The 72,089-nt window shown below is 37.2% G+C and overlaps 1 pseudogene; it reads left to right on the top strand.

Moving 5' to 3' along the window:
* The first annotated feature begins 28,422 nt into the window (after positions 1 to 28,422).
* On the top strand, positions 28,423 to 30,810 carry LOC145165508 (transcription factor MYC2 pseudogene; annotated as a pseudogene).
* The last annotated feature ends 41,279 nt before the right edge of the window (positions 30,811 to 72,089 follow it).

Raw genomic sequence — 72,089 nt, 5'->3', positions numbered from 1 at the left:
ATCCGAAAACATGCAAGAACGAGATTGATGGCTTCCTACCATTCATTGCTTCGTATGGTGTCATGTTGAGGCGTCGATTGATGCTACTCCGATTTTGAGTGAAGCAAGCAGTAGACACGTCTTCAACCCAAAGGTAGAGTGGTAGATTTGCGAAATTCAGCATAGATCGAGTAGCTACAACGAGAGTTATATTGCGTCTTTCGACTACACCGTTTTGTTGAGGAGTATAAGGAGCTGAGAAGTTGTGGTCGATTCCTTTGTCTGTGAGAAATTTCTCAATGGTGGAATTAGTGAATTCCGATCCATTATCACTTCGGATTCTCCTAACTGGGATTTTTGTAAGAACTTCTATTCCTTTGATGAAATTTATGAGCTCTAATGCTGTTTTGGATTTCAGCCATAGGAAGAAGACCCAAGTGAACCTTGTAAAATCATCAACAATCACAAGAATGTATTTCTTATGATGAAGACTTTCTACAGTGGATGGTTGACAGAGATCAATGTGTAGAAGCTCCAATGGTTCCGAAATGGACTTTTCGATGATAATAGGATGACCCTTTTTCGATTGCTTACCACACTCATAAGCAGCACACAAATGATCATTTTCGAATTTGAAAAGTGGTAAACCTCTCACCATTTCTCTGGATACAAGATCATTCATGTACCGAAAGTTAAGATGAGCGAGCCTTCGGTGCCATAACCAACTGACGTCAGGAACAACTTTTGAGAGAAGGTAGAGTTGCGGTTTGCCAACAAATTACGTTTTAGATCAGCCAGATCAGCCACATAAGCCACATGTGAAATAGAGAAGTTTCTGTTGGTGAGAGTTCTATAACTACGAATTTGAGAGTTGGAATTGTTGCCATACGTCACGTAACCAACATTTGGAGAAAGCTTTAAATCTTGCAGAAAATCTTTCTGCCCCGTCATGTGCATGGAGCAAGCACTATCAATATATCATATTGTTTCTTGCTCCGAAGCACAAAGTGCCTGCAAAATTAGTGAGTAATGGAGTTTTTAGGCTCCGAATTAGACTTTGGGACGTAGACACGGGCTTTGGACTTTGATTGTGACTTAGGAACAACTTTGTGTTTCTGGGTGATATTCTTGGAATTCTTTGGAAACTGACAGAATGCTAATGTCTTTTCATCTATCCAGTAGTCATATTCAATGATTTGAAGGTTCTGAACTGGCTTGGAGGGTTGACTTTCCACACATGATTTTTCTTGGAAGATTTTGGAGATGTTTTCTTTTCATTTGTGGATTTTCTTGATGACCCATTGGTTTTTGAAAGATTTGGTTTAAAAATTGTGCCATCAGATTTTGCAATAAGAACAGAGAATGCAGTCCGAGATTCTATTGAAGTATTTCGGACGGTTTTGGCAGTTACATGAGCTTGAGACTGAGTTGAGCTGATGACTTTCTTAGGTTCTACATGACCAAGAGGTTCGGAAGGTCTTTTGAGAATCTTAGTGGGAACAAAGGAGTTTTGACTATGAGTGGATGCATAAGAGTTCCGGAAGTTCGATTGCATGTGCTATAATATTCATTTGTTCAAAATTTTTCCAAATGCCTAGAGCATTAAGTGGGAAAAAGTACTAGAACTAGATATGAGTAATTTGATTAAGCAATTGTCGAGGACAATCTAAGGCTTACCAAAGATTGGTTGCTCACGGACAGTTGGAAGTATGGTGTAAATTTTTGGAGAGGACCATATTGACATATTCTGAAAAGAGGCAACTCTTGTTCAGAAGTGATAGTCAAAATGAGAATATGGAAATATTCCCATAGGTGGAAGTTATTCATTAAATCTGTGTAAGATTAGGAAACTTAATGCAAGAAGGATGTTCAAAGCAATGTACTTTGAATCTGAGACTTCGTTTCCATGGAGATGATCTCCATTGGAATACTCTGTAATGTCTATTGACAAGTCTTTGTGACTTTGTGCATAATCATTACAAGAGGATCAATGCATATAAGTTTAGAATCTAACAGATTTAGGCAAATGGCAGAAATTTGGAATTCTTGCATTTACGGTAAGGATTTGGGATTGTGAAATGAGAATCATTGGAATTATGTTCAATTGATATATTTCACAAAGTAAAGATCATAGACAAACTTAGTATGCATACTTGGTGTATGGCATAACTAATGTTTGGAAAAACATAGTGTGCATACTTGGTGTATGTCATGACTAGTGTTTAGAAAACATAGTGTACATGCTCAGAGCATGGGACAGCTATTGTTTTAATTTAAGTATAAAGTTGATAGTTTGAAACAGTATGCAATGAATGATGGGTAATCAATATGGTGATAAATAAAAGGTGTTTTATTTATATTCATAAGTTCTGAGACCATACTGGATTCGATTATTCTTGTGTTTCACTTTGCATGTTTTGACTTCCAGAATAACTAGGTCGTTCTTCTTGAATGACTAAGTTATTCAAACCATCCACAGTCAGTCATATGTTGGAAGTAGATATGAATCAAGACTGTCATGAAGCTGGTTTGTAGATGTCCAAGGTAGTGGACATAGCAAGAGTTGCTGCAACATTCAAGAGTGCTCATAAGTTCTGAGTATTGGATTAAACCCACGCTCATTTGACTCACTTCATGGATTTTATCACGAGTGATCATGAGACGATAATATCTTATATTCTTCAAACCTAGAGATATGACTTGTTGCCTATGAGTTGGTTATACATTGATTGTACGAAAACGCATTGGTAACTCGATGTTATAAAATGTGCCTTTGTGTATGATTCAATAAGTAGTAGAACAAGCATGTGAGTCGAAGTTTATCCATTCCTTTTACCCTTGAAGGGATAAAAGCGATATCTGTGGGCCCCTCGATGATTTAGTGATGACACCCCGAAGTGCTTGGCCAAGCCAGGACTGATTTGATTTGTTCAATTGGTCGGTCTTCATAAATCGGAAATCGGGAAACAACAAATGGACAGAGAGAATGATTATAATCCATGTCTCAGTCCATATGATATCTAGAATGGAGGAATCTTTGATCCCTTATCTAATGGACGCGTCATTGATTTGTTCAGAGTTCGACAACAGCTTTTAAGAGCTACGATTGCTAGTCGGGTTTTGAAGTCATACGCAATAATAGTTTTAGACTTATCCAAGTGGGAGACTATTGGATTAGTGTCTAAGTCCATAACTATAATTGGTATGTACTTGACCCGATTTGGCATGGTCCATTTAGGTTGCATGGCATCAGAACAATTTGGATATACTTTTGTGAGAAAAGGATAATTATGATTTGTTAATATATTATAAGTTCTAATATGTTAATATGAAATCATATTATTTAATTAGTATTGATCAAGAATTAATTTGGAATTAATTTTGTGATCAAACGGAGACTAATTAAATATATGGGGATTGATTGTGTAAATCATTCATTCTTATATATGTGGGATTATGATCCATAGTTCTTCATGTTGGGCTAAACCCATGGAGTAACCCATGGAGCATGAAGAATATGGAAAGACATGGGTTACATGGTGTAACCCTAGTAGCCACCATATATAAGGACCCCATGGCTCAAGAAATTGGCACTACTGTGTGTACACATGAGGGCTAGCCAATTTAAGCATAGGAACCTTTTCTCTCAAGTTATTCCAAGATGTTGGTGATGTTGTGTGAACCATTTGAGGTGTCACACTTGAGGCACTAGGCTCTTAAGCTCAATGGAATCAAGCTACAACAAAGAGGTATGTAATTCTACTAGAAGTTATATTATATGTTCTTCATAATATGCTAGTTAGAACAATACCTTGGAAAATTGATATTTGCATGTATAATAGAGAAAACATAGATCCAAGGTATTTAGGGTTGCATGTACACCTTAGGAGTGTTAGAATTCTCAAAACCCAACATTAGTAAGGGTTGTTTATTGTATAGCGGTTTCTAGTGTTCGGGTGTTATTATGGTTTTTGGTCGGGCTCGGTCACGGGCATTGTGTGGAAGGCTTATGGTCCGGGTTCAGCAGGGTGATTCTCCAGCATCGCCAGGATTCAGTGGTTTAGCATTGGTGCGCTGATTGGTTTCTTGGATGTACCGAAGGAAGTGCTCTATTGCAGAGGTTTTGGTCTGAGCATCTGTTCTTTGGACTTCAGGATTTGACTGTGGTACCATTCTATGGACTTTGGGGTTATCAGTGCAACTGGGTTCGGAGAGTGTTCAGCTGGTCTTCAGGGGTTGTGCAGTCTTTTGAGTTTAGCTAGTAATGGGTCACTAGCATTGGGAAGCACAGGTTGTCATCATTTTGATTATTGGAGGGTTAAAGGGATTGGGAATCCTTTCCAATCTTGGGTGCTATAAGAGCTTATTCGAATCAAAGTGGGGGAGAATCATCCAGGGATTCAGGAGCAGGAGTGGTTTTAAAACTAGGATGAGTTTCGCGTTTCCATCAGGGAGGAAGGCGGCCAAAGCAGCTGTCTAGAGTGAAGATTGTGTGAGTTGCGAGTTCGGGAAACTTCCTAACATTAGGTTCGCGTCTTCTTGGTGTTTAGTAGCAGAGTTTGGGGGACCCAGGTTGGTGGTTCCAGGTGTGACTCGAGTTCAATTCGGGTGTTGGGGCGAGTGCGTGCTCGACTTGGGATGTGTTCAAATTGATAGATTAGCGGTAAGGCTTTGGGTGGCAGTTGTGGCAAGGTGGGTGTTGTAAGGCTGTGGGGTGGCCCGTAGCATTCACCAGTCCCTGTGCAGCGGGGAGATTGTGGCAAATTTGTGATTTGCTTGCGGATTTCTTCAGATGGTTTAGGCCAAGGTGGGTCTGTTCACAAGGCTGTGGGAGGGCCACAACATGTTTGGAATCAGGAATTGGTAGGTCGCGGGAGACCGGGTATGAGATAAGGCTACAGTTGGTCCTGTAGCGTTTGGTTTAGCATCGGGTCAATGTCGTGATGGTTCAGATGATTATTGTCAGTCAAAGTTTTCTTTTGGAAGTCGCGTGGGGCGAATGTGGGAGTGTCATTTGGCTCAGCAGCCAGGCGGAAATTCGGTATTTTAGATAATTGGCAGCCAAGTTTGGACCAGGGAGGTCTCGACTGCATGTGGGAAGCAGCCAGGAGGCAGCGTGGTACTTTGGGCAGAAGTTGTGATTTGAGGATTCGTGTGGGAGTAGAATAACTAGTTGATTGGGAAATGCTAAGTCACTCGCAATGGGATTAAATAATCTCAGAGTAATGGTTTGAATCCTGTTGCGCAGCTCTCGTCTGAGTCTAACCGTTGCAGGGATAAATCTTCTACTCGAAGGATTATCTGAGCCTTCTGTCGAGTATAGGTGTTCTGTAGCGGTTTATGGTCAGTGATAATGTTCCCTTGGAAGTAGCGATATGATCAGGGATTGGAAGCATTTTGTTGGAATGAAACTCTATGGGGTTGGCATCATAACGGTTCGGTGCGAGAGGTCTGACAGGGAGTCAAACCATTGAGACTTTAGGTTTCAGAATTCATGCAAGGTAGGATTGGTTTTATTCGGGAGATTGAGGATTCGTTCTTCATTGGGCTGAAAGAACTATTCTAAAGATGGTTTCAGTAGATTTGAATAGGTCGTTGTATGAACAGAGTTAGAAGTGTTATGTTGTTCGGTTATTCATTGAGAGCTTGGTATAGAGTTGTCTCCGCGTGAGCAGTCTGTCAGGGAGTCAGAACATCATAGATTTCAGGTCTCAGAAAGGTAGAAGTGGGTTGCAAGGGCTGAAGGTTTGAATGTTGTTTTCAGGTTGGAAGTTTCGGTTTGGGTTTTGGTTGCCTTGGGAAGATTGTTCTATGCGCGGAATTTTCGATTGTGTCCCGTAGGTTGTTTGTTTTCATATGAGTGTTAGTAAGGAGCGATTTCGAGGACGAAATCTGATTTAAGTGGGGGAGAGTTGTAACACCCGAAATCTAGAAGGGTAATTGTAAAATTATGCCAATTTCAAGTTGAACTCTGCGAGTTGGAGGAGCCAACTCGGCGAGTTGAAGATAAAGAATCGTGGGGATTTAATGGGTCTACTTGACGAGTTGAGGAGCCTCAACTCGGCGAGTAGAAGTTGTTTTAGTCGCGAGGTTTAATGAGATAACTCGGCGAGTTGGAGGAGCGAACTCGGCGAATTGGACGCTATATAGGAAACCCTAATTTTGGATTTTTATACCATATTTAAACACCTTAAGTTCCAGGTGTTGGCCTCATTCCCAGCCTCCATAGCCCCTAACCCTAATCTCAAAACCCTAGAGCCTCCTTGAGTGTTGTGAGCTCTTTGTGAGTGTGTTTTGGTGTGTTTGAAGCTTCTTGAAGGAATAGAAGCTTGGTGCAAGGTGGTGGTTCAAGTAGGAGTTTTCAGATCTTGATTCTCTACTCCATTTCCAGCACATTTCGGGTATAAAGTTCTAACCTTGCTTAATTTTGGTTTAGATCTCTTCTTGGGTTTATTTTTATGCTTTTAGCCATGGATGGGTGGTTGTTGGGGAAGTAGAAGTCCCAAGTGTTCATCTTTTCAAATATGTGATCTTTATGAAATCTTTTGGCATAAAGGTGCCAACTTTATGGTTTTAAGGGCTTCATGCATTCATTAAGTCCTTATTTTGGCCTCTTTTGGCATCTTTTGAGCTTTTGAGGTTCTTCTAGTCATGGATAAGTGTAAATTTGAAAACTTTACATGGTCATTTAGCCTTATATGGTCAGATCTGCATTTTGGAGTTATGTCCTTATTGAATAAGTGCTTAATGATTAAGTCCTTACCCTTTTAAGTTTAGGGTTTGGGTTTGAACCCATTTTGGTGGTTCTTAGGGGTAAAGTTGGAAACTTCACCCTTCTTGAGGCCATTTCAGTTAAGACCTAAGTTGTGAAACCCTTGGTTTCGATAGGGTCGGCTTAATGAATTAAGATGTTGGTTTTCTGGCGAACTCGGCGAATTGATAGGGTTTTTGTAACGCTCCGAAAATACAACCCAAAATTTTTTGTTTGAAAACTTTACTAAACCATAATATCAAATATTAAAAGATAAATCCATGAATCATGTATCTCAAAATGTCATAATAAATTTATCAAATCGAAACTAGTGTCAAGATCATATCAAAATATCAGAGTCTAACTCCCAGGCTAAAACTGTGGTGTGTGTCATGCCATCATCCTGAGCCATTCCCTTTGCTAGCTGAAGTACCTGAAATCAAAACTGAAACTGTAAGCACGAAGCTTAGTGAGCTCCCCCAAACTACACATACCATACAATAACATATAAAGCAACTACTGGGCCTTACCCACTGCATCGGACCGAAGTCCGGAAGCTGCGTCGGACCGAAGTCCGGAACTAACCAGGGCCTTGCCCTCTGCATCGGACCGAAGTCCGGAAACTGCATCGGACCGAAGTCCGAAACTAACCAGGGCTTTGCCCTCTGCATCAGACCGAAGTCCGGAAACTGCATCAGATCGAAGTCCGGAAACTGCATCGGACCGTTGTGGCCTCTCGCCCTGAATCACTAACTCTCCCCCACTGGGAGTGCGAACCCTCACTAACTTCAGCTCACAATCAATCACTGCCCCATTGGGGCTCAGCCAATCCATACCCACTATAACCTTATTCCCTCGTAGGGGAATAGGAACCAAGTCCACTGAAAACTGCTCATCAAATAACTGCACCGAACACCCCCTATGTACTCTCGCGACCCTGACGGTCCTGTCATCCACTATCTCAACCTCAAGTGGACAATCCAGCTCCCCCGGAGCTCTGCTAAACCTCTTGCTAAGAGCAAGTGAAACAAATGATCGGGTAGCCCCCGAGTCAAACAATAATGTAGCTGAAATGCCGTTCACTAAGAACGACCCCGTCACTACATCAGGAGTCGCTCGCGCCTCCTCTGCTGTCATCTGGAAAGCTCTACTCTTTGCCACTGGCGCCTCACCCCGGCCCTAACGGCCGTCTGTAATCCTTAATGTAGCAGGGGCGGGTGCCGCCACCTTCCCTGTTGCTGCCAAACTCGGACACTGGGACTTTTTATGTCCCCTCTGATTGCAATGGAAGCAAATCAGATCAGATGTTGTGGTGGTAGTGGTAGTAGCTGTACAATCTCTGCTCATGTGCCCGGTCCGGCCGCACTTGTAGCATCCGGGACTCCCTGCCTTGCACGCCCCATCGTGAAATCTCCCACACTTGCCACATCGATTGTAGCTCTGCTGTCCTCTAGGTCTGTGATCCGATACCTTGGGCTTTTTGCCCGAACTCCCTGTACCAGATGCCGCCTCTGGCTTCATCTTCCTCTCCATCTCCAAATCTATCTCTCTCTCTCTCGAGCCCTCGTAATCATATCATCCAGCGTTTTACAGCTGGACCGGCTCACAAATTGCGGATATCACTCCGCAACATCTCATGATAACGGGCCTTCTTCATTTCCTCATCATCTGCGTACTGAGGAACGAGAAGAGCCCTCTCCCTGAACTTGGCGGTAATCTCTGCCACTGTCTCTGTAGTCTGGGTAAGATCCTGAAACTCCCTAGCTAACTGTTGCGCCTCAATAACCGGTGCAAACTCGGCTCTGAACCTGGTAGTAAAATCAGCCCAGGTCATCGCATCAAAAGCTGCGTCATCTCCGATAACATGCCCGATCTCCTCCCACCAATCACGTGCCCTGTCCTTCAGAAGACAGGATGCTAGTCTGACCTTGTCCCCCTCGGGACATCTGCTGGTGCGGAACGCATTGGCGACATCCGCCAATCACCTGGTACTCGCAATGGGATCCCGTGCCCCATGGTAGTCTGGAGCTCCACAAGCCCGGAACTCCCTGAAGGTGAGTGTGCGCGACCCCATCATGGCCGCCACCTCAGCACGGAATGTGCTCAACCTCTCGTCCATCAGCTCTAAAATACTCTCCTTGATCGAACCGAAGATCACAGGAGTCTGCTCAAGTATGGTGTGAGTAACCTCTGAAGAGAGGAACTTCCTGGTCTGCTCATCTAGATGCTTGGCCCCCGAGCCTGATCCTGATCCCTCGCCGGCTCCTGAACTGCCGACTGCTGGCCTAGGGTGTAAAACCACCATTCTGAAAACACATCATGACAAACGTCAGAAACACTGATATATCTCGAGGGATCGCTACTACTACAAGTTTCCTGGCCTCATCTCAGCCTTCCTCGATTCAAGTACGGATCCTCTGCTTTTAGTAGTACGGGCCCATACTACCTTCCACATCTATCCGTACTTTCCTCAAGAACTGCCTTGACTCCACCAAGTCACTTCTACTGCTACTGATCTCTGCTACTCTCATCCTAGGCTTGCCCTAGGGAAATCGCTGACTCCACCCAACCCAGTCCTCAGCTGCTGAAGGCCTCCTTGTAATGCCAATTATCCATTACCCGAATACCATCACATGTGACGAGGCTCAGATAATCCTTCGAGTAGAAGACTCGTCCCTACAACGGTTAGACTCAAACAAGAGCTGCGCAATATGGCCAAATTCAGCACTCTGAGATTATTCAACCCTGATCACATGTGACGTGACGTATTCACTTAATGACTAACTCCCATCACGTAGAGTCCCACAAAGCACAAAGCAAGCAGCATTCAGACACAAGAGACTAATCAAGCAATCCTATCCTCATAACAAGAAACTGTACTAGCATACAATGCTAAGCTCATACTATTAGGCATAACCTAAACAGGCTATCCTACTACTGTCTACTCAATACTAGCATGCAATTTTCATATAGCTGAAACACATATAACAGGCACATAAGGCATCCTCCTAGATCCTTACTCCTATTCCAGCATGCTGTTCTACTGAAACTGAAAATCATAGCATAAACTTGTATGGGTAATTTGGGGAGTACTTACTTGAGCTTGGCTGATCGCATGCACCACACCATTTTTCTCCTTTTCAAAAACTCTTTTCTTTTTAAGTTTTCTTTTTCAAAAATTCCTTTGAAAACATTTTTTTCTTTTGAAAATCTTTTTACCATTTCCTTAGTTTGAGCCCAGTCACACCCGAGAGTGTGCCTGAATCCCTCAAACCAAGGCTCTGATACTAACTTGTAACGCTCCGAAAATACAACCCAAAAATTTTTGTTTGAAAACTTTACTAAACCATAATATCAAATATTAAAAGATAAATCCATGAATCATGTATCTCAAAATGTCATAATAAATTTATCAAATCGAAACTAGTGTCAAGATCATATCAAAATATCAGAGTCTAACTCCCAGGCTAAAACTGCGGTGTGTGCCATGCCATCATCCCGAGCCCTTCCCTTTGCTAGCTGAAGTACCTGAAACCAAAACTGAAACTGTAAGCATGAAGCTTAGTGAGCTCCCCCAAACTACACATACCATACAATAACATATAAAGCAACTACTGGGCCTTGCCCACTGCATCGGACCGAAGTCCGGAAGCTGCATCGGACCGAAGTCCGGAACTAACCAGGGCCTTGTCCTCTGCATCGGACCGAAGTCCGGAACTAACCAGGGCCTTGCCCTCTGCATCGGACCGAAGTCCGGAAACTGCATCGGACCGAAATCCGGAAGTAACTGAACATAGCATGGCATGATCATACTACTAGCATAAACACATATACTGCATACTGCATCGGACCGAAGTCCGGACACATAACACAAAGACATGCTGGAATCACAAAGACATCAAGCACACTGAATTACTGCATCGGACCGAAGTCCGGAACTACTGCTAACTAAACGGGTCGGCATTGTGGCCGTAGACCCGTTCCTACTGGAAGGAAAACTCACCTCGTAACGCTGGCTGCTGAGGTGCTAAATCTGAGACTGTCTGACTGCTGCTCCGGAACTCCCCGGCTACAAATCCCATAAACACTAAATCAAATACTGATAACTAATCTCAGGTTAAAATGACTATTTTACCCCTGGTCAAAGTCAACTTCCTGGTCAAAGTCAACTTTCAGTTGACCGGACTCGCCGAGTTGGGCCGCCAACTCGCCGAGTCCTTATCATTCTTTCTAATCCTCTACCCGCTTCTACTCGTCGAGTTTGGCAAAGTCTCGACGAGTTCTTCTTCGATACTAACATCGAGTCCAACTTCATCCGACTCGCCGAGTTGTATGAACAACTCGTCGAGTTCTCCTTCATCGTAAGAACACGTCCTGACTGTGACTCGCCGAGTTGTATGAACAACTCGTCGAGTCTGTTCTTGAGGCAAGAAGATTGCCTTGGACTCGCCGAGTCTCCTGCATGCCATTACTATACAGTCGACTCTAGTCAATTTCAGTGCATCTAATTCATAGATCTGGGCTTCTAGGGCTGGTTTTGCACGTAAAGTTTCCAACTTTACGTGCATGCACACGAGAATGGGGCTAAAACACCAAAATCATCCAACACTAAGCACTTAGGGTTTGGAACAAGGCTATATTCGCATAAAGGTAGCTACTTTGAGCTCCTGGAGCTCAATGATGTCCAGATCTGTAGTTCACTACCCTAAGGGGGCTCCAATCTCGAGTTTGGAACTTGAAATGTCCCAAAAGTGGCAAAACAAGCATATATGAAGATTTATTAGGAAAATAGACAAGGTAGAGACTTTATTACCAGATGAAGTAGCAAATGGAAGCTAGCTTCTGGATCTCCTTCTTCTCCTTTGCACCTTCTCCCTTTCCTTCTCTTCTACACTTCCAAGAATACACCAAAACACTCAAAAATAAAAAAGGAATCACTCAAACTCACCTATGGAGGCTAGGGTTTTGAAGGGGAACGCTCTAGGGGTGCTGGAGGCTGGGATGGGGGCTATAAGGACGTTTAAATAGGGTACAAACCCTGAGGATTAGGGTTTCATCCAGACTGGCCTACTCGTCGAGTCCAGGCGCGGACTCGCCGAGTAGATCACTTAAAACCCGCGTCCAAACCTGGCATCTACTCGACGAGTTAGGACTACTACTCGTCGAGTAGCTCTTTATAAAAGACTTTTAATAAATTAATACGTACCAGGAATGGGGCGTTACAGTTTTGCCCAATCTTTGTAGACTAACAAAGAAACTCGACGAGTTGAAGGACAACTCGGCGAGTTGGGAGAACTTTGACCATTGACTTTGACTTTCGATTTATGTCCTTGAGCAAGTTTGTCCCAAGGGGTACTTGTGGTAATCTGAATTTGTAATTAAGGGAATTATGGGCTTAGGATAAGGCCTATATGGGGTTGGGCCCAATTTGGAAAATTGGGCCATTAGTGGGCTTTTATGGATCTAGTAGTTTCTGGTGTGTTATTGGGCCATCGGGATTCAAAGTGTTTGGACTAGAATGAATGGTTGGGCCTTAAGCCAAGGCCATGAATGGGGTTTGGGCCCAATTTGGAAAATTGGGTCATTGGTTGATTAGTGGGCCTTTGGGTCTTTCAGATTGTAGTTTGGATCATAATTTTGGACAAGGCCAGGTTAGGGGTAAAATGGTCTTTTTACCCCAGGTATGAAGTCGTGGTTATGGATTGGAACCCAATTGTTTATTGGGTGTTGTTTTGATCTGACAGTTCGGAGGTGTCGTCAGGGCAACAGCTAGGGATTTCTTTCAGTGTGCTCCTGCATTCGAGGTGAGTTTCCTTACCGGGTTCAGCGGGTCGAAGGCACCAATGCCGGCCCATGTTTATGTTATGCTGATAGAATGCTAGTTGTCTTTGTGACTCTTGCATGTATCTGTGTTTATATGCCTTTGGACTAAGGTCCAATGTCGGGCGGAGCCCGATGACTATTTGTATGTTGTATGTATTTATATGCTCTCCGAGCTCAGCTCGATGACCGGGCGGGGCCCGATGACTGGGCGGGGTCCACTACATGTATATTTTATGTTTGGTATGTGGTATTTGGGGAACTCACTAAGCTTTGTGCTTACGGTTTTCTGTTTATGTTTCAGGTACTCCAGTTTTCAAATGAAAGAGCTCGGGACGATCGCAGCGCATACACCCGTGTTTTCCGCAACTTGTGATCTTTGGGAATGAACTCTGATAATTGTTTTATTTGAAATGCTTTTTTTAATGTTTGGTCAAAGTTACAATAATGTTTTAATCATAATAACAATGAAATTTTTACTTTTGATTTTTGGGATGTAAAATATACGTAGGTAATAAAAAAAAATCAAAATTTGACATTTGAAAACTGGGAAAAAGGAGAAAATGGGTGAGACTTGAATGTGGTCATCTACTACCGTGTGTGGTAAAACCGCACTCAAAACTGTGGTCATGGGATGGTGTTCCCTTTGACCGCCGTGATTTTTATACAGTGAAACCGCATCCACTCCTCCAAGCGTAATAGCAAACAATCCGTTTTGCTTGTACTCTTTGTGCAACGGGAAAACACTTTGTTTTTTAGTTGTTATAATTGAAACATTTTAACTTTACACAAAGCTTAAGTTCAAGTTTTTCTTTTTGCTCGGTGATAAGTTAAAAGCTTTTCTAGGACATTGTATGTATTTATCGAAATTATTTATAAAAAAAACATAAAATCAAATATAGTTTTATTGAAATTTTAACACGTAATATATATATAATACCTACTTATATCACTATTTTCAGAATATTTGTAGTATTATTAAATAAGGATAGGAGACTTATATCTAACACTCGATAATCATACACTATTAGTAGTTGATCATTATCGATGGATCCAAGCTTAACTGATTATCAATTTTTTCTAAGTAATTCAACAATAATACAGCGTGAGCTCATATTTTAAGATAATCATTAACTTTGGGATTTAAAAGAAATAACCGTTTAATCCGCTAAAAGTAAAATATTATGTATATGAACACATAGACGTTACGGTGAGCCAATCTGCCACGTAGAATGTCAAGTCATTTTGATAATAGCTAAACCGAATAAAATGATATAATCAAATAATCAAAGATAACAACAACAAATTTAATGACATAGAATATTTAGAAAATAAAAAGATAAATATCGACATAATAACATTAACCCAAACTTTAATGTTTACTTATTTTGGGCATAGGATTACGCTTTAGCAAAAGCTGCCCCTAATCGATACACCATTTTTAGACTATTTTCTACATTGCCCTTGTATTATTGGATAGTGAAATGTTTAACTCCTTTTTCTTTGAACGGCGAAATTTTATTAAACTAGCAAGAAAAATGTTTAACTCCTTTAATATTATTCATATTTGATTTTTTTATTATTGTTGTAATAAACCCCTTATATTATTAGACAATGATTTGATTTTAGGACCTTCGTAGCTTTAGCTTTTGTTGTAAATAAATGCTTGTATTAGAAAAACGAAATGAAAAAAATCCATCATTCCTTAGAAAATAAAAAAGTTAAGTGTATCGACTATTTGCTAAATATCTGAGACACATTTTTTGTATTGCTTGAATAATAAATATACTCAAATTAATGATTAATGGTTTTTTATACAAAAATTTATTCGTCGAATAATTTCAAGATTATTATCCAATACTGTGATAACAAGTAACAAACAACTAACCTTATTTGGAAATAACAATTCTAAAACCACTACTACTTGTGATCTTATACTAAAAATACATTGAAATGTAACTTAAACATCTAACAACGCCTTATAACATTATATGCTAGATAATATTAAGTTTATCATGGAAGAGGAAAGAATATCATTTTCCTAATATTTACAAGAATAGATTCAATGTCACAAAATTACGAATTTGCAACATCATTCATTGATTTACAAATACTAAATAAAGCATATTTACAAGAATAAATTCAATGCCCCATGTTATAAACACTATTATTTTACATATAAATTTTCAACGACAAAAAGTTGAAACGTTTCGTAAAACATGCGTAACATATGGAAAACACGTCTGGCGTTTTTAATCCCGACAACTTCTTTTTATTATTCGTTCATTTCATTAGAATCACACTTTGTTTACCAAACACATGATAAAGAAAACTTATCTTTGTAGTTAAGAAAACTTATGAAGAGTTGTTTGGCAAATCTATGAATGAATCTGTATCCGAGTGAAAACATGTTTGGCTAGGCTTATGAATATATCGAACGATAAGAATGGTTTTTTTGACCTTTTGAACTATTTTATGATATATGAAATGTTATATTTTATAAAATATCTACACCAACTTGGTAACTAATTTTAGAAAAATGCAAAATATCATAAAAAAATTCAAATTAAATTAAACGTAAATCCTTTCAAATCCATGGAAACATAATAAAATCCAAATACAACATAATATTTTTTATATAAATTTTATTTACAACATTTGAAAATAATTGATTAGCAATCTGATCATCCAAATTAGTCATAATATTTCAAGAAATGCTTTTACTAAACTTTTTTGTTTCCAACTAATTATAAAAATCTTTAGTGTCATGTCTAGGATAAATTTAAAAAGGGATAATGACTTATAAGGGTAACATAGTTTAGATTTTATTCATATTTCAGCCTTTAAGTTATATTTTGTGTCCACATATTACAATTGAACTTGTTTTTACTGTTCAAATTAGATTCTTATGACCGTTTAGTATAGGTTTTAGCAGGTCATGAAGATGTAATGTAAACAGTCCAAACAAACTCAATGCTAATATATGGGTAAACAAAAATACAAAGGACTAACTCTGAACAAAAACCTAAACTATTTTACCCTTATAAATCATTAACCGTTTCTACAATAGTTTTATCACATCACTAGCAAAATAGTCTGATCTTTTTGGGTCTGGTCTTGCTATTTGATGAGCCCGCATAGTATTAGGTACTTGATCAGATAAAGGCCGACCAAGTCAATTATGCTTAGTTGGAAATAGGGTGAGCAACCGGTCCGAACTGTTCTGAACTCGGTTTGGAACCAGAACCAGTTTACACCAATAATAAGAACTGATAACTGGGCCGATTAGATTACATCGATGTCAGTCCTAGTTTTTAGTCAAATACTCGATTGGAACCGATACACGTTCTTATGCAATTGGTACAACTAGCTATTGCTTTTAATCCCGAATGATTAGAATAATATCAAATCAACCAACATTTTAACTTAATATATAAAAAAATAAGGTGTTTATATAATCTTAAATGATGTACAAACATTAAACTCAATGTTGAACAACATATATTCAGCTTTGATATCCTATGTTCTGGGACTTATAACTCAACAAATATGTAACCAAATAAGGTGTATATATAGCTTAAATGAAATACACATAACAAATTACGTGTTGACAAAATCATGACATTCCAACTTCAAACGAAGAAGTTATGATAGTTTAAACAAGATGAAAGACTTAATAGGATTGGATTCAAACTAAAACACCTTTTGTTCAAAGTAGTCGAAATATGGTTCAATGGCAACATAGAATATGGTCAAAGCTGTCGGGTCATAAGGATGTAATGTGAACAGTCCAAACAAGTTTATAATGATATAATATGAACTAGGGTAAGCATTTGGACAGGACCGGACTGAACTAGACCGAACCGGTTTCAGAGAATATTGTGGACCGTGGACCGGACCGGATGAGACTTACCGGGTCCAGGTCCATGTCCGGGTTTTCTGGTTCTTGGACCTGTTTGGACCGGTACAACTTTACATGCATACAGTACAACTTGTTAAAACGCGTTTTTAGGTTTGATACAACTCGTTAAAACGAACATGTTGTTGGGTTTGATACGTTACAACCCGTTAAAAGAAATACTATTTTGGGTTTGATACGGTAGAACTCGTAAAAATGAATATGTTTCCGTTTCTTATGCCCTTTAGACCGGTTAAACTTTGATTGATTATACTTTATACCATTTGTTTGAAGGATTGTAACTCATTGAATATAACACCACAAACAACAAAATTATAGTCTAAACTCATCTACAAACTCTAAATTACACGTTGGAAAGAAAATACATGTCAATTCGAATTAAAACAAATAAGATATGTTTGTTTAAAGAATTTCACAAAATACAAAAGTTTAAATTTTTTGTTGAAAAACTGAAATATTTCAGCTTTGATATCTCATCTTTGAAGGATTGTAACTCATCGAATATAACACCGAAAATAAAACAATTATAGTCTAAAATCATCTACAAACTCTAAATTACACGTTGGACAAAACCGCATGTCAATCCGACTTAAAACGAATGAGATATGTTTGTTTAAAGAATTTCACAGAATACAAAAGTTTAAATTTTTTATTGTAAAGCTGAAATATTTCAGCTTTGATATCTCATCATTGAAAGATTGTAATTCATCGAATATAACACCAAAAACAATAAAATTATAGTCTAAAATCATCTACAAGCTCTAAATTATACGTTGTAAGAAACCGCATGTCAATCCGACTTAAAAAGAATGTGATATGTTTGTTTAAAAAATTTCACCGAATACAAAAGTTTAAAAATTTCTTGCTGAAAATTTGAAATATTTCAACTTTGATATTTCATCTTTAAAGGATTGTAACTCATCGAATATAACACCAAAAACAACAAAATTATAGTCTAAAATCATCTACTAACTCTAAATTACACATTAGAAAAGGTTGCATGTCAATCCGACTTAAAACGAATGAGATATGCATGTTTAAAAATTTCACAAAATACAAAAGTTTAAATTTCTTGTTGAAAAGCTGAAATATTTCAACTTTGATATCTCATCTTTGAAGGATTGTAACTCATCGAATATAACACCAAAAACAACAAAATTATATTCAAAAATCATCTACGAACTCTAAATTACACATTAAATGATTGTAACTTATCGAATACAAAAAAACTTTACCCAGAACCGGTAAAAAAACTGGACCGGTTTTGCTCAAATCCTAAAACCGAGAACCTGCCCGGGGATCCAAAAAAACGGTCCGGTCCGATCCACAAGATCAAATGCTCACCCCCTAATATGAACAGTCCAAATAAGTTCATTGGTAATATATGGACAAAAAAACTTATGAGACTAAATGGGAATAAAAACCTAAAGTATGTTATTTATACCATGTCATAAGAATGTAATATGATAAATCAAAACATGTTCAATGATAACATATAAACAAAAGAAATTAAATGACTAAATGCAAACAAAACCTTAACTATATTACCTTATAAGTCATTGTCCGATTTAAAAATATCAAACAATCATTTTTCATCTTAGGACTACTAATATGAAACAAACTGGCCTTCGATAATAACAATTACAAATTTTAGAACTATAATTATTATTTATACAACATAACATATATAATAACATTTGATTTTCCATAGGCTACACTTGTTTCTTATTATTCATTAATTATTTAGCTTCTTATATATATATATATATATATATATATATATATATATATATATATATATATATATATATATATATATATAATTTACAATAAAAAAGGTTGTTTCTATATACTCTTATAATTCCTAGTTGCACACTTGTATCCCAAAAAAAATTTATGGCTTTTATCATCATCATCATCATCATCATCATCATCATCATCATCATTGTTATTGTTATTATTCTCATTTTTATTAGAATATTATTATATATATTAAAGAAAAAACTGCAAAAATGGTCCCTGTGGTATGCATTTTTTTGGGTTTGGTCCAAACCTTGATTTTTTTTAATGGTGGTCATTGTAAGCTGGTTTCATTGCGTATTTAGTCCATCCAGATATTGAAATGACTGCAATAAGCTTGGGATATTTATTTTACATTTTTACTTTATTTTATTTTATTTAATCTAGTACTTATTTTTTATTTTATTAATTAAAAAAATAAGAAGAGCCTCTCTCTGTAACACCCTAAATTTCAACCCAAATTTTCCAATTTAAATTTTAAGTGTTTATTCAAATTACAACTACAAAATCTTAAATAGGACCATTTAATCTTAAAACATTTTGTTAGGTGCTATTTGTGCACCTTTTTGCACACCTTTTAGTCCCATTTCATGCATCTATTTAGCACAATTGTTCTTCCTTTTTCTTGCATTTCATCATATTCATGTTAGTCTCTAGAACAACCTTATTTGCACACTTTTATGTCTTTTTCAGGTAAACCGGAGGTTGGAACGCGCTTTGGGAAGTGCCGGGAAGCATTGGTGAAGATTTCGGGATGATCGAGCGAAGAACGAAAAAGTTGGAAAAATCAAGTTTGGAATTGGAGTTAGAGAGGTACACGGGGCGTGTTGAATTTACACTGAAAAGTGGGCACGGGGCGTGTTTGACCAAAATGGGAGCTGTTGACCATGTTGAACACGGGGCATGTCAGTTTAGTGCAAATCAACACGGGGCGTGTTGGCTGCTGAACACGACCCGTGTCAGTTTAGCCTATTTTAACACGGGCCGTGTTCGACCCAAAAACCAACTTTTGGCAGTTTTTCCTATCTTTCATATTACGGGTTGAGGGCCATTTTTAGAAACACACAACATACCAGAGCACTTTTGGAGAGAAGAATTCAAGGGTTTTAGCAAGGGTTTGTCCGTTAATCATTTGGAAACATTAATTCTCGTTTTTGTAAGTTGTAATTACACTTAATTTCATCTTTTAGACTTGTGATCTTGTTCTAGCCATGTGTGGCTAGAACCCTAACTTCTCCAATTTCATGTTTTGACTTTTTGGTTGTGAATCAAATCATATGACCTGATGTTTGTGTTTAATTTCTATCTAGTGAAATTGATTTTACTTCAATCGAATGTTTGATTTTAATAATGATTCTTATTGGCCATTTGAATTGGGGTTAGGTCATTCAAGTTATTCATTTTGCAAAATCCGTAATTGTTTTGTGAATTGAACTAAGTAACAAGCATTAAATTGATTTCTTATGAATGAATTTAGTGTAAATCTTTTCACACATTCTTACGCTCCCGAGCTTGTGAGGAGTATTGGGTGTTGTTGGGAACATTCACAATAAGCTTAATGCAATCTTTTAATCTACTTCTAAGAGCTTGTTTAGATTAGGTTAATAAGGTTAGGATTAATCAAAGAGCTTGTTTTGATTGATTAATGTGGTGAATGGAAAGTGTTAGAGCTTGTTAACACTTTCAAGTACCAACTTAGATAGAATGAAACAAATGTCTTGTCATCTTTGATTCACATTGCTGGATTGTCATACATGGAGTTGGAGTCCTTACAAAATCTGAACTTAATTCATTAGTTTAGTTGTTTACTCGTGTTCTAAATTGGTTTACTACATCATTACACTCAACCCCCCCCCCCTATTTAATCTTTTGTGAACAAATACCTTATGCAAAGAGGTATATACTAATTATCCCGTGTCTCTGTGGATCGACCCTACTTGCCTTGTACTATTTTTCTAGTGTACTTGGAGTCATTTGTACCCCTTTATTTGTTGGGTTTGACACACCTAACAAATTGGCGCCGTTGCCGGGGACACGGTGTTACTAATTGTTTTATGCCAAGATCTTTTCGTACAGGTACGCCATTGCCAATTGACTCGGAGATAGAGAAGACTGCAAAGAAGCTAAGGAAGCAAGCCAAGCTCCGTAAGAAGCAATCGGGTTCCGGGACTTCTTCGTCATCTACTCCCCCGGTCATCAACATTTGGGAGGACATACCCCTCTTAAGTGTATCAGCCTCAGAAACAGAAAGCCCATCACTCTCACCACAACCATCCTCACCCATAAATACCACTCCACCCTTTTCACCTGTTCATAATATCCCAAACACTACACCCACCGAAACTTCAACTACTTCTCACGCCATGGGGGATAACCATGGAGAAAACCCACCTCCAAACCCACCACCCGAACAAACCCTCCGCCAATGGTCAAGACAAGAGATTACTCAACAACCTCTTTGTATCACATATCCAGCTGCCACAAACCTTGAACTAAAATCCGGGCTTATCCACTTACTCCCAACTTTTAGAGGATTGGAGAATGAAGATCCTCACAAGTTCCTCACCGAGTTCCATGTAGTATGTGTGGGTATGAAACCACACAATGTCACGGAGGATCAAATCAAGCTTAGGGCATTCCCATTTGCGGTGCAAGATGCAGCCAAAGACTGGCTTTATGACCTCCCACCGGAGACGGTAACTACTTGGGTAGATCTTGCGAGGTTGTTTTTGGACAAATATTTTTCGGAGATGAAAGCTTCAGCCCTACGGAGGGAAATCATTGGAATTAAGCAACACAAGAGAGAAGCTTTCCACACATATTGGGAGAGATTCAAGAAACTTTGTGCCCGCTGTCCCAAACATGGAATTACCGAGTATCAGCTTCTCCAATATTTCATTGAAGGCATGACTCCAATGGAGAGAAGACTTCTTAATGCTTCTAGTGGCGGCTCTTTACCCGATAAGACTCCAACCGAAATCCGCAATCTAATCAAGAACATGGCTGAAGATTCTAAACATTCAAGCCATGATGAAGAATGGTACACTGATGCACCCCGAGGTGTAAAGGAGGTCCAAACTCCTCAAATTGAAGCTCAATTGTCCGAGCTTACAAAAGTTGTAATGATGCTAGCCAAAGAAAAAGGTGTGCAACCCACACCCCGCCCTTGCGGTATTTGTACTCAAGTGGGGCACCCAACCGACATGTGCCCTCAACTTCAAGATGAGGATTATGAAGAAGCGAAAGTTATGGGAGGTTATTCTGGTTTAAACCAAAGGGGATATGAGCAGCCACGAGGTGATCAAAGATGGAACAATAATCAAGGTTGGGGAGGAAATCAACAGGGAAGTTATCAACCAAGTCAACCAAATCAATACCAACAGAGACCACCTTTTCCACCACAGAACTTTCAGCCAAGGCAGCCACAACACCCTCCTCAACAAGCGGGTTCATCAAGCCTGAAGCCCTAAGATACTTGATCTTCGGGTCACAACCCCGAATTATGAAACGACTCGAAATAGGGTGTTACACACACACACACACACTCTCTCTCTCTCTCTCTCTCTCTCTCTCTCTCTCCCCCCCCCCCTTCTTCCTGATTCAACACATACACACCCACACTGATGAACTAGATGAAGATTTAGGGATGGACTAAATGACGATATTGGGTTCAGATTCAACACAACTCGTCCTTATTTCTCTCCAAAGCTTACATGAACTCATCCCCTTCACCACCCACCTCTAATGCACACCTGAACTCATCCCCTTCACATTGTTACACCTCATCTGAATCTCTATTTTTTTCATTTGTTATTTGGAGAATAGTTTGTTTTTTAATCCTTGAGAACCAAAATCGAAAAAGATACAAATAATCTTCATGATTTGACTTTTCTGGAAGTAAAACTATTGCGAGGTGGTCGTTTTTTATGTTACTTTTTGGTCAACGACTAAACATCAACACCTTAACTGAACAAATCCATGACTTGCTTTTTGATCGATGTCCTCTCATGTAATCGGTTTCTGTTGAAAATTCATTATAAAATAGAATACAATATCTTTATCTAAACATTTGGCATCTGATCGGATCTGAGATACATAATCGGATCTAAGAGTGCGTGAAATATGAGTCGAGACTCGAGAAGTAGAGAGGGTTTTAAAAGATGAAAGGGTGTTATGTTTCGTCTTGTTTGTAAAGCTAAGGATTTAAAGCGAGGTGATGCAGATGCAGATGGACCATTTCCCTCTTCTTTCCCTAAAGAATGCGCTAGGAGTCAGTCATCAGACATTAGCATTAGGATTTAGTCATCGAACATCATAGGATCAATTAATTTCATATTTGATTTCTGGTTCCTTTAGTCCCGAAAATGATTTCAGATCCATGAGTATGGGTGTTTATTTTGTAAATCGATTTGTATGTTTTGTGTTCATCCTAGAAAATCAATTTAACTGCGTGTATGTGTGTGTGTTTTCATTTCTAGAAATTAATATATGTGTGTAGGTGTTCATCCCATAAATCAATTTGTATGTGGGTGTTCCAACGAGATTCAAAAATCGATTTTGCATTCCTGATAGTGAAAACATAAATATGACCAGATTTATGAGTGTGTTTGTTTTGTGTTTGTGTATGGTTTTTGTTTCTGGATGATTTTTAGGCAGAGATGAAGTGGTAAAAGAAATTTAAGTGGAGATGGAGGTGGTAGACGGTAGTGGTGGCAGACTGTGGTGGTGGCGAAAGATGTTCTTGAGTTCATGAAGATGTTCTTGGGTGTTTATCAAAGACAAAGAGAGAGAGAGAGAGAGAGAGAGAGAGAGATATGTGAGTCCTTATTTTTTAATTAATAAAATAAAAAATAAGTATTAGATTTTTAAAAAATGAAAGAAAAATAGGACATAAATACCCAAAGGTTATTACAGTCATTTCAATATTTTTAGGGACAAACTACGTCATGAAACTTACTCAAAAGGACTATCAATCCAAAAAAATCCAAGTTTTGAACAAAACCCGAAAAAATACATACAACATAGACCATTTTTGCAGTTTTGTCTATATTAAAACAAAACTTCTCAACAATATAGTTTTTCACTTTTAGATTTTTGTCACAAAAGCTTTACATTTTGATAGATTTAGTTACTGCAACAAAGGTTTTATATTTTAGAAAATTTAGTCCCTCCAATTTTTTAATTTACAAAAAAGATCCCCATGAAGTTTCTTTTTTGACAAAAACAGTCCATATGTCTAAAATTTTTATATGTTGACATGTTTGGCCTCTATATAGAAAATAAATTAAAAAATTGTCCTCGTAATTTATAGAACATGCCATTTTTTACAGAAACGATCCACATGTTTAAAAAATTACAAAAATTATCCCCGTAATTTATAGAAAATCTGCAGGTTTGGTCCCTACATTTTCCTACGTCAGCAAGTTTTCTCTCCCCAAACTGTGCATACAAAACGATAAACAATTAATAGTACTATTTTTCTTTTGTGTGACTAGAACATAGTAAGCAAAACCTCACATGTGTCGCCTGCGAAGCGGGGAATAGGCAATTTCTAGTTAATATTATTTCTATTTATTATCATATATTTCAATTCTTCAAATTGTTGAATGTCGACATTCAATCGAGCGTTATATATGATTTCTTATCCAACAAACATTGTGATTTCTTATCCAACAAACATTGTTATATGTAGTTACACCATAATGAAAAAACATTAGGCATTTGATACGTTCCTTGTAAATCAACATTCATATTATGAGCAATTTGAACAGAAGCGATATCAATAGCTATATGATTTGAAATGTCTTGTGACCAAAACTTAGCGGTAAGCACGTCGTCGAACGTTGTTTACTAAAACAATGAAAGATTACATTATATGTGTTTGTAATGAAAAAAAACATTTTCCTACATGATAACTATAATCATGTGAATTTCTTCCCGTTATTGAGGTTGTTTGGAATAAACAAATAAAGTCTTTTGTTGTTGTTTTTCTACTAAAAGGTTTTAAAAATACATGAAAAAATCTAGTAAAAATCATGACGTTACAATAAACCAATGTTTAGTTCCCAAAATATTTGATGAAAAGTAATTCAACAAAGAACTTATGTTGGTGAAATAGTCTTCATTAATCGATGTGTATCGATGAGATAAATTCAATTGAGAAAAAAATAAATGTTGAGAATGAGGGAATCATTCTCAATCAATCATTTATTTTTGCCGCAAATGGCTTCGTCATACCGGCATGACAGAGGATGAGTAATATTCATATATGAATTCACCATCACCCCTCCACCACCAACCACCACAACCGCCAGCAACCATCGCCGTCATATTCATATATGAATAATCACTTGTTCATATACTTATTTATGTATAAATACGCATGGTCACATATTCTTATATATATATATATATATATATATATATATATATACACACACACACACACGTATTCAGATATGAATATGATCTGTTCCATCGGACTGGTATACTGGAGCGTTTAAACGACATATTTGAAATGAATGACCCACTTTAAAATAAATTACAATTTAATTTAATACGCACAATGTAACCCATAACTAAGACTAGACTTGGCAATGTGTAACACTCGATTTCGGATTTACTTCGTTCCTTGGGGTTGCAGCCCAGTCATCAGTTGTCATGAGGCTTAGGGCTTCGGGAAAGGAAGTATTTGACCCATTTCAGATGTGGGTGTCATGGTTTGAGTGATCCAAGTATTTGATTGTGTCTTCGGAAGCCAATGGTATAATCGTAATTTGATATCTCAGTCTTTTATGGATTTTGGGTTTTGTTCGGGAGGTTTTAAGGCTTGGGTGTGTTATTAGGAGCATAGGGCTTCTCGCCACCTTTTCGTGGATATAAGGTTTGTCGGAAACAGACCTAGAATGAGGATTTATGGTATTTTGAGATTTTGGCAGTTTTAGTCCCTAATGGATATACTTGGCAAATCAATCCCATGCATGCAAGGGATGCATGCGCGTGTCTGGTTGGGTACGCCTAGCATAAGCTGGGGGTACGCCCAACGTACGTGTGAATGATGGACGCGGGACTTAGAGTTGTACGCCCAGCGTACAAACACTACGCCCAACGTAGTGTGCTATGTTCCAAAACCCTAATTTTTAGGGTTGGCTCACTATTTAAGCACATTAAGTTCCAGGTGTGAGCCTCCCTTTCATCCTCCATTGCCTTAAACCCTAATTTTGAGTGGTAGCTTCATCCAAGAGTGTTGTGAGCCTTGTATGTGCATTTTTTGTGGATTTTAGTGTATTTCAAGAAGTGGTAGCTTGGTACAAGGTGGTGGTTCAAGAAAAGGCTTGTAGATCTGGACTCATTGCTACATTTTCAGCTCATAGAAGGTAAAAGTTCTTAGCTTGATCATTAGAAGTTGAGATTTAAGATTACGTGGGTTTTGGTTCCATTTTGACCTCATGAGGTTATAAGTTTATAAAAATGCTTGATTTATGCTTAGATGTGATCCATGCATGTTATAGATGGATTAAGAAGGGTATTATTGGGTCAAGATGGTCATTGGGTCCCTTTGAGTCATGCAAACGCATAAAGGTGCCGACTTCATGCATTAAGAGCTTTATTTTGAGGTTTCCTGAAGTTTGGATGCAAAGTGCTTAATTGGTTAAGTCATAAATTGAGTTTGGAGGATCTGCGGTTACTCCCCGCGTAACTAGAGGTACGCCCAACATACATCTTCTTTGGTCGCGATCCAGATTCCTCGAGTACGCCCAGCGTAAGCTGAGCGTACGCCCCACGTTCGTGGATCTGAGGGCTTTTGGGCTCGTTTCGTGTTTGGGCTTCGAAATTGGGTTGGGTTTTTGTGTTGGTATTTCTGGTCAAAAGAATGCGAGAGACTTGGAGTCTTGATTGGGCTTGTGTAGTTGGGCCAAGATTTTGTATTGGGCCCAGGCCTTGGTGGGCCCAATGGGCTTGGACCTTTGGGTCATCGGAGAATTATTATTGGACCAGGAATTATTAGGCTTTTGGGTAAGGACCATATGGAGTTGGGCCCAATTTGGAAAATTGGGCCATTAATGGGCTTTTATGGCTCTTATAGTTTTCGGCCTTTTTGGTTTTGGGCTTGGGCCTTGGTTGTGAGTCTTGTTGGGCCAAGGGTAAAATGGTCATTTTACCCCAAGTTTGGATTATGGATCTTGGTTTGGAATTCGGTTGCTAATTGGATATTGTGTTGGTAATTGTTAGCTTGGGAAGTTGTCAGGGCAGCGGCTAGGGATTTCTTGTAGTGAGCTTCAACATTCGAGATGAGTCTCCTCACTGTTTGTATGGGTCGAAGGCACCAATGCCGGCCCATTTGATTTATGTATTGTAGGAAGACCCCGGGGGTTAGCCTTTGGCCTTATGTATGAAAGAGCAGGAGACGGCTCCTGGCGCACTGTATGCAAGACCAGAGTCTGAACTCTGGCAATTATTAGTTAAGTAGTTGTAGACTGTATGCTAGTTGTCTTTGTGATGCTTGCATGGAAGACCCTGAGGTGGCTCCTGGCACCTGTTTGTAAGACCCAGGGTTGTGGTCCCCGGCCTGGCAAGAAAGACCACGAGGTGGCCCGTGGCATAATGGGAAGACAATATGCGGCACATAGCACCTTTATTGATTATGATATATGAATGATATGTATGGCTCGCGGTTATGTACGACTTGTATGGATCATTGGATATGTATGGTATGTGGTATTTGGGGAACTCACTAAGCTTTGTGCTTACGGTTTTCAGTTTTGTTTCAGGTACTCCAGTTTTCAAATGAAAGAGCTCGGGATGATCGCAACACATACACCCGTGTTTTCCGCAATACTTGATCTTTGGGATTGGACTCTGATATTTGTTTTATTTGAAATGTTTTTCAATGTTTTGAACAAAGTTACAATACTGTTTTAAATATATTAAAAATGAAATTTTTACCTTGGATTTTTGGGTCGTTACATAATATAGTGGGTTTGGAGTAGATCAACCTTGATCCAAACCCATTAAGCAACTTTCAAATGTTGATCCAAACCCGACCCGTAACCCATAGAGTTTTGAATAATTAAACTCATACCTTTATCCACCGGATCAACGGATTTTCAACCCTTTACCTGACCCATTTACAATATTAACATTAGACTATAATTATGCATTACAACACATATAACATGAATCATTAAAACCAGACAGCATTCATTCCAAAACAAATTTTAATTATAGCTTAATCAATAATGTTTTCAAAACAAAACAAATGTCTACTATTGCAAACATGCATGATAAATGTAGACATCAAAATGCATCTTCAAAAAGCTCAAAGTCCAACCGATCCACTCACTCACTGTAATACTAATTTCACATATTTATTTGTAATGGGAATCGAATGAAATTTGGCCATTAGGAACTAGGAAGTTGAAGTGGAACGGTCGAACTCCTCAGGTCTCGTACATAATATCTTAATTGTCTTTTTTTTTTTTGGTATGGGTTCAATTATTTATTATGTTTTCTAAAACATGTTGCTAAATAATACCCGTATAATTCTTGGAAACGTGGGATTAGAAATCCATATGAGTTGGCAATGACGTGAATCCAAATATTTTTTAATTTTGTCATGAAACAAATAAATAGTTAGAATACCATAGAGTATATTATTATATATATTAAGATTTGAAAGCCAATGATACCTGAATAATTTGTTATTCTTATTAAAACTCATGCATTCTTAAATGATTCTCATGTTGCATTTGATTCGACTTTATATGTTTTCTTCAGTGTTTCAGTATAGTTTGAGATATACACCATCTAACGAAGTGATGGAATGACTGAAGATAATATGTTTGCATATACATTCATCATCAAGACCAATTCCTCATGTGACTATCACACATGAGAATCACATATGGACTTAAGACAAAGCTTAAAAAAAGGTGTATATTAAAATTAAAGACAATATAATATAATATAATAAAAAAATAGATAAAAAAGGTTAATAATAAAAAAAATGATAAAGGATGTAGTGTTTAGTAAATTAAAGATAAAAAAAATGATAAAGAATCAAAAGCGATGCATTTTTTTTTCCGAGCAGTAAAATGGTGGAGGGTAAAAACCGTGTCGATAAATCGGAGGCTTCTCTTATCCTTCGTGGAAACCAAATCATTCAATCTTCAATTCCTCATCACACATTTCCGACCTATATTAAAATACACATATCTAATCGACCTACAAATTCAACTCCACTTTCACCTTTTTCACACACACACATACACACACCCTCCGCCGCCACCAACTAACTCATCTTTTTCCGATCATCTTCCCTGGTTTATGGAATGACGGATTACCGACTACAGACTATGAATCACTGGACCCCCGATGACAACGTCTCCATGATGGATGCCTTCATAAGTTCCGACATGACATCCATTTGGGCCAACCCGGGTACTTCTCAATCTCACACCCACGCGCCGCCGGTTACTGTTCCTCCGGCGTCATCATCTGCTTCGACCTCCGCTCCACACAAGATTATCAACGAATTCAATCCGGATACTTTACAACAACGACTCCAGGGGATGATTGATACGGCACGGGAGTCGTGGACTTACGCTATCTTCTGGCAGTCGTCTGACGTTGATTACGCGGATACTCCGGTGTTAGGATGGGGAGATGGGTACTACAAGGGGGAGGTGAATAAGGTGAAGACAGCGCCGTCGGCGACTTCTATGGCGGAGCAGCAGTACAGGAAGAAAGTGCTCCGGGAGTTGAATTCGTTGATCTCCGGGTCTCAAGCGCCGGAAAGTGATGCCGTTGATGAGGAAGTTACTGATACGGAGTGGTTCTTCCTTATTTCCATGACGCAGTCGTTTGCCAACGGTAACGGACTTCCTGGTCAGGCGGCGTTCACTAACCAACCGGTTTGGGTTGCCGGACGGGAACGGTTGATGGCATCTCACTGCGAACGAGTTCGTCAAGGTCAAGGTTTTGGATTGCAAACGATTGTGTGTATCCCTTGCACCGATGGGGTGATTGAATTAGGTTCAACGGAGTTGATATTTCAGAGTTCTGATGTGATGAAGAAAGTCAAGGTTTCGTTTAATTTTAGTAACAGCCCGGATATCATGCAAATCAATACGGATCAGGTTGCCGTTGCCGGAGGAGATCACGATCCATCGTCGATTTGGCTCACAGATCCGGTGGCTACGTCAACTGTGACTACCGACGTCACGACAATCACGGATTCCGTTGATGTGATTGGCTCTCAGGCGACAACTGTCATTCCATCAATTACTTCTCACGTTCCAAAACATCTTCCCTTTGAAAACCCTAGCTCCAGTTCGATACTTGAAAACCCTAGATATATTCATAATCCCAATCCTGATTCCCTACAAAATCAAGGAGTTTTTGGGAGCAGGGAGTTGAATTTCTCCGAATTCAGATCGTTCGACGGAGCAACTGGTGGCAGAAATGGGAACGGCAGAATCCTGGATTTCGGCGAGAGTAAAAGGAGTTCTACCAACAACAACAACAACGGGGCGCTGTTCTCCGGTCAATCACAGTTCATCGGAGCAGAGGAGAATAACAAGAACAAGAAGAAGAGATCGCCCGGTTCGTGCGGAAGTAACGAAGACGGGATGCTTTCTTTCGTCTCCGGTGTGCTTCCGTCGTCCAGTACCGTGAAATCCGGTGGTTGCACTTTTCCCGGAGCTGATTCCGACCACTCAGATCTAGACGCATCGGTAATTAGAGAAGTGGAAAGCAGCAGAATGGTGGAACCGGAAAAAAAGCCACGAAAACGAGGACGAAAACCGGCCAACGGCAGAGAAGAGCCATTGAATCACGTAGAAGCAGAGAGACAAAGGAGAGAGAAACTAAACCAGCGTTTCTACGCTCTACGCGCCGTCGTCCCAAACGTTTCAAAAATGGACAAAGCCTCCCTCCTCGGCGACGCCATTTTATACATCAACGAACTCAAATCAAAGCTCGATAACACCATATGCGACAAAGAAGAACTAAGAAACCAAATCGATGAACTAAAGAAGGAATTACTAAGCAAAGAATCCCGACAATCATCTTCCTCCGCCATCTCACTCCCGGAAGACATGAAAATGTCGAACACTTCCACCACCCACCAACCTATACTCGATTTAGACGTAGAAGTGAAGGTCATCGGGTGGGACGCCATGATTAGAGTCCAATGTAACAAGAAGAACCACCCTGCCGCCCGGCTCATGGCGGCGTTGAAAGAACTCGATTTCGAAGTCAACCATGCCAGTGTGTCGGTGGTGAATGAATTGATGATCCAACAAGCCACCGTGAAAATGGGTGGTCGGTTGTACACTCAAGATCAGCTCCGGTTAGCCTTAACGAACAGATTTTCAGATCCATTATAGATTTATTATGGCAATTAGTGAAGCTGTAGCTAAACTTTTTTATTTGAAGCTACTATTAATTAAGGTCTTAATGTAACATAAAATGTATGTTGTTAGTGTAACGAGTGAATAAAATGTCTTTTATGAAATCAAATATTATCATCGTTTTCTAAGATTTCGTTTTTTTATTTTACAAATAATCAAAATGAAGTAACATGTTTGTATGGATTTGGTGAGTCGGGTATACCTATTTTGTTTGGGATAAGAAACATGTTATTAAATGGATGGCTGTTACATGAACATACCATGTTTTGTGGTGAAGGAAACATTAGGCCATGCCTACCAATAGACACAATTATTTGTTTTTATTTTGAGTAACTAACATTTTGGTCTTTCAATTTTTGTTTTAAAAGTTTTTCCTTTAGGTATTTGTAACCTATTATGTTTTTAATTTAAGTAACCTAAAATTTTGGTCTTGCATTTTTGGTTTTAAAAGTGTTTTCTTTAGGTACTTGTAATCTTATTATATTTTTTTTTATTTTAAGTAACCGATCTTTCAATTGGTGATACCGTTAAGCTAAAAGTCATTTGGTAAAAAAGAAACAAAAAATCATCAACTACATACTTAACCATCATGAATTTGATTTACTACTTATTTAAACAGCATGCTCATGTCTTCTTTAAATATTAATAATTAAACGTTTAAGCAGTTGAAAGTTGAAATATTAGATATATTACTTGTGTATAACAAGTGGAGTTCATTATATTCATGTATATGTTTATCTTTGGATGAGATAAATATGTAACACTCAAAGTGTACATAAAATATCTAATATTAAAAAAGAGACATTGAATAAACGTGGAGCAGGAGGCATAAAGAGTGGTGTGACAACATATGAGGAGGGCTAGGGCCACCACCATGACCATATCTATAAAAAATAAAAGTGTCTCTACCAAAAAAAAGAAACACGTTTGGCTTTTGGCTTCCACTCGTTAAAAAATAATAATAAAAGTTGTTAGATTTTTATGTTTATCACTGAAAGCACAGTCAACTGCTACCATACAATTCCATTTGATATTATGATTGTTTTTGGGATTCAAATACCGGTATTTACTTTAAATATTAAAGTGATATTACATAATTATATTTTAACTGATGTAGAAAACAAAATAGATGTTATTTTATTTATATGCTCTTTATTTTAGGGTTGTTTTTAATTGATGTAGAGAATAAAACCACTGCTGACAGTAGCTCTCTAGTGCATATTCCCTATACAAGCATCTATTCAAACCTATAGAACTCAATTTCATTGAGAACATTACTAAGATATGTTGAAAATCGTATCTTATGCAATTAAGAAAATTTAAAAGGGTTATACTTTTACTGTCTCTCTTGAATATGACACAAAACATTCTCTATGGTGGTGGACTAATAACAGTACAATGTTACCTCCGTCAACTACAAGAATCTTAAAGTATATTTGACAAAATAGCTGATAACCGTGGTTTTAAGCTCAAAGCTATAGTTTTTATTTGGAGTTAGAAAGATGTCAGTCTTTACTTATGTAGTAATGTTTGGTAAAAGTGAATGTAAAGTTTTGAAAGGTATATTAAAGAACATTGGTATCTCACCTGATAAGGCTTGGCCTCTCCATAGAGGAGATATCAAATTTAAATCTTAGAGGTTTCAACTAGAGACTGATCAAAAGGTGGTAATGCATCATCGATTGCAAATACAAGACAAGACGACTTCATATCTTCACCAAAAAGGTGACACTTCTGGAGAGCCCATTCTAAATGGGATTACCTTTTAAAAGAAAGAAATAAAATAATATTTGTATAAAGGCTATGTTTGGCATACCACAACCAGTTTATATACTAATTTATTTTTGAAGTTTTTTAAGTTTGCCGTGCTTGTCAAACCAATACGTATCTAATAAGCTAACATTTTAAAAACTCTTTAGGCAATGTTTGATAGATTAACTGAAAAACTAATGGATAGGTTAAAAACTAGTCGAGAGCCGAAAGACTAGGTGCTCTCTAAAATAAATGACGTTTAATAATAGTAACTAATAAGTTAGCTGGAATATTTAAATGACATAAAAGACATGTATAAAATCGAGACTTTTTTTTATAAATAATAAATGGTATTTTTGGAAGAACTTTAAAAAAGTTCAATAAGCTCATTGAAATGTTAGTTTGAATAAGTTTCTAAGATTCTTTTTGGTTTGTTAAATATAGCAACCTAAAAAAACTTTAAAGATAATCTAGCTCATAAAACAACCGTAATACTTCAAACATAACCTTAAAACAACTTCCAACGAGGTTATAACTTTTTCAGTACGTCTTCCAAAAATATAGTTTATTAGTTTATTACTTTCTTCGTCTCATAATTATTGTCCACTTTTGACTTTTAAAGTTTTTACTCATCAACTTTGACCTTAAATATTTTTATTTGTGTTATGTATTACTTGATAAAGCGTATAACAATGAAAATACATTCAAAACACAATCCAATCATATATTTGCATCAAGTATTATATATCAAACCAAAAATATTTAAGGTCAAAATTGAAGAATAAATACTTCAAAAATCAAAAATGGACAATAAATATGGAACGGAGGTAGTAATTAAATAGGGTGTGTTCGACGCACAATTTTTGGAAGCTTCTATTCTTCTAATTTCTACCGTTTAAGAAAAAACTTAAAAAAAATGTTTGGCAGCAGGACCGTTTTGCTTTTGGGTTAAACAAAAAGCTTCAAATCCAAAAACTACTTCAACTAGCGTTTAACAAAAAACTCTTTCAGATTTTAACAAATTTACTTAAATACCCTTTAAAATAAATAAATTGTATTCATACTTTAGGTAATTATTTTATATGATTAAATATGAATATATTTTAACATTTATGATATCTTTATTTGAAACAAAATATATCTTATATGATAAATATAAATATAGTTTAACAATTATGATGTCTTTATTTAAAACAACCGCATCAATGAATTTCAAATTGTTTTTTAATCTTCATCTAACAAAATAATAAATATTTATTATATGGATTTATAAACCAACATTACGTTATGTTTGACGTACTAGCTGAAACGTTACCTATTAACTTATAAGGTTATGTTTGGTACATCACAGTTAGCTTATTTTTTTTGAGTTTTTGTAAGTTGTCATGTTTGGATTTTGGAATGTTAAAAGTAGCTTAAAAGCTAGGTTATAAGCTACCTTTTCTAAAAACTACCTACTATTGATGATATTCTATGTCGTACATATAAACACGCTACTGATGTAATCCGATATATAGTAATAATAAATATTTATTATATGAATTTCTAAACCAAAATTGTGTTTTGTTTGACGTACTTGTAACATTCGGATCCCAAGGTAATTCAATTTACAATATTTGTAGCATTTTAAGGTTGCTACGACATGTGAAAGGCGCCACGACGTGACGCTTCAAGAAAAATCACGGGGTCATCTAAGGTCGCGATGGTGTGGAAGTATATGACCACGACATGGCAGTTGGCGAATGACAAAACCCTATTTCTGGGTTTTTCTCCCTATTTAAAGGAATGATGAGGGTAGGGTTTACTTCCAACAACCTCTTTAAGATTTTGAAAACCCTAATCACCTCCTCCTTTGTTTAAACCTTGTGTTCGTGCTTTTTGAAGCCACTAAAGAAAGGAAGAAGAAGTAAGCTTAGAATCTGCAAGCAAGCCATCATCCTTTGTTGTAACAACCTTCTGGACTCTTGTAAGTGTCCAAGACTCGACTTTTATCATGATAGGTGGTTGGATCTTGAGTTTTGTACCTAAATCTTCATGTCCTTATTATTGAGTAGTGAGATCTCATAAAGTTTGCAATTTTATGAATCTCCATGCCATTTAGGGCCTTGATGCTTTGGATATGGAGTAATATCGAGTTTTAGTATCATGCATGGGAGTTTTGGCAAAAAAAAAAAAAAAGACCCTCATTTTGACCTAATAAAGTCCAAGACATGCATTGGACATGCATACTTGTAAAGTAAGGGTTTTTATGTTGTTATGTAATGTTAAAAATGATTATGGAAGTGTGGAACTAGGAGCCTTCCTGATTTAGTGCTTAATCAGTTAATCCAAGTTATGTTTTGCCCTTTCAAGAACTAGGAAATGAGATCTCTATCTCTTAGAGGGTCTAAAAGGATAAAGTTTGAAACTTTATCCACTTGGACCTTTTAATGGACCAGATATGGGATTTGGAGCCCTTAAGATCAAAGAATTTGACTTAATCCGTTAAGCTGTTGGCAGCTCAGTGCCCACGACGTAGCGCGTGGCGACTAGGCTAAAGTCGTCTGTTTTGGCGATTTGTGACCACGACGTGGCCAAGGAAGGCCACGGCATGGCGACTATCTGGAGTTGACTTTGACGTTGACCGTTGACCTTTGACTTTGACAAAGTTTGACTCTAGGTCATTTGAGGTATTTTGAGTAGTAGATTGAAGCTTGAGTCCCTGTTATATGTATAGGTGATCAGTAGAGGCAGTATTTGGAGCGATGATTCGTTCAGCTATCTTTTCAAACTATAAGGTGAGTTTTCTTTCACTGTACTTATGGGTCGAAGGCACCAATATTGGCCCGGTAGATTGTGTATCCTGGTTTAGGATGTTGCTATGTTGTAGTGATCTGTTAAGATCTGTATGTTTACCTGTTGTTGTTATATGTTTATATATTGCATATGTCGACATAGTGCGGGTGGGTTGAGGCATTAATGCTCTGTGCGGAAGCCAACATACCCGAGAGCAAGCCAGACATAAGTTGTGGGCCAAGAATGCAAGCCAGACTTATGTTGTGGGATTGGGAGCAATCCAGACATGAGTTGTGGGACTGAAAGGCAAGCCAGACTCATGTTGTGGGCTCAGGGGTAATCCAGTCCGATGATTGTGGACCCCACATGCATACTGTTATTTGTTATGTATGGTGGTATTTTGGGAGAAACTCACTAAGCTTTGACTTACAGTTTAAGTGTTATGCTCCAGGTACTTCGGATGATCGGGGCAAGACGAATGCATGATCGTACACATCCTTCGGTGACATGTTTTGGAGAATTTATGATACATTGATTTTCGTGATATTTGTATTTGATACTTGGATTCTTATCACTTTGGTTTTGATTGAAATAATAGTTTTACTTAATTGAAAAATGAAAAATTTTATCATGAATTCGGGATGTTTCAATATTAGCTGAAACGCTACCTGCTAACTTATAATGTTATCATGGACGACCCTAAGGATGTGCGGGAGGTGCAACCGCACAGGACGCCGAAAAAAATAGGGCCCCGATTTTTGTCGAATTTATCTATTTAATATACAATATATTATTGGGTAAATAGCATAAAAAAAACTCAGTTTACACCAAAATTCTAATTTGACACCGTGTTTTTTTTGTCTCAAATTTGACACTGTGTTTTCCAATTTGTTACAATTCTGACCACTTGACCGGTCAACCAGGTTACATGCTGACGTGACATGATGACGTTTCAGTTTTTTGATGACGTGGCATGCTGACATGATATGCTGACGTGTCAAAATTGAATTTTTTTTTCACAAAAAACACTAAGTTTTCACTTTTTTCGATTTTGACACTAAGTTTAATTTTTTTTCTTTCAATTTTGACACTATGTTTTTTTGTTCCAAATCGAACATCATTTTTTCCAATTTTGTTCAATTTTGATCATTTTGCATTTGAAACCGTATAAATATATATTTTTATTACATTTTAAACCGTATAAATATATTTTTTTGTTTAAAAACCACATTTTTATTTAAATACAAGGTTTTTTTTTTTTTTTTTTTTTTTTTTTTTTTTTTTTTACATTCAAAGTATAGGGAAATCTTCAGAAAAGTCCCAATATTTTCGGAAAAGTTACACTTTAGTCCCAAGATTTTTTTTTTGAACGAAAAAGTCTTGAAAACCGGCAAAAATTTGCAGTTTGACCATTTTTGACTGGTTGAAACCGGTACCAAATTAATTTGGGACTATTTCGTAAACTAACCCAAAATATTGAGACTTTTCTGTAAACAAAAAATATTAGGATTTTTTTGTAAACAAAAATATTAGGACTTTTCTACAAACAAAACCCTTATTATTATTATTATTATTATTATTATTATTATTATTAAAAATATAAATAAGAATACTATTTTGTGAACTTGTTATTATTAATATTGTTACTAATACACATAAATGCATTTAAATAAAAATAATAATATTAATGACATTGTTTAAGTGTGGAGGTGGAGGAGATGGTGATGCTTTTAGCATTGAAATCGTGAATGTATGCTTGTATATTTTTACTTGGATATGGTCATTTCACATTTGTTATTATTGTTTTCAATTCAGAATATTAATACTTAACAATTTAAAAGAAGTTGCATATTTGTAAAATTGTTTATAAATAGTTTAAGGTAGAAGGGTTTCTCACTTTGTATATAAAATTGTTTAAGGTAGAAGAATTACTTTCCAAATCCAACAAATCCACTACAAACATCTACATAGGTAACCCATATCAAAATTCAAAAGTATTAATTATAATATTTTGTTTAATAAAAAGTAATAGGAATAATTCAAAAGTATTAATCAAAATTCAAAAGTATTAATCCAAAAAACATATCCTATTACTTTTTATCAAGCAAGATATTGTAATTAATATTTTTGAATTTTGATACGGGCTACCTATGTAGATGTTTGTAGTGGATCTATTGGATTTGGAAAGTAATCCTTCTACCTTAAACATTTTTATATACAAAGTAAGAAATCCTTCTACCTTAAACTATTTATAAACAATTTTACAAATATACAACTTCTTTTAAATTGTTAAGTATTATTATTCTGAATTGAAAACAATAATAACAAATGTGAAATGACCATATCCAAGTAAAAATATACAAGCTGACATTCACGATTTCAATGCTAAAAGCATCACCATCTCCTCCACCTCCACAATTAAACAATGTCATTAATATTATTTTTTTTATTTAAATGCATTTATGTGTATTAGTAACAATATTAATAATAACAAGTTCACAAAATAATATTCTTATTTATAATAATAATAATAATAATAATAATAATAATAATAATAAGGGTTTTGTTTGTAGAAAAGTCCTAATATTTTTGTTTACAGAAAAATCATAATATTTTTTTGTTTATAGAAAAGTCCCAATAATTTGGGTTAGTTTACGAAATAGTCCCAAATTAATTTGGTACCGGTTTCAACCGGTCAAAAAAGGGTAAAACTGCAAATTTTTGCCAGTTTTCAGGACTTTTTCGTTCAAAAAAAAATCTTGGGACTAAAGTGTAACTTTTCCGAAAATATTGGGACTTTTCTGAAGATTTCCCCAAAGTATAATGTATAAATATGCATTAGTTATATCATGAGAATCAAACTAACCATAAGCTTCTAATAAGATGTGAAAATTTCAGGGGTTGCAAACTTGACATCCGGGTTTTGATCGACTACACGCCTCCAAACTGTGACAACCCGAAATTTTCTTTTGTGTAATCTCTACAGTCAAACACTTCAAATAATAGTCAAATACATTTCAGCACATTTTTGGCTGGATTTAAGTCCGTTTGGGTGTTTTTATTTTTAAATTCGTCAAACGAATAAATAAAAGGAAGTGTCGTTTAGAAGGGTTGTATAACAAATAAACATTTAACACCTTAGCTAGGTGTTTACGGCCAAACATGAGGAGTTTGGGCCGTAAACTCCTCTTTACCAAGAACTCATGCATATAGCATGAGTTTACCCACTATTCCTCATTTTACACTTCCCACCTCAAGAACACCCATCACTTTTCTCTCAAGTATCATCACACACTTTCTTCAAATCCGCCAAAATGTAAGCATTTCCTTCCTAGATTCGTTCATACAACACTTCATCTAGTGTTTATACATCATTTCATCCATGGATTCTTGATTTTTACTTAGATCTTCAAGTGTTCTTCAAAACACCAAGAACACCAAGAACACACACTAGTGTTTTTGGGTCCTAAACACTCTTACAAGCTTCCTATAAGTAAGTACACTCCTCCTATCTAGTTATTTGATTAGGATACTTGTTAATCCCTTGGAAGAACATCAAAATCCCCAAGAACATATGTGTTTACGGTCAAGGGAGATCCTTGAACCGTAAACACCACCAAGTGGTGTTTATGTGCCCCTAACACCTTCTATGGCTTGGATAAAAGACTAGAACCTTGCATGCATGAGCTAGAAACACCAAAACACGAAATGGTTGGAGTAACCATGAGTTTACGGCCGTAAACTCATGGGTTTACGACCGTAAACTCAAGGGTTTACGACCGTAAACTCTCCAAGGTGGTCCAAGGACCGTAAACACCAAAGAAGGTCCATTTCGAGCCCTAACCACTTCCTAAGCCTTTGATTCAAACTTAGAACACTTTCTTGTGAAGTATAAGACCTTAAAACACACAAATGCACCAAGTACCATGAGTTTACGGCCGTAAACTCATGGGGGAAATGGTCCAGAAACCGTAAACACATCTAGGGTTACCAAATGAGGAGTAAACTCCAATGTGAGGCCATACTCTCCTTAGATGCAACCCTTTAGCACTCCTAGCACTTAAATCAAAGTGTTTCCATGTATTAGGAGGTCTTTACTTGATTAATTAGTTGTAAAATGACTAATTAGATACATTGGTGTATCACTACATGTTACATAGGATCCGTGTGTGTGTTCAAGTCCTCACTTGACACCTAGCGTCCTACCCGACACTTCCATCAAATCCACTCACTGCAGGTGAGTTCATACCCCTTAATCAACCTTTTAAATGATTTTAAATGCTTTTATGGGGAGGGGGAATACAAGTTGAATACTTATAGTTATTGCTTTAATCACATGTGATTAATAACTAGAATAAACAGAAAGATTTCTTACTACTTTCAATATGCGATCAAACTTAGGGATTTTCAAGCCTTCAAACCTTTTTATATAACTCTTTTGATGCTAAAACTGTTTTCAAACTCTCTTATACTTGTAATATTTTCAAATCCATATCTACACTAGTATATTTATATAAGTAAGACTTGAAGGACTTAGGACTGATAGCTCACCTTATTTCTTGTTCCTTGTTTGGTTGTGGACTTAGGGTATCTTGTTATTTGTCCGAATGTCGTTGAATTCTTAGTTATATATCATATATATATATATATATATATATATATATATATATATATATATATATGTGTGTGTGTGTGTGTGTTGGATATAAAAGCTTTCACATTAGTTCATTCCCTTTGTGTAACAAAGGCATCCAAACAACCTTACTATTTAACTATAATAGGTATAGTTAAGGGATTACTACTCATTACTACTACTACAACGATCCATACAAGAGTCAATACATTATGAGTCATTACATAAGTACTACATTAAGTAACAGAACATACTATACACTATACAAGAGAACCTACTATACACGATACAAGAGAATATACTATACGTTATACAAAAACTAATTACTAAAACAGAATGTGACATACTACTTCTCGATACGACACTTCATTGTGCTATCACCGTGTAACCAGAGTCTCCTGGAGGGAGAGCGGGCATTATGTGTATAGATCTATACGGGACAGACACTCCCACATCCCGACTGCTAGCTACAGTCCGAGCCGACTAGGCCAAGGGGTGACAAAATGTGACCATACTACGTGTGACCTGGAGGGTCATCAGTTATTCAGCCGTCGATCAGTATGGTTACATACGAGTTCACATTCAAACCTTAAATTAACTAAATAAGGATTTAAGGCAAAAATAGACTTTTCGAGGCGTACCGCCTGGAGTCTACACATTTCTATTTTGGACTTTTCGAGGCGTACCGCCTGGAGTCTACATATTACTACTATAGACTTTTCGAGGCGTATTGTTCATTCAGTACCACCTGGAGTCTGTATTTCATTACTTTGTGACTTGGTCACATACTCGTTTCAGTAAACTATATTTTTATACTAATAGTTTTACTAGGGAAAAACCCTTACACTTACAAAAGGACAATTATACAAACACTCGGGTCTGGGTAGAAGACTACTTTTTACTGGAAAACATAGGGCTTTCCAGGGAGTATACTATTTACAAACATTTGAAATCGATTACTACACTACATTGTTACTAACATTTTTATACAAGCAATGACACTAAATACTTATGAACTCACCAGCTTTATGCTGATACTCACTTTCAAAATAACTTGTATTCTCAGGTCATCAGTAGACAGGTACAGATGAAGCTTTTGAGAAGATGGAGCACATACAAGACTCATCTTTTATTTTGATTATACTTTTGGTGTCTTAAAAACTTTACAGAACACGCTTGTATTACAATTATTATATTAATGCAATGGATGTTGTTGCTTGTCTTTACTATTATGCATTGTTATGATACTGTACATGACGTCCTCCGTCCCAGAACGTTTCCGCCGTTCTCGGTTTTGGGGTGTGACACAAACCTCCAAACTCATTTTAAAGTTGCGTATTTAATATAAAATACGGTTTTTATATAACTAATACATATTTATACATAAAATTATGGTTTGAATGTTAAAAAAAAAAAAACTTGTATTTATACAAAACTATGGTTTTTAATTGAAAAAAAAACGTATTTATACGGTTTAAAATGTAATAAAAAAATATATTTATACGGTTTCAAATAGAAAATGGTCAAAATTGAACAAAATTTGATAAATGATGTTCGATTTGGAACAAAAAAACATAGTATCAAAATTGAAAGAAAAAATTAAACTTAGTGTCAAAATCGAAAAAAGTGAAAACTTAGTGTTTTTTGTGGAAAAAAATTCAATTTTGACACGTCAGCATATCATGTCAGCATGTCACGTCATCAAAACTGACACATCATCATGCCACATCAGCATTTAACTTGATTGACCGGTCAAGTGGTCAGAATTGTAACAAATTGAAAAACACAGTGTCAAATTTAAGAAAAAAAAAACACAGTGTCAAATTTGAATTTTGGTGTAAACTGAGTGTCTTTTGTACTATTTACCCTATATTATTTTATGTAAACTTTTATAAAAATATTTCCTTGTTCAAATGGCTAAGAGACGCAGCTTAATAATTATTCCTACAAATGGATCCGAGTTCGGTCCTTATTATGTCGTTTTTCCTTTTTATTCTTTTGTTTTCCATTGTGTCAAATGATACAATTACTGGTTTGCTTTTCAAAGTTCAATTATATTAATGGCCCCTGAAAAAATTGTTCCTTTCAACTACAAAACCTTTTCTCTTATTTTCTTTAGGATTGTAGTTTTCTAAATTTACAAACTCACCCCCTCAAGTCTTCAAATACATTTGGATCCAATTAATCAATTCATTCACGATTTAGTTTGTCACATTTAACACATATCTATTATTCAAATGTAAAATATGCATTTTAAATATTAACCGAAACTTAATTTAGATATAAATAAGTCTCTTATAACATATTAAAGTTAAAAAAACAAATCCGGATTCATGGATGTTAGTATGTTACAATTTTATACGCCATATTGTTTTTATATTTTTAAGGTTCTACTTATGGGTCCCAATGTCTAAAACATAGTTACACGGAAACGGGATCGTTCCGGTACGTGGAACGAAAACGGAACCGAGGATCGGTATACTATAAAATTCAGTACGAGGGGGGGTAGTCTTCTCCGGAACGCTATTTCGGTACGTGGAACGGTGTACCATGTAATGTAGTACGATGTATGATCGATAATCTATAGAAAGTATTGAGGAACTTCAACACTTTCTGCATCGCGTAGAACTCCATCTTCATTATCAGAATCAGTCAAGGTAACATCAACTCTCTCTAGAACCGGATTATTTTTACCAAATGTCATCTTTCCAAAAAAGAAACTAAGAAGAATAAAGAACTTAAAGAATGGAGGAGTAGAGGACTGAATGTTTGAAGATGTAGAACAGGATCGTGAATATGAAATAGGGTGATAGAAATTAATGGGTCGACGGGATTATTCTCACCTGCCGATGTTTTTTTTTGTTTAATATGCAATTTTGTCATCGTGCTCCAGAAATTGATGGGTTGTCGTTCTAGAAATTGATGGATCGACGAATTTAGTAGATTGAAATCGCGTTCCCACCTGTAACAGGATCGACATTTCAAGCAATTCGGGGTCGGTGGATTTTGCGATTGGGTCGCGATCCAGGAAGCGATTGGATCGCAATTGGTCCCGTTTCCGGATCGTCCGATCCGGAACGGAAAACGTAGGGGGGGAAGCGATCCTAGTAACTATGGTCTAAAACAAATAAATAATGGTTTGATAATAATATATATTGGATAACATTGATTATGAAAAATTCATGAATGATTTTATTTTCAATAATGTTAGGAGAACATCATGTAAGATTATATATTGTATTATCCTTATTTTGTTTTGATTGTTTTTATAATATTTATCTACTTATCATAGTATTAATGAACTTTTGTTTTGATTGTTTTTATAATATTCATCTACTTATCATAGTATTAATGAACTTTTGTTGTATATAAAAATATATTTAGGGGCTCATTTTTATTTTTCGTGCAGGACCTTCAAAATCCACAAGACGCCCCTGAATGTTGTGTTTGATACGTCATGACTAACTTACTTTTTAAGTTTTCTAAGTTGTCATGTTTGAATTTTAGAACGCTAAAAATAGCTTAAAAGGTAAGGTAGGTTATAAGCTAACCTTTTTTAAAAACTATTTGCTATTGATGCTCTTCCATGTCATACATATAAACACGTAATCCATTATATAGTGATTATGACATGACGTCTATTTTGATCAAATAGATTTTATGAAAGCTAATTTAAATAATTTAAAATAGTAATAGAGTTATATACACAAACATGGATCGTAATCTTATAGGATTAACAGAAGAAGAAAGATAACAAGAGAGGATATGACGACATTTGTTTGTGGTAATGGAAGTATGGATATACTTTTCTCAAAAAATAATCATTATATTATATAACTCATATAATTTATAACGATGAAACACTACATATAGTAATCTTTAAGAGCATATTTATATGTTGTTAGGAGAGTTTAGGTTACTCTTTTAAATTTTCCAAATATTGTTAAAAATTTCGAATTTATCTTTATATGTAGGTGCAACCTAAGGAAAAAAGAATTAGGTTACCCTTAAGTTTAATTCCATACTTCAAAATCCAAATTATAAAAAGCTTAAAAGGTATAATCATTTAAACAACTCGAACAAAATGAGCTTCTACTTTTTGAATTAAAATAGACACATCGTCAAAGTGGAGTCAATATTGTATATGGTGTATAGTGACGAAGTCGAAGATGTTAGTTATTTCTTCTTCAAGTGTTCTCTCGCTCGTCATTTTTTGTAATGTCATTGAGTTCAGGCTAGACGTTTAAGAGATAATAGTAATTAATATTAATTTTATTGAATAATTAAAATTCTCAATTAGGATAATTGCAAATAAATGAATAAGAATTCTTCAAACATAATATGTGTTTATATATATATATATATATATATATATATATATATATATATATATATATATATATATATATATATATATATATATATATGAAGACTGGGCAAATATTATGGGTATATAATATTTGTATAAAAACTTATTTTAAACTTAGCAATATGTGTTAAACAAACATTTTTAAATAAAAGATTATTTAGGATGAAAAATATTGACGAAAGTTGTAGTAGTCGTAATTACGAACCCGTGAGTATAATGAAAGCCAAAATCTAACGTCATATAAAGAAGTTATGATTTTTCGAAGTTTCGCGTTCGATACATTACATTAGTATGTATCATAGAATATGAGACAAAGATAGATTACTTTTTAGCCAAAATAATGTAAATAATAGTCGATGTTCTCGTAAATATGAATCCGTCGATATAAAGAACGTCAATACCGGAACTTGTATGAAGAAGATATGAATTTCATAAGAGTTTTAACAATGTAATTGTCACACCCCCGGCCGACGGCGGAAACGCCAGGCTGTGCAACGTAGGGATATTGGATCACAGTCATTGAACATACATAGAAAAGTACAAAACAATATAAAACATAAACATCACTTCCATTATGGATTACAATATATTACATCAGAATATGATTATGAAATACTAGAGTATTGGATTACAAAAGGTGCATTAACAACTAGGCCTAACTATAACGATAATAAGTCTTTAGAAACTTCTTCGCTCATCCGCTGCTCCCGGAGGTGTTATCTTCTGTTGGGTTCTCTATGCATCAAATACACTTCAACTAGGTAGCGGAAAAATCAAACTATGATATACCTAAGTGTACATGCATCATAGGACCCATGGCTTCATACTAATTACATTTACCCTATAAAAACATAAAAACATAAAAACATAAATAAGTAAAAGATACCTCTTTTGTAGCCCTTGATCTCCATGCTTGAGATCTTGATCTTGTCCTCCATGAAGTTACTCAGAATCCCTCTAATGGTATCACACCCAATGACACCAAAGAGTGAAATAAAAATAACTAGGAGAATGGTCAATTTCACAAACCCTAATAGGGTTGGAAATCGTCCCTAAGAATGGAAAGAAGAAGGGTTGGCGAAACTTCAAGCCAAGGTGCAAGGAAGAATGAAATCCATAAGACCCTATTTATAACATTGGATGCCTTCCTAGGTTTTGTACTCTTTCCCATATGGGACAAGGAGCATAGAACGAAATTCACTCTTATTCCCATGTGGGATGAAGTGATTTTCAGCCAACCCTAATTCCATAAGGGTTATAGAACATTTATGATTATAATTCTCAAAATATATTTCCAATTAGTTTCTTATTAATTATTAACCATAACAATTAATAAACCAATTTCTCTTTATTTATTCTATTCAATTTGGGTATTGAGGGCAACTAAAAGGACCCTATTATTATTAGAAATATTACCAATAGTTAATGACATTGGACACTCTTTCCAACAGTCTCCCACTTGGACAAGTCATCAACTATATGAGGACCAATAATTCTCCAATATTCAACAGGGAGTTAGTCATCCAATGCAACTACCGAACTCTTGATCTAATCAAGATTCAGCCCTTAGATAATTGATCAACTATCCCTTCGTTCTATGATATTTGTATCAACTCGAGACATGGTTAATGGTCAATCTCAGAATTCAAGATTATGTTTGCTAATATAGATTTGTGACAGCTGTATCCGACTACTAAATTGAACACATAAATTCCAGTCTGGGATCGGACAATCACTTTAAATGCCAGCACCAAATCATCGAGGGGCCCATAGATATCGCTTCTCCTGTTAGGTATGAGGAATAAATAAACTTCGACTACATAGTTTTTGTCTACTTCATCATCTCACACATAGACATACCCTTTATAACTACTAGTTACAGATAGTGTTGGAGTAGACCAATGCATAACATAATCATGGAGCAAAATCCCACATGTATCAATGTTTGAAGAATAGAAGATATTATCGTCTTAGAATTACTCGTGGCTGGATCCATGAAGTGATCTCTAAGCGTGGGTTGATCCAATACTTAAATCTCTATTAATTACTCATGAGTGTTAGAGCAATCTCTATGCTTGTCTGACACGTGTCCATTTCCTGTTGGTTCATTGTACCTCCTTCTAGAACCATGTGCGCGCCACACATACCTCTTGCGTCGGGCGCTCTTTGCAAAACTTCAAAAATCCACAACTTCTTCATATGAGCTCTATTTTTGACGTTCTTTATATCTACGCGTAGCTCTCAACGGGTACTACAACTTTCCTTTGTATTGGCTAATTTCCGACTTTTATTTTTAGCCCTTATTTTTAAATGATTTTATGATTTTGCAAAAATCATAACTTTCTCATACAGACTCCGATTTTGGTGTTCCTTTTACAAAAATTCATATCTTCAAGAGCACTACAATTTCCTTTTGGTGACTTTATCCAAAAGTCAACCATTCTTCGTAGCATTTGACGTTAATAATTTTTAACTACGTGGCTGATTTTTATATCTTATAAAATTCATATCCCTTCATATGAACACGGATTCTTACGAAATTTATATTTTCGGAATCGGGATGACAAATACTTTCTAAATATATAATAATATATATGGTTCAACGCATTAATTTTTACGACTTACGGACGATTCGGTTGATTTTTACTATTTATCTTAATACAAAACTTATATTTTTATCATATATTGATATATTATGTATTAAGCCTATTATCTATGACGTTGGTCACTTTTTGTAAATCACGATCGATGCCAAAAGTCGCAATTGTTACATTCTCCCCCCGTTTAAGGAATTTTTTCCCCGAAATTCAAGTAGGAGTGCTTGATGCGAAGGCACTATTGGGAGAATATCGAGAGCATACTTTTAATTACTATTAATCATTCCTATAATTTACTTTTACAGGGAGTAAATTTACTCTTAGATTTTAGAACTAATGGTAGTGATTAATACTTTTATCTAAGAATCACCTATCATTTCGTGATTAATATATATTTTTATCTAATAATCACCTATCATTTAAGATAGTCATGATTAATAGCCCATCAGTAAATTACTTACTGATGCTTAGAGGAGTAGAGATCCCTCAGTCAAGCACTTACTGTGATTTTAGTGGTAGTGATTCCCTCAAATAAGTACTATTTGATACATAGTGATAGTGATTTTCCCCAGACAAGTACTTACTGAGACATAGTGATAGTGATTCCCTCAGATAAACTGTCTGATACATAGTGATAATGATTTCCCTAGACAAGCACTTACTGAGTTTAAGAGGGTCTATAATAACTGAAAGGTTACTTAATAAGTCCTATTATTATTATTATTTCGAGGACTCCTTCACCCTTCATTATCATCGGTAAAATGTTATGTAATTATCTTGACGAATACTATTGCATGTTTGTTTAAAATTAGCTAGTTTTTCGATTGAATGATTTTACTCTATAACAGTTAGACTTAGACGAGAGCTGTGAAATAGAGCCAAATTAGCCTTTCTAAAACCATTGAATATTCGAAGCATGCAATCTATGTATTCATTTATAACTAATAACATGCGTTTCTTAGATTTATATTTTAGCGTGTTTTTATCTAGTGTTTATAAAACTATATCATTATCTAGTTTGGTCGTAAGATATAAGGAAGGACTTACCAATTCTTAGGGGGAGATCTTGGGCAGCGTTGCTCGTGCCAATGACAAATGCTCTTCCTTGAGCATTACCCCTTTGATTTGCCAACCTAGGGCATTCTATTTTGAAGTGGCCAATCTCTCCACATTTATAGCAGTTGCAATTTCTATCAACACCAGTTCCTTGGTTTGGGACGCGAGTCGGGCACCTACAAAACCTAGTGGTGTGACCTTTTCTACCACAGTTATTATAGATTAGTTCTCTACATGCATCCACATGATGGTAATTGCACTAATTGTATAATTAAAGTTCTCCTGCATATTGTCTTAGTGGAGTGAGTGACAGAATGGTTGCTATATAGACATTCCCTAAGTCTTGCTTCTTCCATGCTACTTGCTCTGAATCTTCATCAGACTTTCTTTTGCTATTTTTTTATCCTGGGAGATTAGTCTTTAGAACTTTAGTGCTCTGGCGGATTACCTGATTGGTCAAGGTAAAGGCCAGTCTCTTGGAACTATCATAACTAGTTGGCCTGGAAACCGTAACCAATCATTAGACAGGTTGTACTAAACCCCATATGTATCTTTCTAATTTCTTATATTCTGGGGTGACAAAACTGGGAAAAAAGATGACGAGATCAGTGAAGCGACTGGTATAAGCTGCAATGTTTGCATCTTGCATGGTAAGATTCCAGAGCTCTTGTTCTAGCTTTTGCATCTCCTCTCTGGAAAAATACTCTTCGATCAGTAGTTGTTTTAACTCATCCCATGAGATGGCATTAGCTGTACTAACTTCCATGGTTTTGATGTGGTTGTTCCACCATGAAAATGTTGTGTCCTCGGAGGTACATGCAGCAAACATAACTTTACAATTCTCAGCACAGAAGCTGATCTCAAATATCGACTCCATGTTCTCGAACTAGCGAGTCAGTCCTACTACTCCTTCATTTCCTAAGAAGGGTTTAGGCTTGTAGTTTCTAAATTCCTTATAAGTACAGACCCTTGGGTGATTCCTGTCACTATCCTATGTATTATCTCTTCCGGTTCCTCCATATTGCTCGGATTTGACATTCCTATTAGCTAGGGCTTTCGCGCCTCGATGGTTGTTGCATCAAGGTTTGGTTGTGCCCTGTGGTTTCTTCTGACGACTCTTCTATGAGGAATGCTCAGATCTATTATAATTAGCGAAAGAGAGAGTGTTAGTCGATGATGACTTTTACGGATGCGAGTATTAATGATTTAGCGCACGAGTTAGTATAAAAACAAATATCACAAATATTTCTATGTTAGGAGGGGAAAGCTTCGGTGTACTAAAAGGCTATCTCTAGGGGGATAGCGACGATACTACTTTCTTCCATAACCGAACTTCTTATAATCCGTAGATCTTAAGGCATAACTTGGAAGCTTACCATACTAGGTTAGGGAGCTATTTCTAAGCGGATCAAGTTCTTATCTTTATCGCACAAGCACTTGCCTTTGCAGTGATGAATTTTGCTCTACAACTTGTGCTTGGAGCTTCAATCCGTTTATCTAGTCTTAGTTCCTTATCTAACATTTGGGTCATATTAGACCGAATTATGGCGCTTCTTTTGATGATTCCTAACTCATCATTAACTCGCGATACGTGTGGCTAGGTATGGTGGAACTAAGTGACATTTTGAGGATAGGGATATGTAGTGAATCCTTTGTTGATTTATGGCCTTTTGGTTCTTTTAATGCGAGTAATCAACTCTTTACTTGGTGGGATTTGTCTCATCATCAACAGGATCGTCCTCCTCAAAGGACTCTGAAGGTTCCTTGGAGGGATCTTATGACGATTCAGATAGCTCTCTAATTATTTCTGAGGAATCATCCTTCTTGTGGGGTTCCTCATTGTGGGTTAAAGATAAACATGGGTACCCTTGGTCTTACGAGGAGATGACATAACCTGATCTTTCTCTGGAAATGGTTTTGTTACCCTGTTTGCAAGATCTGCCATTATCGTGTGATGACCATGCTATCTTTCCTAGATAGTGTTAGTCTAAATCGTTGGGTACTAAGCTCTATGGGATTCTCGAGAGTTTAGTCTATCAACTACCATATCCAAGATTAGTTGTATGTCGGTCTAACCATAATTAAGCATAGGTGTACAGGCTATGCCTAGTTGTGGTTCGACCCACACCTTGTGCTAATCTCAGATATCGTATTTGACCTAAGCTCTTGAGTTTGGGTCTCTATAGATTCCATTATATATATATATATGTGTGTGTGTGTGTGTGTGTGTGTTTTCTCATCGAGGGACTGAGTTTATAAAAATCTTTATCTGAAGTTTTGTTTGTATTTTATTAATTCTTGTTTTTTACTTCAAGACTATCAAGTAGGGATCAACCATATGAGAAATTTCGGAGGGCAGTACCATGTTAGCATATAGGCGTTCTGAAATCCAACAACCCATGCGATAGTTCAAACTAGTCACATCTCCCATAAGTAGTCTATCAGTAGGGAAATTAATAATAATACTTCTATTTGTAGGTTTGACGACAAACCTAGTTCGAGTATAAGCCCTTCGCCTATAGTCATATTTCGTAAGGAAGTACAAGTTTGCTATAATCAAAGCCCTGATACCAATCTGTCATACCCCCAGCGGGCGGTAGAAATGTCAGGCTGTGCAACGTAGGGATATTGGATCACAGTTATTGAACATACATAGAATAATACAAAGCAATATAAAATATAAACATTACTTCCATTATCGATAAAAATATATTACATCAGAATATGATTCTGAAATACTAGAGTTTTGGATTACAAAATGTGCCTTAACAACTATGCCTAACTATAAATATAATAAGTCTTTAGAAGCTTCCTCGTTCATCCGCTACTCCCAGAGGTGTTATCTTCCATCCCACAGTTTCCTAGGAATACATGTGGTTTTAAAAGCGTCAACATAATGTTGGTGAACTCATAAGTTTGAGTGTTATATTAAATTAAGAATCCTTTTTCTTTTAGAAAAACATTTCTTAAGATATTTTACCAACCTCAACTTACTATATTTATAGGATACTTTACCAATCCTATCTTATTGTCTTTTAGGATATTTTACCATTCCTAACTTACTATCTTTATAGAATACTTACCGATCCTAACTTATTATCTTTATAGGATACTTTACCAATCCTATCTTATTATCTTTTAGGATATTTTATTAATCCTAACGTATTTTATCTACCACTATAAGGCGACCCTCTTGGTAGTCGGATATCTAAGGCGGTTGTAATGTATTACCATGAGCTCCCATAATCAACGTTGTTTGACTAGTGATTTTCCCACACGATGCTTCATCGGACATCAAATACTGAGTAATAAGAAAGTTATCATGTTGGGATTGTAGCTAGCAATTGCACGTGGGGTTTCAAACCCCGTATAAATCTATACATATATTTCTAGCTCTCACAAGATTAATGATTACAGGTTCGGGGTAGCCGAATTTAATCAGGCTAAAGATGAATAATAACAACTCACTAACGCATTAACCTTAGGTATTTTATCGTTTATCTTTCTTTCTTAGTGATTTTCTATAACTATCACAATATATATTTGATAATTATACCTTGTAGATCTCATAATTATCTAGCATATATATATATATATATATATATATATATATATATATACCTCTCCCTCTCTCTCTCTCTCTCTATATATATATATATATATATATATATATATATATATATATATATATATATATATATATTGTTTGTCATATATGTATATACCCTAATTATGGTTAATTTGAAAACTGGATATTTGGGCAAAGTAACGATTTGGTACAATGCATATCCCTATATTTGACCAACATTACTTCTAGGTACTATTTTATCCTAAAAAATTGGTCATTATAACATCTAGGTAATATCTCTTCCTAGGCTATCGGCCATCATAACTCTTAGGCATAATATCATAGCTTACAACTAGACATAGTATCTATAGCTACATTATCCTAAGGTTTCATGCTTTATAAAACGACTGATATTTATAAATATAAATATATTTTGATAAAGTAGTTTGATAAGCATGTATTCTCCCCCACCCCCTGTAAAACCTTTAAAATAGTAAAAGGGGCCGTGAACTCACCCTTGAAGCGCAATATCGTTGATGTACGGTAGAATCGGGACTCGGGACTCGAAGATCGCCTCGGGATCGATCGGACTCGAAAATATAATAATATATAACTAAAATATAAAATTTTCTAAGTATTTATGAAGAAATTTCGAAGGAAAGACGAGAGAAAACGGAAGAAGTGTGAGGAAAAGAAGTGAGCGGGCATCACTCATTTATACTAAGAGTGCGCACCGCGTAAGGGAGGTGTGTGTTGCGCCCTTGCGACGTAGATCCATTACTTGTCTGACACGTGTCCATTTCCTTCTGGTACATCGTACCTCCTTCTAGAAGCATGTGCGCGTCGGGCATACCTCTTGCGCCGGACGCTTTTCGCAAAACTTCAAAAATCCGCAACTTTTTCATACAAGCTCTGTTTTTGACGTTATTTATATCTACGCGTAGCTCTCAAAGGGTACTACAACTTTCCTTTAGGTTGTATTGGCTAATTCTGACTTTTATTTTTAGCCCTTATTTTTAAATGATTTAATGATTTTGCAAAAATCATAACTCTCTCATACGGACACCGATTTTGGCGTTCCTTTTATTAAAATTTATATCTTAAAGAGTAATACGATTTTCCTTGGTGACTTTACCAAAATTTAAACCTTTCTCTTCGTATCTTTTGACGTTAATAACTTTTAACCATGCGACTGATTTTTATATCTTATAAAATTCATATCTCCTTCATATGAACTCAGATTTTTACGAAATTTATATTTTTGGAATCGGGATGACACATAATTTCTAAATATAATATATATATATATATATATATATATATATATATATATATATATATATATATATATATATATAGATATATATATGTAACGCCCGAGATCCGGGCTAGTCAATTTAGAGACAATTAGCATCAAAAATGAGTTTTTGATGGAATATTATTTAGAAGGAATAATCTTAACCAAGTGGTAGTATATGTTACAAGGGTTCCGTACATATAAAGAACGCTGAAATAGTGAAAATACTTCTAAATAATATTCCATCAATACTGCTGGCCCGTCGAAGTTTTACGGCAAAACCGGCACGACACCGGGAGACGTAAATAGTGAAATTACGATGGAGGACTTTTTAGCCTTAGTGATCTAAGCGAAAGTTGTAGTATACGTTAAACCGAGAACATACAAAAAAGAACGCCCAAATCTGACTTTGTATGAGGAAGTTATGAATTTTCTAAGATTTGGCTTAGCAGTGCACGACCCGAAACTCGAATTTTAGTTCGAGCAGTTTTTGGCTTACGCGACCTAAATGAGAGTTGAAGATCTCATTAATAGGAACTCAACGATTAAAAGACAGACGAAAACGGAGTCTGTATGAAGAAGTTACGAATTTTACGCGGACATTTAACAGTGTAATCTTCTCATACTATTAAATTTAAAATCGGTTGAGAATTAGTCGATGGAGTCAAAAGTAAAGTTGTAGATATTGTCTTTACCTACGCGTGGATTTAAAGAACGTCAAAAACGGAGTTCGTATGCGAACGTTATGAATTTTTAAAGATTGGCTGTTTTACCTGCGTCCGGCGCCACGTGTCAGCACCAGACTTCGCCTTGGAGCCTACGCAAGGCTCACGACGTGAGCACCCTTTCTCACGACGTGAATTGGCCCAGACAGCCTATAAATAGAGGCGTAAATCACCCCCAAAACTCACACCTTTCATACTCTTTCTCTCCCATTACCCCCAAACCCTCTTCCCCCTTCCCTAGCACCTCCTAGGTGTTAGAGGCGAGTCCCGGAGCGCCGGAACGCTCCGAGAAGAAGAGCTTTCGGCTCGGAAGTTCTATCCCTGCAGAGCCCGACTCCTAGCCAAACCCCTGGTAAGTGAGATATGCTTACCCTACCTTAAGTATAGCTTATGTTTAAATATAGTAATGTTATTAGGACCTTATAATAAATATATGGGCTATTATTATGAGTTATATAAGAGTGTTACTTAACGCTTATACAATAGTAATAATAGCTAGACTATTAATTAGTCGCGGTTAACGTTAGACTAAACCTTAGTGCTATTGATACTAGGTTTTGTCAAGGGAAAATTGTTTTGAGATAACGAAGTGCTGTCCGAGTACCAAGTCACCACCTTACCAGGTGAGTGCATAGTTACTTTCATATTACACATAGATATGAAGTATTTTATATAAACTACATGCTATGTGTGCATATTATCTGTATACTTGTTATCTATGCTGGATGAACGATTCTATACAAGTTTTATATGATTTAAACTGTATATGTATTTATATCTACATAATATGTTGGGTAAAACATGGGTAGATGAAATATGAGTTGGATGATGAGTTGAGAGGTGATATAGACCATGAGGTAAGGGTGAGGGGTGGATGATGTGAGAAGCCTTGTTTCCAAATGTTGGCCCCGTCATCTAGCAGAGTATGGATGACAACCACAGACTATTCTAGACAGTCCAGTGGAACACTAGCAGGCTCGCAACCTGTAGGTGTTGTGAATGATGTGTTCACCCGGTGTACTCTAAACCCTGGCGATCATGCAGACTTGGAGCCTAAACCTTGGCAATCATGCAGACTTGGTGCCAAAACCCTGGCGACTATGCAGACTTAGTGCCTGTTGTATAAACCCTGGCGACTATGCAGACTTAGTGCCTAAACCCTGGCGACTATGCGGACTTAGTGCATGTTGTATAAATCCTGGCGACTATGTAGACTTAGTGCCTAAACCCCGGTGACGATGGACTTCGTGCCGATTCCTTAGGATGATCCTTAGGAATGAATGAACGAGGAATAGTTGATTCTTAGGGTAGATCCTTAATAGTAAAGAAGATAATGGGGATGGGTAATTGGGTTGATTGTTTGATGTTTAAACATAATAATTATATTATTGTGGGTTGAAAACCCTATGTACTCACCAGGTTTCCCAACCTGACCCACTCCAGCTTATTTCTATCACAGGTTTCGATATGAAGCTACTTTACACTGAGAGATTAAAAAGAGATGTAGATCACTAGTGTAAATGAATGTAAGTTCTGTTTATGCTTATGTTTCTGTATTGACGATGACATCCCAAATGTTTTAAAAATGAATAAAAATACATTTCTTCGGAAATGCTTTGATAACGTATTTATCATGTTTTTCTGGGAACAAACTCCGCAACATTTTTATTAAAAGAGATACTCTGATTTTTATAAAGCATAAACAAAATCGGTTTTTTCTGGCCGTGAAAATGGGGATGTCACAATATATATATATATATATATATATATATATATATATATATATATATATATGTGTGTGTGTGTGTGTGTGTGTGTGTTTGTGTGTGTGGTTTGGCGCACTAATTTTTACGACTTACGGACGATTCGGTTGATTTTTCCTATTTATCTATAACGTCTCATAATTTACTAAGTAAAAATTTCATTTTTTAAAATCCAATAGAAACATCATTCATTCATTTAAAACTCATCACATCGTGATAATGTATAAAATAGTTATCAGAGTACAAATCATGTCATAAAATGTGGAATGCTGGTGGATGCGGTGTGATCATCTCGAGTCCTTCCCTTTCGAACTGGAAGTACCTGAAACCATAAACATAAAGTTGTAAGCACAAAACTTAGTGAGTTTCCCCAAAATACCGCATACCACATATACATAACAATCAAAACATAACTGGTTCTATTTCACCCTGTAACACCCCGTTTTTTTATTAAATGAATAAATAAATTAATGAACGAATAATGGCCCTAAAATAAATAATTGAAAGTTTAGGGGGTTAAAATATAATTTCTGAATTAATTATAAAGAATTTTTGAAGTCAGGGGCTTCGTGGTAATTATTGGAACTTAAGTTGAAAAGAATGTGGGGAGGAGGGACTAAAATGTTAACATGGCTGAAGTTTGATCATTCGGACCTAATTTGTAAAGGGTTTTGGATGGTGGGGTTCAAATGGTAACTTATGGACTGATTGTGAAAGGATTTTGGATGTTGGGGGGCTGCTTTGTAAATTATGGCATAATATTGAAAGGAACTCGAATGGGAGGGGCCTATCTTGCCATTATGGCAAACTTGTAAGATGGAACGGGTATTTAAGGGTTATAAACCCTAACCCTAGGAATCCCTCTACCCAGCCGCCATCATCGGGACTCCTTCATCCGCCAACACCCTTCCTTGCTCTCGGACCCGCCACCACCACTCATGACGCCGGACATCGCACGTAGACGGGGAGGAACCACCATGACCGGCCGAAGGAACCTTGATGGAGGAGCTACGTCGTTGCTGCTAGAACTGTAAGGGAAGCCGGAAAAGTTGCTGAGATCAACGAGGGAGGCCAAGACCGTTGCAGCCGCCGCCTCCGGCCCTTAGATCCCGCTGTCGCTACTCCTTCGCCGCCGAGAAACCACGACGTCGCTGCTGCTGGTGTCACACCCCGAAACCGATGGCGGAAACGTTCCGGGGCGGAGGACGTCATGTGTGGCATCACAACCAATGAATAACAACAATCATAGCAACACAACCATTACAGTGAATACTTAAATAAAAATGTTTACATCAGTTGAAACTTTGTTTGAATTACATCCAATAGCTTTGTATAGTATAAACATAAAACTCTTATTGCTCCAGTTCCTCGAAAATCCAGCAAGTACCTGTCTACTGATTTCCTGAGAATACAAGCAGTTTGAAAGAGTATCAGCATAAAGCTGGTGAGTTCATAAGCGGTGGTTTGTAGTGAAAATCGTTGATGAGTTCGGAAAATATTTGTATAGTTTTAAGGAAATCCGATATTTTCCTTAGTGAAAATGTAGTGTTATCAGTTCTGTAATAAACCATGAATATATGTATGTTTCCAAGAAAATCCGATATTTTCTTTAGTGAAAATGTAGTGTTATCAGTTTTGTAATAAACCATGAATATCTGTATGTTTCCAAGAAAATCCGATATTTTCTTTAGTGAAAAGGTAGCGTTATCGATTTCGTATAAAACCATGAATGTTCGTTACGGAAAACTATAGTGATGTGCTAAAATACTACCTCATGTGACTAGCTAAAACTAATCATGAAGTATAAGTATTTTGTATGCGAAACCATTGCATAATCGGTTCTGTTTGAAAAACCCTGGCTTTAACCAATATACGTAGTGTGTATCAGTTCTATTTAGTAAAAATAAAACTGTTGAAGAGTGCTAGGTTGTAAACTAAAGGTGATTTATACATAATGTGAGTCGTATAACCATGCTTGATATGACTAGAGACCTTTCCAACGTTCTTCAGGCGTCGAGTTAAATGACATTTGTACATCTCAGGCGTGCCCGCCTAACTGTAGCTAGCAGTCCAGATGTGGGATTGTCAGTCCCGAATAGATCTATTCACAAATCTCACGCTCTCCCTCCAGGAGACTCTGGTTATACTATGGTAGGATTTATCCCTGTACACCCAAGGGTACAGTAGTGAAGTAGCGCCTCACAGTATCTTACAATCTAAATTACATGTAGTGTAGTAGCGTTCTATCGTAGTGAAAATCCGTATGTATACCGTATATAGTGATAATTACAGTTATGAAAACCATGATAAAGTAGTGATGTAACTGTAAACTATTTCTGTCTTAGTGCATATGTTTAGTAGTGAAAGTTTATGTACTCGTTATGTTTAGAAAATCCCAAACTATACCGATTATAGTTTGCATGTATAGTGAATAGCGTGTCCGGAAAACTATGCAAATTTTAGTGAAAACGTCCCTTATGCTCAACACAGTACAAAAGGGTTAAAGTATGAGATTTGCATAGGTTTTGAAAAACATTTATGTTTAGCTTGTATTCCCCCCTGAAAACATTAAAAATACGGAAAATGTAGGGGTATGAACTCACAGTTGTTGTGGGAAAGCGTTGACTAAAATGAAGATCCTCGAGTTGTTGCACGTGACACTTAACGGAATCCTATTATCAAATAAATACGGATATGTATCTAAATTAGTGATTTCGTTAGATAAAGTGTTAGGGGAACACTTGTATTCGGTTGAGGAATGTTACCGGGACTTGATCGAATCGATGAAAGTGGGGTTTTCAGCCAATTGCACCACTTAAAATGTGTTTACGGCCGTGAATAAGAGTTTACGGTTTCTGAAGGCTTGGTGAGTTTACGGCCGTAAACTCAAGAACAGAGTTTACGGTCTTTGAAGGCTTGGACCGTAAACTCAAGAACAGGGTTTAGGGTCTTTGAAGATGGACCGTAAACTCAAGAACGATGGTGCTGATTTCGAAGAGATAAGCGTTTCCAGACGTTCCGAAGTGACTCCAAACGGTGTTTCTCGATGTTTCCCGAAATTTGAAGGTGTTTTTAGGTGTTTACGGTCAAGGTTCTTAGAGAGAGAAGGAGAGAGTTTTTGGCCAGAAATGTTCAAATGAAGGTGGAGGTCTCGTATTTATAGGGGTTTTGTGGTCGGTGGTGGGGGTCCACTCTTTACTGGCCGTAAACGGGTTTACGGTCGTAAACTAGTTTACAGTCGTAACCTCACTTAGACCGGAAATGTTTTTTTTTTCGAGATATCCGGGTTCCCGCGCGATTTTTGGTTCCCACTGGTAAATAATTTAATTATATATAACTAGATTATTTTCTAAACCAAGAAGTTTGACGGAAAAGTTAATGAATTCGAATTTTTATTAATGGAAATCGCGTAACGGAAACGGTCGAAGTTTCGGGTTGTCACATCATCCCCCCGTTAGAGGGAATTTCATCCCAAAATTCGAACATAGAATACAAATCATGGATTAGGAAAGAGATGCGGATATTTCTGTTTCATCTGATCTTCGCGCTCCCAAGTGAATTCAGGTCCCCGCTTGGCATTCCAGAGAACCTTCACTATCGGGATGCGACTTTGTTTCGTTCGTTTGATCTCTCTGTCCATGATTTCGACCGGTTCTTCCACGAAGTTGAGGTTCACGTTGATTTCAATCTCATCGAGAGGAATCACAAGTGTCTCATCGGACAGACACTTCTTTAGGTTCGATACGTGGAAAACAGGGTGGATGTTGCTGAGCTCTCGCGGTAATTGGAGTTTGTATGCTACGGGACCGATCCTAGCAAGGATCTCAAATGGTCCAATGTACCTTGGGTTTAGCTTTCCACGCTTCCCAAAGCGTATCATGCCTTTCCAGGGTGAGACCTTCAGAAGGATGCGGTCACCAACCTGGAACTCCAAGGGTTTTCGTCTCTTATCGGCGTAGCTCTTTTGTCTATCTCGTGAGGCTTTCAGTCGTTCTCGGAGTTGCACAATCTTTTCAGTTGTCTCTCAGATGATCTTAGGACCAGTGAGAGTACTACCGGGAACTTGACCCCTGGCTAGCTGCGTGTCACCCACCTCAGCCCAGCACAGAGGGGATCTGCACTTACGGCCATAGAGGGCTTCAAACGGCGCAGCCTTGATGCTGGTATGGTAGCTGTTGTTGTAGGAAAATTCAACCAAAGGAAGTTGAGTGTCCCATGATGCGCCGAAATCGATGACGCAGGCTCTCAACATGTCTTCCAATGTCTGAATTGTTCTCTCACTCTGTCCATCAGTCTGCGGATGATAAGCCGTGCTCATATCCAATTTAGTTCCAAGAGCTTTCTGTAGTGACTGCCAGAACCTCGATGTAAACCTGCTATCTCGATCGGAGATAATGGTTGCAGGTACACCATGAAGGCGAACTATCTCTTGAAGGTAGATCCGTGTGAGTCTCTCCATCTTGATGCTTTCTTTGATTGGCAGGAAGTGGGCGGACTTCGTCAACCGATCGACAATTACCCAGATGGCATCGTGCCCACTCGGAGATCTGGGTAACTTGGTGATAAAATCCATGGTTATCCCTTCCCACTTCCACTCAGGTATTTCCGGCTGCTGAAGTAGACCTGAGGGCTTCTGATATTCGACCTTCACCTTGGCGCAAGTCAGGCACTTGCCCACGAAGGTAGCAATCTCTACTTTCATGTTTGGCCACCAATAGAGCTGTTTGAGATCCAAGTACATCTTATCCGACCCTGGGTGAACGGAGTATTTCGTCCTGTGAGCTTCATTCATTACAACCTCTCTGTAACCACCGAACTTTGGGGTCCAGATCCGGTCCATGAAATAATAGACTTCGTCTCCCTTGATCTCTAGGTTCTTTTCCATTCCTCTCAATGCTTCACCCGGCATGTTCTCTGGTTTTAAGGCTTCCAGCTGAGCCTCCTTGATTTGCGCGGATAAATGGGAGTGGATAGTCATGGTCAGTGCCTTCACCTTAAGCCCTGAATACTCCTTTCGACTGAGGGCATCCGCTACCACATTGGCCTTGCCGGGATGATAGCGAAGTTCGCACTCGTAGTCACTGAGTAGTTCTACTCGTCGCCGTTGTCTCATGTTTAACTCCTTCTGATCAAAGATGTGCTGCAAGCTCTTATGGTCGGTGAAGATAGTGCACTTGGTTCCATAGAGATAGTGTCTCCAGATCTTTAACGCAAAGATCACTACTCCCAACTCCAAATCATGGGTTGTGTAATTGACTTCGTGTGTTTTCAACTGCCTCGAGGCATAGGCGATGACCTTTCCTCGTTGGATGAGCACACAGCCTAGGCCCTGATTGGATGCATCACAGTAGACCACGAAGTCTTCTGTCCCTTCGGGCAGGGACAAGATAGGTGCGCTGCACAGGGCCTGCTTCAATGTTTGAAATGCAGTGTCTTGCTTGGCTTCCCAACTGAAGGTTACACCCTTCTGTGTCAGGGTAGTTAAAGGCTTAGCGATTCTGGAGAATTTCTGGATGAACCTGCGATAATAGCCCGCGAGACCCAAGAATTGTTGGATTTCTGTGGGTGTCTTTGGTGCAGACCAATTCTCAATCGCTTTGATCTTGGAAGGATCCACGTGTATTCCTTCCTTGCTAATCACGTGTCCTAGGAAATTTATCTTCCTGATCCAGAATTCGCACTTCGAGAATTTCGCGTATAGTTTTTTTGCCCTTAATGTTTCCAACACCTGCCTTAAGTGTTGTTTATGGTCATTCTCACTCCGCGAATAGACAAGTATATCGTCGATGAACACAATCACGAACTTGTCTAAGAAAGGGCGGCACACCCGATTCATCAGGTCCATGAATACTGCCGGTGCGTTGGTTAGACCAAAGGGCATTACTACAAACTCGTAGTGTCCATAGCGAGTTCGGAATGCTGTTTTGGGTACATCATTCTCATGAACTCGCAACTGATGGTACCCTGATCTTAGATCTATCTTTGAGAAATAACTGGCTCCCTGAAGTTGGTCGAAGAGATCGTCGATTCTGGGTAAGGGATATCGGTTCTTGATGGTAAGCTTATTCAGCTCTCGGTAGTCAATGCACATCCGAAAGGATCCATCTTTCTTTTTCACGGATAAGATCGGAGCTCCCCATGGTGAGGAACTCGGCCTTATGAATCCTTTGCTGATTAGCTCATTGAGCTGACTGGATAATTCTTGCATTTCCGCTGGCGCTAAACGGTAAGGAGATTTAGCTACAGGAGTAGCTCCGGGGATCAAGTCGATACAAAACTCGACTTGGCACTCGGGAGGGGTTCCTGGGAGATCTTCAGGGAAAACGTCAGGAAAGTTACAGACTTCGGGGATGCTCTCGAGGTCTCTAACTTTTTGCGTTTTGTCGACAACATGAGCTAGGAATGCATGGCACTCCTTCCGCAGATACTTCTGAGCTTTGATGCACGAAATGGTACGGAGGTTCGAGCTAGACTTATCTCCGTAAATCATGAGGGTTTCGCCAGAGGGAAGATTGAGACGAATAGCCTTCTCGAAGAAAAGAATATCAGCATGACGTCCTCCTGGCCCATCACCAGAACACTCCATGCCGATAATGACGTCGAAACTCTTGATGGACACAGGCATAAGGTCGATGGGAAACGAATAATTGTCTAGAGTAAGAGTACAGCCTATGAATATGTCGTTAGTGCTCTCCTTCTTTCCGTTAGCCATCTCGACGGTAAATGTTTCGGTTAGAGGTTGGGATTTACATTTGATTAGATGTTTGAATGTATGACTAACAAAACTCCTCTCCGCACCAGAATCGAAGATAATGCATGCATAAGAGTTGTCAAGGAGGAACATACCCGTAACAACGGTAGGATCAGCAACTGCTTCCTCCTGGCCCATCACCAGAACTCTCCCTGTATTGCCACCAGTTGTTGCCTTGGGGCAGTTTCTCCTGAAGTGCCCAGCCTCTCCACATCCATAACAAGTTTGACCAGCGCCCGCTCCCGGAGCCTGGTTGGTTGGTTGAGCCGGTGTCTTACAGTATCGAACTGTGTGTCCTTTCTTTCCACAGCTGTTGCAACTCAACTCACGGCAGGGTCCGTGATGATGGAAGTTACACTTGTTGCACAGGGGTAGTTTTCCAGCAAAACCACCGGTCGGAGATTGGGTGGTTGGGATAGTGGCTGGAGCAGCAGCAGGAGCAGTAACAACATGAACAGCCACTGTTTGTTGTTTCTTGGAGGGCTCCTGCGAAGACTGGCCCTTTCGTTTGTTACCAAACTTCTTCTTCCCACCGCTTTCCTTTTGTGGCTCGAAGATAGCTGCCACCTCATCTAGATCGATTCCATGATCGATCAGAGTCTGTGCCAGATCCTTGGCGCTTTCAAAAGTAATCGGTCTAGCAGCCAAGACATTCCCTTTTGTTGGTTGTGTCAGTCCCCAGATTTACCTTTCGACTTTCTTGCTTTCTGGGGTGACCATTCCCGGACTGAGGAGAGCCAGATCACAGAATCTAGCGGTGTAAGCAGCGATGTCTGAACCCTTCATCTTCAAGTTCCAGAGTTTGTGTTCTAACTTTTGCACTTCGCCCCTCGGGCAGTACTCCGCGAGCATGAGCTCCTTCAGTCTTTCCCAACCCATGGCGTTAGCCACTGGCAGGGTTAGGGTTTTGACTCGACCATTCCACCAGGTCAAGGCTCTGTCGGTGAAGGTGCAGGCGGCGAACTTCACCTTGTTTTCTTCAGAACAAACGCAAATTTCGAAGATGGATTCGATCTTCTCGAACCATCGAGTCAGGGCGATGACACCTCCATTTCCGTCGAAGGACTAGGGTTTTGCAGTCATGAAGTCCTTGTAGGAACATTCTTTTTGATGTCCCTGACTTCCACCTGGTCTCTGTGGGTCGGTTCCACCTCCAGCCCCACCAGCATTCACTTGTGCCATTGCTGCAGTCACGGTGGCGGTAACTGCTGCCTGGAACATGACAGGGTCGAACTGAGGAGGTGGTGGTGGTGGCGGAGTGTCGTCGTTCCTTCTGATGGGTCTTGGTCGAGGAGGCATCTCGTTCTAGAAAACAGTCAGGAAGAAGAGGACGGTAAGTCCTCGAGATATATAAAAAAAATATATCTCATCCTGATAATAAAAGTATACTACCGAGCGATAAGCACAAAAAGGTTACTAACGAAAATAAGTTATCGCTTAAGGGAGAAGAGATAGCAACACTTAGAGTGAATCTGTATACTGAGTTTGGCTCTAGCGACGATACTCCTATAGTATTTTATGTGGGATGATTTTGGTAAGTTTTAGGCCTGCTGTAACACCACAGTCACTCCCAAGCACATGTTGGTCATGTCTCGACTGAATATAGTTGATCAGGCTATATTCACCCTAGACATGATTACATAACTGCCCAGGTTTAACCGCAGCGTTCCAACATCCAAATACTTTTTGTTTTGTTCTACTAGAGACACGAACTTTGTTATGTATGCATGCTCGTATACTTTTATAAAATACTTATCTTTTTGAAAGTATACTTTTAGCGTAGAGCACTTAGGCCCCTTAGTGTTTATAGTTGTATACCACGTAAGGTTCGGTATACTAGTTCGCTATAAACAAGGGCTCTGATACCAATCTGTCACACCCCGAAACCGATCGCGGAAACGTTCCGGGGCGGAGGACGTCATGTGTAGCATCACAACCAATGAATAACAGCAATCATAGCAACACAACCATTACAGTGAATACTTAAATAAAAATGTTTACATCAGTTGAAACTTTGTTTGAATTACATCCAATAGCTTTGTATAGTATAAACATAAAACTCTTATTGCTCCAGTTCCTCGAAAATCCAGCAAGTACCTGTCTACTGATTTCCTGAGAATACAAGCAGTTTGAAAGAGTATCAGCATAAAGCTGGTGAGTTCATAAGCGGTGGTTTGTAGTGAAAATCGTTGATGAGTTCGGAAAATATTTTTATAGTTTTAAGAAAATCCGATATTTTCCTTAGTGAAAATGTAGTGTTATCAGTTCTGTAATAAACCATGAATATCTGTATGTTTCCAAGAAAATCCGATATTTTCTTTAGTGAAAATGTAGTGTTATCAGTTTTGTAATAAACCATGAATATCTGTATGTTTCCAAAAAAATCCGATATTTTCTTTAGTGAAAAGGTAGCGTTATCGATTTCGTATAAAACCATGAATGTTCGATTTCGTATAATAAACAATCTTAACCAAAATGCAGAATATTTCTCAAGGTTTCCGTACATATAAAGAACTCTGAAATCCGAGTTATAACGAAGAAGTTATGGCCCGTCGAAGTTTTACGGCAAAACCGGCACGGCACCGGGAAGCGTAAATAGTGAATTTACGATGGAGCGACTTTTAGCCTTAGTGATCTAAACAAAAGTCGTAGAAAACGTTAAACCGAGAGCGTCCATAAAAAGAACGCCCAAATCTGACTTCGTATGAGGAAGTTATGATTTTTCGAAGTTTCGGCTTAGCAGTGTACAGCCCGAAACTCGAATTTTAGTTCGAGCGGTTTTTGGCTAACGAGGTCTAAATGAGAGTTGAAGATCTCATTAATAGGAACTCAACGGTAAAAAGACAGACAAAAACGGAGCTCGTATGCGAAAGTTATGGACGAAGCTTAGTCTCTACTTTTCGAGCGCGGCGAATTCGATACAGTTTTGTAAATCCGAGATAGAATGAGAATTAGCCAACGAGGTCTAAATGAGAGTTGAAGATCCCATTAATAGGAACTCAACGGTAAAAAGACAGACAAAAACGGAGCTCGTATGTGAAAGTTATGGACGAAACTTAGTCTTTACTTTTCGAGCGCGGCGATTTCGATACAGTTTTGTAAATCCGAGATAGAATGAGAATTAGCCAACGAGGTCTAAATGAGAGTTGAAGATCTCATTAATAGGAACTCAATGGTAAAAAGACAGACAAAAACGGAGCTCGTATACGAAAGTTACGGACGAAGCTTGGAGACTACTTTACTATACAATTCCTATAAATAAGAGATGAACTCTTCATAATTTCCTCACACCTTCAAACCTTTCTTTCTCTCTCTAACTTCTCTCTAACCTCCCTAAACCCCTCCCAAGTCTAGGGAACCTCCCTAGCACGAGAAGAAAGCCCCGGAGCACCCGACGGCTCCGAGAAGAAAAGCTTTCGGCTCGGAAACGCTGCTCCAGCGAAGCCCGATTTTTAATAAAAACTCGCTGTAAGTGAGCTACGCCTATGCTATTTTTAATATAACTTCTAATTAATTATAGTAACATTATTAGGACCTTAAAACAATTATTTGGGATATTATTATGAGTTATATAAGAGTGTTGTCTAACGCTTATATAATAATAATAATAATAATAATAATAATAATAATAATAATAGCTAGACTATTAATTAGTCGCAGTTAACGTTAGACTAAACCCTAGTGGTATTGATACTAGGTTTTGTCGAAGGAAATTGTTTTAAGAGTAACGAAGCGCTGTCTGAGTTTGGAATCATCACTTTAACAGGTGAGTGCATGGTCCCTTTCATCTTACACATAGATATGAAGTATTTTATATAAATTACGTGCTATGTGTGCATATTATCTGAATACTTGATGTCTATGATGGATGAATGATTTTATACATGTTTTAAATGATTTAAATATATATTTATTTTATATCTACAAATACGTTGGGATAAAACTGTTGGGTTTTGGTATACTACAACATCCTATGGTGCACATACAACCCTAAATACCTTGGATCTATGTTTTCACTAATTATACATGCAAATGGTTTCCAAGGTATTAATCTTACAACTAGCATGCATTTAACATAAAATTATAATATACTAGTTAGCATGACATACCTTTTGATGGAGCTTGAATTCTTGGTGTATTTGGCCTTAAAGAGCTTAGCCCCAATAGTGTGGAAGCCTCAAATGGAATCACAACACACCATGGACAAAGGATGAACTTGAGAGAGAATTCCATGCACACAAAAGACACCATGAACTCTAAAAAGATACAAGTGGCGATTTTGGGCAATGAAGTATCTATTTATATGTGGGATTTCTAGGGTCATGGATATAACCCAAATCCATACCCATGGGTTTTATGATCCATGGTTCATGTGGCCCAACTCTTTATGTATCCATAGATAAACTTGGTCCAACATGGATCATAAGCCCAACACATATAAATATAACTAATTATCATAATTAGTCCCCATAGATTTAATTAGTCTCTTTCGACCATTAAATTAATTCCAAATTAATTCTTGATCACTACTAATTAAAACATATGATTTCATATTAATATATTATTACTTATAATATATTAATAAACCATAAATAACCTTCTCTCAAAAGTCCATCCTAACAAATTGTCCTGATGATATGCAACCCAAATGGACCATGCTACTCTCGGGTCGAATACATACCAATAATAGTTAAGGGCTTAGACACCTAATCCAACAGTCTCCCACTTGGATAAGTCTAAAACTGTTATTCAAGTATGACTCCAAGATCCCGACTAGCAATCGTAGCTCTTAAAGCCGCTGTCAAACTCTGAACAAATCAAATGACATGTCCATTAGATAAGGGATCATATATTCCTCCATTCTAGATATCATATGGACTGAGACATGGATTATAATCATTCTCTCTGTCCATTTGTTGTTCCCCGATTTCCGATTTATGACGACTGACTAATTGAACAAATCAAATCAGTCAAGGCCCGGCCGAGCACTTACGTTTGTCATCACCAAATCATCGAGGGGCCCACAGATATCGCTTTTATCCCGAAGGTAAAAGGAATGGATAAACTTCGACTCATATGGGTTGTTCTACTACTTGTTGAATCATACACAAAGGCACGTTTTATAACATCGAGTTACCAATGCGTTTTCGTGCAATCAATGTATAACCAACTCATAGTAACAACTCATATCTCTAGGTTTGAAGAATATAAGATATTATCGTCTCATGATCACTCGTGATAAAATCCATGAAGTGATTCCAATGAGCGCGAGTTGAATCCAATACTCAGAACTTATGAGCACTCATGAGTGTTGTAGCCCTGTGTCCAACATCTTAGACCTCTACAAGCCAACCCATGACAGTCTTAATTCATATCTACTTCCAACATATGACCGACTGTGGATGGTTTGAATAACTTAGTCATCCAGAACAATGACATAGTTTATTCTGGAAGTCAAAACATGCAAAATGAAACACAAGAATAATTGAATCGAATATGGTATCAAAACCTATGAACATAAATAAAACACCTTTTATTTATCACCATATGATTACACATTATTCATTGTATACTGTTTCAGCTATCAACTTTATTCTTGAATTTAAAACAATAGTTGTCCCATGCTCCAAGCATGTACACTATGTTTTCTAAACACTAGTCATGCCATACACCAAGTATGCATACTATGTTTGTCTATGATCTTTACTTTGTGAAATAGATCAATTGAACATAACTCCAATGATCCTCTTTTCATAGTCCCAAATCCTCACTGCAAATGCAAGAATTCCAAATTCATGCCATTTACTGAAATCTGTTAGATTCTAAACTTATATGCATTGATCCTCTTGTAATGATTATGCACAAAGTCAGATAGACTTGACAACAAACATTACAGAGCATTCCAAAGGAGATCAACTCCTTGGAAACATCCTTCTTGCATTAAGTTTCCTAATCTTACACAGATTGAATAATTTCTAACTTTGAAACATTTCCATATTCCATTTTGACTATCACTTCTGAACAACAGTTTCCTCCTTACAGATTATGTCAATATGGTCCTTCCAGAATTATCATTATACTTCCAACTGTCCTTGAGCAACCAATCTTTGGTAAACCTTAGATTGTCCTCGACAATTGTTTAATCCTTTTAGTCATATCCAATTCTGGACCTTTTCCCTTCTTAATGCCCCAGGCATTTGGAAAATTTTAGAAAGGATGAATATAGCACATGCAATCGATCCTATATCCGAAGCATATGGGACACGATTCATGATGTATCACATAAAGACTAAACCAGTCTTTTGCTATAATATTTCCATTTCAATTTGCCAAGTTCTCATAATTCAGATTATGAAAAGGGATGTCGTAATCATAATCGAATTTTAGAACGCAAATAATGGAACCTATATTAGAATTTTCTTATGTTGAGCCATTCCAACATAACATTCATATATATATATACTTGACTAAATACGATTAAAACCTCAATATAAGCTTTTAGATTTGAGATGAAGTATAATTTCCTCTCCCTTAATTATAGCAAAACAACTTTTTCCCAATTGAAACCTTTTGTTTTCTATAATTAACATTGCTAACTTGCAACCTTTATCATAATTATCATGCTCCCACTAACATGATGATTATTAGCATAACACTTATGCTCCCACTAGCTTTGACATGTACTCAGAAATCAGTTGAACTTCTAGAAAAAACAATACTTTATTGACTTTCTTACCAAAGTTCAGATTTCTGATACTAGATTGCTTTGATAAAACTTTATCATTATCATACACCTTATCTTAGATAACTCACAGGTGTGTCTAAACAATTTCAGAACTATGAAAATGGATGCCGTAATCATAGTCTCAATTGTTTAGACCTTTGCCACTTCTCACAAGTCCATGTTAGTGTGCCGGTTAACCACACAGCTCCACTAACGACTTTCAGAATGCAAATATCACAATTGCTATCTACTTCAAATCTACTTGGTGGAAGTGTTTCCTCACCATCATTTTCATGAATCGGAGAGAAACCTTATGACCCTTAGATTTAATGGTGTATGTGTTCTTATCCATGTGAATTGTCAAAACCATAGTCACAAGACAAGGATAATGACAAATCCAAACTCATATGGACTGAACTCAATCTTAATTTCTTGCCACCTGGCAGCTCAAGGGCCTGCCATTGCTTCCAAGTTTTTGTGCAACCAATTGAGAACTCTAAGAACTCATATGCAAAGCCAAAATGGGCACAGAATATGTCAACACGATAGGTTATAAACCTCAAGTTGTGTGCTAGTGAAGAACTTCAGGTTTTATTCTTGATTAGTTCTTGAGACTTTCAAGACCTTTAAGACTCCCACTGTCCTCTTGACATATAATACTTTCTTGTCAGATATTCAAGAGATAGTGTGGATTCTAATCAAGACAAACACTTCACACAATTGGCCTTAGTTGGTCTTTGTTTTATCCAAAACATCACAACTTACCAATTTCAAATGTACAAGAGTAGAAAACTTTTACTCTTACATTTGATAAGTGTTTTAAACCTTCTTTAAGACATGTCACTCAAGTTACAATCTTAGAGTATAACTCTAAGAATTGTTTTGGAACGAAGTATGAATCATCTTCTTGATTTAACCACTTCAATAATTCATAACTCCTCTTCTTAACTCTCAGAATGCACTTAGAGGATGAATTGTGATAAGGTCTCAAAATCATTAAGATGGTCTTAAAACATGATACTAAAGTACTCTCCCATCTTTTTGAGATTTGAGAAACTTTTATCTTTCTGCCTAAATTGATTCTTCTTATTCGCTCTGCCATACATTGGAACCTTTTCCAATGTCTCAGAATTACACTTAAGCTTGTAAGTATAACCATATTTACTGAGCTATAGTAAATTATGACGAATAGTCTTATCGATCTTTTGTGGTGGACTCTGACCAGTGCACAAGAATGTGTACCCGATCCCTTAGTCCTTCACTTGACTCACACACCCATGTGAACAAGTAGTTAGTCTTAATTTTTCCAATGCTCGAAAGTTCTCATTCATCATGCTATACAACTTGCATGATTCCAAGTTTCTATCCAACTGAAACTTGGGTGATGAGAATCTTTCCTTATTTGGTAAATTTAGACACTACCACAAATGAAAGAATCAAATTCATATTTCCACTCTTGTTGTTAATGGAATCTTATAATCAACACAGATTTTCACAAATGCCATTGTAAGAATATTTTAAAATAAATAAAATCAAAAGATTTACCTTTTATTTTAAAACTTTGCGGAAAAACTTATCCTTACAATCCATATGAAAACTTGTTGTTATCTATTCCTAAGCAAAATATCATAACTCCTAAGAAGTAGCTCAAGAATCCGATCTTCAAACTATGCGATAGAAATCCATCTACGCGATCAGATTCAGCATATTCTTTCTTTAAGTTTCTTCACTTTTCTTTGATTCTTAAAACATCAACATGTGACCCAGTCACATCATGTATCAAGAATCTCAGAATAGAAACTTAGCAGAGTTAGATAGTGGACTTTACCTGAAGTAGAGTCAAACTTATTGACTTTAACATCCTTAGGTAAATTTGGCAGCTTCGCAACCAATGCCCCTTTCTTTGGCAATATAAACATATGGACCCTTTGGTAATGGGACTATCTCAGACTTAGCTTTTCTCTTTACCATTTGGTCAACCGAGTTGACTATGGCCGATCCATTTCCATTGGGAAGAGAATGCTTTTTTGGATTCCCAGTGTCATCATTGTCAATGTCCATAAAGTTTTTAGGAAGTTGATCTTAGCAAATAGATAAGATCATTAAGGGTCTTGTCATAGTCTGTTTCATAGGTGTTCCAAAAGAACTCACTATGTGACGTAGAAAGTAGTTGAGCCACCAATTTTCTCAAGACTTTGACACCCAACTCTCCCGGCTTGTCAATATGTGACTACATCTCCAAGATATGATCACACATAGACCTTTGCTTGCCAATAGGGCGTGAGTGACCTTAACTTTTCAGGAACTTGTGGGTTAGGGAGAATAATTGGAGGAGGTGAAAGAAGTATGATTTCCATGGGACATCATCTTCATTTAGGAAAGCTTGTTTCAAGAGATTTGGGAAGATCATAAATGTCTAAACCAGACATCTTTTGGGAGATACTCAAGATAGCTGATTTAAAGTCCTTAATATAACACCCAATATGAAATATTAAGGCTAGGACCCAACACAATACTTTTATAACTTGGAAGAGGGATGCCGTAATCCAAGCTATAAAATATTTGAAGGTAGGCGAATGACGATTCACCAATTTCCACCATGAAAACGAAATATATATTATTAGGTTTTAATTGGTTTTTGAAACTCCTAGATCTTTGAGATTCATTGAACTGTTCAATGGCATGTTTCAATCTCGAGTGTGCCCTTCAGGTTTTGTGACTGGGATGCCGAGGATCACAAAACAAGGTGTGAAGTAACCATGCAAATTACTTGGTACCCTTAAGTGTTTACCCCTCAATCGATGTGCCGATTAACCACACACGCTCCATCGATACTATGATAAACATTAGGTTACCCTTTGCCTACCTTGTTAAATACGAGTTAGTGTGCCGGTTAACCACACACGCTCCACTAACCGACTTAAACAAAGTGCAAAGTGTAATTTCATGGATTAGCACCTTATTCACTTTTTCCTAAGTAACTAAGATTGGGTATTTATAAAAAGTTTAGTTACTTAGTATTTATCATTAATACTTTTAATGAAGGGAGAATTATAGTCCTTGTCCTACCCGTTCGGCTAACGACCCTCCACCGGTCAAGGAAGCGGTGGGTGAGAGTGGACACCCATTAAACTGCCATTTTATAGGCAGTAACCTTATACCCCCCTTATAGACCGGCTTCGTGAATGAGGCCTACTAACGGTAAGACTGACTTTGTTCTTATACATATATATATATATATATATATATATATATATATATATATATATAAGTATTAACTATTAATATTATAATAGTATAAGGGTGTATTTTAAACATTTAAAATACTTGGTGGTTTAATCTATTAATTAAACTATACTCTTAATTTAATTAAACTTAAACCATGTCTTTATGGAAT

The sequence above is a fragment of the Lactuca virosa genome, chromosome 3 (assembly GCF_052849685.1).
Source record: "Lactuca virosa cultivar CGN04683 chromosome 3, Lactuca_virosa_CGN04683_v6, whole genome shotgun sequence".
NCBI lineage: Eukaryota > Viridiplantae > Streptophyta > Magnoliopsida > Asterales > Asteraceae > Lactuca > Lactuca virosa.
This window is presented reverse-complemented; position numbering and strand designations above follow the sequence as displayed.